The sequence below is a fragment of the Malania oleifera genome, chromosome 8, assembly GCF_029873635.1.
Source record: "Malania oleifera isolate guangnan ecotype guangnan chromosome 8, ASM2987363v1, whole genome shotgun sequence".
Taxonomy (NCBI): Eukaryota; Viridiplantae; Streptophyta; class Magnoliopsida; order Santalales; family Ximeniaceae; genus Malania; species Malania oleifera.
This window is the reverse complement of record NC_080424.1, coordinates 29,633,163-29,705,251: the sequence shown is the minus strand read 5'-3', so window position 1 is coordinate 29,705,251 and position 72,089 is coordinate 29,633,163. Positions and strand designations below refer to the sequence as shown.

General features: G+C 38.2%; 2 protein-coding genes across 3 annotated transcripts; one reads left to right on the top strand and one right to left on the bottom strand.

Moving 5' to 3' along the window:
- Positions 1-19,228: 19,228 nt before the first annotated feature.
- LOC131161490 (protein CELLULOSE SYNTHASE INTERACTIVE 3) lies at positions 19,229-39,478 on the top strand. Its single transcript, XM_058117289.1, has 8 exons — positions 19,229-19,476; positions 19,759-19,962; positions 20,255-20,357; positions 20,829-23,895; positions 30,987-33,531; positions 37,383-37,837; positions 38,556-38,672; positions 38,981-39,478. Exons 3-8 carry the CDS (start codon positions 20,296-20,298, stop codon positions 39,140-39,142), a joined length of 6,408 nt encoding a protein of 2,135 aa, XP_057973272.1. The 5' UTR covers positions 19,229-19,476; positions 19,759-19,962; positions 20,255-20,295; the 3' UTR covers positions 39,143-39,478.
- A 296-nt stretch (positions 39,479-39,774) lies between these two features.
- LOC131161491 (replication factor C subunit 3) lies at positions 39,775-71,349 on the bottom strand. Of its 2 annotated transcripts, none has more exons than XM_058117290.1 (10): positions 70,987-71,282; positions 70,685-70,901; positions 61,330-61,409; positions 61,077-61,236; positions 48,145-48,226; positions 47,399-47,528; positions 47,208-47,271; positions 47,059-47,127; positions 40,612-40,729; positions 39,775-40,021 (listed from the first exon to the last, which is right to left on the bottom strand). In XM_058117290.1, the coding sequence occupies exons 1-9, from the start codon at positions 71,165-71,167 to the stop codon at positions 40,630-40,632; spliced, it is 1,083 nt and encodes a 360-aa protein (XP_057973273.1). In that variant the 5' UTR covers positions 71,168-71,282; the 3' UTR covers positions 39,775-40,021; positions 40,612-40,629. The 2 variants fall into 2 exon arrangements, with proteins under 2 accessions (XP_057973273.1, XP_057973274.1); XM_058117291.1 differs by lacking the exon at positions 39,775-40,021 and adding an exon at positions 40,192-40,488 and having other exon boundaries at positions 70,987-71,349.
- Between the last annotated feature and the right edge of the window lie 740 nt (positions 71,350-72,089).

The following is a 72,089-nucleotide window of genomic DNA, read 5'->3' as shown; positions in this document are numbered from 1 at the left end:
GGTGGTGATTTAGATGCAGTTTTAAGCAGCGTGGCATAGCAGGTTATGGTTGAAATTGTCAGGAATTCCAGGGAGCTGGGTGGTTTGTCTGCAGGCCACGGTAGCTCGATTGAGAAATTCATTAAGATGAATCATCTGGCTTTCTCAGGAGGAACTGATCCTATTGTCTCTAAAAACTAGGTGCAGGAGATCGAAAAAGTATTTGCAGTGCTGCAGTGTACTGTGGAGCAGAGGGTGTTGTTCGCTACATATAAACTGACTGGAGAGGCCGAGAGATGGTGGACAGCAGTGAAACTCCTAGAGCAGCAGAGGACAGTACCTACGGAGATGACATGGGAGCGATTCAAGAAGATATTCTTCGATAGGTACTTTCCGGGCTCATCCAAGGAAGCTAAGATAGAGGAGTTCCTGAATCTGAAGTAGGGACAGCAGACGATGCAGTAGTACGCGGCGAGGTCCATTGAACTGTCTCGCTTTGCCCCGTACATTATTCCAGATGAGGCGAAAAAGGTACGACAGTTTGAAAGAGGTCTGAGGAGAGAAATATATAAGCAGGTGTTGATACTGAAATTACGGGATTTTTCCGAGCTGGTTGATAGGGTCACTATAGCATAGATTGGAGAGCGACTGGAGGCCAAGGAGCAGAGACAGAAGAAGAGATTCACACCTTCTGGTTCCCAGTAGGGGGTCGGTCATGGTTTATGGAAGAGAGGTGGCTACTACAGAAACCGCAAGTAGGAGACAGGGAATTGTGGTTTTCAGGGTATGTAGCCACTTCCAGCTTTCCCGACTTATAGGAAGAGACACCCGAGTGAGTGTCGTGCCGTTCGAGGTATTTGCTACCGGTGTGGGGAGCCAGGGTATGTGATAAGAGATTGTCAGGCTCAAATTGGGGCTGCTCCCACTCCTAGACCTGCTCGTGGAGGCTATCAAGCGTCACATGGAGGCTAGTAGAGGAATATGACTCTAGCCAGGGTTTTTGCGCTGACGCCGGGTGATGCTGAGGCAGCTGAAGATGTGGTGACAGGTATGGTTAGTATGTTTTCATTTAAAATCATTGCCTTATTTGATTTAGGTGTCACACACTCGTTTGTTTCCTTGGGGTGTATTAAACTATGTGGGGCAGACACGCAATTATTAAATATTGAACTGTTAGTGACTACACCAACTAAGTCAGCAGTAAGGTGTAGTAGGGTGCTATGTGGCTATCTAGTTGATATCTAGGAGAGAATTTTATCTGTTGATTTGATAGTACTAGACATGCATGGGTTTGATGTCATATTCGGTATGGATTGGCTAGCAACTAACTTTGCCAGTATAGATTGTCATTCGAAAGAAGTGATATTCAGACCTCTAGGAAGACCAGAATTCAGATTTATAGGGTCACGAATGCAATTTCTACCTCAGATAGTTTCAGCTATTCAGGCGAGGAGACTGCTCCTTAGTGGTTGTTAGGGATTCGGGGCTTTTGTGAAGTAAACAACAACGAATGAAGTGAAACTCACTAGTACGCCAGTAGTAAAGGAGTTTACAAATGTATTTCCAGATGAATTACCGGCTTTGCCACCTGATCGTGAGGTAGATTTTCCTATTGATTTGCTTCTAGGTACAACGCCGATTTCTAATGCACCTTACCGAATGGCGCCAGCAAAGTTGGCAAAATTAAAGAATCAGTTGCAAGATTTACTTGATAAGGGTTTCATACGACTTAGTGTATCTCCGTAGGGAGCTCCAGTATTATTTGTGAAGAAGAAAGACGGGTCCATGAGGATGTGTATAGATTATAGGGAAATTAACAAAGTGACAATCAAGAACAAGTATCCTCTACCCCATATAGATGATCTATTTGACCAGCTCCAGGGTACATGAGTGCATTCTAAGATTGACCTCAGATTAGGTTATCATCATGTGAAAGTAAGGGAAGAAGATGTATCGAAGACGGCCTTCAGGACCAGGTATGGACATTACGAGTTCCTTGTTATGTCATTTGGTCTGACGAATGCTCCTACAATATTCATGGATTTAATGAATAGGATCTTCCATCCATTTTTAGACCAGTTTGTTATTGTTTTTATTGATGATGTACTGGTTTATTCGAGGAGCTATGAGGAGTATGAGATGCATTTGAGGCAAGTTTTACAGATGCTCAGGGAAAAGAAGTTGTACGCTAAATTCAGTAAATGCGAATTCTGGCTCAAGAAGGTTGTGTTTTTGGGGCTTATTATCTCAGTGGGGTGGAATTTCTGTGGATCCCAGTAAGAATGATGCGGTAGTGAATTGGGTTAGACCGAGAAACGTCTAGGATATTAGGAGTTTCTTGGGGTTAGCTAGTTATTACCGTTATTTTGTCAAAGGATTCTCTACGTTATCAAGGCCTCTGACACGACTGACTAGGAAAAACGTCAAATTTGAATGGGACGACAGTTGTGAGCAAATTTTTCAAGAATTGAAACAGAGACTTGTCACGACACCAGTGTTGATCATCCCGTCAAGGGGTGAGGGTCATATTATCTACAGTGATGCGTCCTTGAAGGGACTTGGTTGTGTACTGACGCAGCATGGTAGAGTGGTAGCATATGCTTCTAGGCAGTTAAAAGAATATGAAAAGAACTACCCTACTCATGATCTTGAATTAGTTGCAGTGGTACATGCATTGAAGATTTGGAGGCATTATCTGTATGGCGAGCGGTGTGAAATTTTCTCTGACCATAAGAGTTTAAAGTATTTCTTCACTCAAAAGGAATTAAATATGAGGCATAGAAGGTGGTTGGAGCTTATTAAAGATTTTGATTGTACCATTAGTTACCACCTAGGAAAAACAAATGTGGTAACTGATGCGTTAAGCAAAAAGTTTGTGAGACCAGTATTGGCAGCTATGGAGATCCAGTATCCGATCATGATGGATCTGGAGAGACTCGGCATAAAGTTTTTGAGAGTGATCCTTCAGTACGTATTGTCAGTTTAGTAGTATAGCCAACTCTGCAGGAAAGGATTAAAGCTGCTCATAAGGAAGACCCGGAATTAGCAGAGGTGATGGTTAAGGTACAAACTGGTCAGGGAGAGGAATTCTGCATTACAGATGATGGAGCCCTGTGGTTCCTTTCCAAATTATGTATTCCTACTGATCCTGACATCAGGAAGACCATTTTAGAGGAGGCTCACAGATCTTTGTACACAATTCATCCCGGCAGTACTAAAATGTACAGAAATCTGCGAGAGTTTTATTAGTAGAGCGGTACGAAGAAAGAGATCACTGAATATGTAGCATAGTGTTTGATGTGCCAGCAAGTAAAACTTGAGCACCGGAGGCCAGCAGGTCAGTTGCAGCCACTATTTATCCCAGAATGGAAGTGAGATCATATATCCATGGATTTTGTTTCAGGTCTGCCATCGGCATTACATGGTCAGAATGCGATTTGGATGATTGTAGATCGATTGACTAAGACCACTCATTTCCTTATTATCAAGATCAGCTACTCCCTTAATCGTTTGGCATATTTACATTTAGGAGATATTTTGTTCTCATGAAGTGCCTGTGTCTATAGTGTTAGATAGAGACTCACGATTCATGTCACGTTTTTGGAGGTGCTTGTAGGAAGCTCTGGAATCTCAGTTATCTTTTAGCACGACATTCCATCCTCATTCAAACGGGCAGACTGAGAGGACGTTACAGATATTAGAATATATGCTTCAAGCATGCGTGCTATACTTTGGGGGTAGTTGGACTCAGTTCATGCCGTTGGTGGAGTTTGTGTATAATAACAGTTATCAAGCTAGCATTAGTATGGTACCGTTTGAGGCTCTGTATGGTAGGAGATATCGTTCTCCTTTATATTGGGATAAGATGGTTGAGCGGCGAGTTGTGGGACCATAGCTAGTGCAGCAAGCGTACGATAAGGTTTAGCTCATCAGAGATAGAATCAATGCAGCTCAGAGCCGACAAAAGAGTTATACCGATAATCACCGCAGGAAATTGGAATTTGATATTGGTGATCATGTATTTTTGAAGATAGTTCTATTAAAGGGGGTTATGAGGTTTAGAAGAAAGGGTAAACTTAACCCTAGGTTTATCGGTCCATTTGAGATTCTAGAGAAAGTGGGACCTATTTTTTACAGGTTAGCTTTACCACCTATGTTATCCAGGATGCACGACGTATTCCATGTTTCCATGTTGAGAAAATACGTCCCAGACCCTTCTTAGATAATCAATTATGGTGAATTAGAGCTCTGTGATTCACTAGTCTATGAGGAGGTACCAGTACAGATTCTAGATAGAAGAAAACAGGAATTACGTAATAAAAAGATTCCTTTGGTAAAGGTTCTATGGAGGAATCATGTAATAGAAGAGGCTTCTTGGGAACTCAAGGAACAGATCAGACAGAAATACCCACAATTGTTCCAAGAAGTTCATATATAACCAGGAAAATGTAATTAATTATACAGTATTTCTTTTGCAGGTACATGTAATAATTAGGTTAATGAGTAGTCTTTTAGTTTTGGGGAAATTTTATTTTATATATGTAATCTCCCAAAACTTGGAATGTAACCATAGTATTCCTCCGCCATAAGTGAGGGTAAGTAATAAAATAAGTAGATCATTTATTTTTAAAGGGATGGTGAATCATTTGAATAGTAAATTTCGAAGACGAAATTTTTATAAGGAGGGGAGAATGTAGAGACCCGAATAATTATCGTAATTTAATAATAGGAGGAGAAGAGGGAAAAGGAATTAAAGAAGGAAATTATGCAGGGTCTCGTCGACGAACACAGGGGATTCGTCGACGAGAACACATAGGGAGCTCGTCGATGGGGACGTGTCTCGTCGACGAGAAGATACCAAGAGGATATTTCGCAGTTATGAATTTCATCGATGAGGGGTGAGCATTCGTTGACGAACTTCCTTCTTGACCTCGTCGACGAAGTGACGTGGCTCGTCGACGAAGGCCAATGTATAAATAGGCCTAAACTTCATTTTTTTTTTTGCAGAAACTCACGCACAATTCCTCTCTCTCTCTCTCCTATTCGACCCATCTACCTTCTCTCTAAGTTTTCAAGCTGGATTCTTGCCAGTTCAACGATTCGAGGCCACCACGACACTCCTAGGGAAGTTCTCTACAAATCTGCTGAAGCAGATCGTCGGTGGGACTACCTTGGAATTCATCCCAAATTCAAGGTAAGATCTTTTATTCAATATTTGGCTTTTCCATAGTTATATGAAATGTTGTACACGGAGAAATAATGAAGTTTAGTTATAAGAGATGTTGGTTTGAGGGTGTTGAACGGGGAACCCTGCGAGTGCAGGACTAAATCTTATAGGGGCTTTTCAGTTGTCAGATAAGGTAATAAACTAAAGTAGTGATTTTTCCATAAAAATTATTATGAAATTATTAGTAAATTTATGTTTAGAAAGCATGTATTATATGTGAGTATCACTGATAAAATGTATATTTAGGAAAATACTACTGTTACACTAGAATATATGTTTTAGTATAAAATGCCAGAAAAAATGATTTTAGTATAAAATGTATGGTTTTATTCAGCATTGTGTGGCATGAATATTATTTTTACGCAAATTATATGATTTCAAGGTAATTTTGCAAATATAGTATATTTTAGTGATTTTCAAAGATTATGAAATAATGCAGTATATTATGATTTTAAAATACATGATAAACAAATTATTTATTTAGATTGATATGTATGAAATGTTCAACGCAATGTCGTATTTATGAATAGTTTCGGCACAAGGCCACAGATATGAAAGTAATCGGCGTAAGGCCGCATTTATTTATGTTAATACAGAAAATGCTATCAATTTATTTACGTTAAACAGTTTATTATCATGTATTATATGTTATCAGAATCCGGATGATAGTTCAGTTCAGTTTCAAGAGCACGGTACCGTAACTATATAGATCAGATTATTACAATTCAAACTTGTGCTAACCGCCCTTACAAGTAGAGGAGGTGGGAGATGGATAGTCGATGTGTCTTTCAGTGTAAAGTTGTAGACATCCACCTGGTAGTCCGAACCAGGGTATGGCGAGCCCATCGTACTTACAGACATTTTTTACTTAGCAATGGTCGGCCAGTCATTGTCGGGTCCCACCTTCGAGCCGCACAACCCTTCATAGGGGGTAATACATGATATCAGCTAGCTATACATCCTAAGTAAATTACAGTATTATTAGTTATATTAGACAATTTATGAACAGTATGATTTATTATAATTATGAAATTATATGTTTACAGAATCATGTGATGTTCAGTATTTTCTAGCATGTGAAATGTACCGTATATCTATTATAGTGCTAAATATTCATGTTTCCACACAACTGTATTTAGTTTATTTTCCCTTATGGAGAGGTGTCTCACCCCCAACTTAAATAAATTTTTAGGAAACCCAGAAAGACTGGCAGATCGAGGCCGCCGTTGAGTTAGTTTGGTGCTACCCCGTTAGGAGGGTAAGTTTTGTACTAGGATCAGGAGATTTTTGTTGCGATATTACGTACCTTTTGGTTTGGAGAATGTAATTTATATTTACTGCTGCTTAAGTTTCCACTGTGTATGACAAGTGTGTCCCTGTTACCCACGGGTTCGGGTTGACTATATATTATGTATGATTAATTATACTGGAATTTAAGTAAGTCGTTACAAGAGGAGTCTTTGTTTCCACCCGAGTTTATTCCTGTTGATAATTGCCCTTCAGCTCAACCAATAAATGCAACAATTGGTCCTGGTCCAAGTGCACAACCATTTATCCCAAATGCACCAGTGTCAAGGTTCCCATCAATAGGGACACCACCAATCATAATTCCTAATTCTGGGGAGAAAGATGCAAGCAAGGAGCAAACTCCAAGCTCAAAATTTAATCGTAAATACAAGGTGCTAAAGAAACGCCTAAGGGAAATTGAGGGAACAAATGTGTTTGGTTCAATTAATGCGTTATGTTGGCCCGGATATGCATCTAGAGGTGGGGTGAATAGATGTCTTTCGCGGATATAGAACTTTCTCTACAATCACAAAGTTTTCTTGTCAAGAGCAAGGGGTATTATATCACATTATATATTTAAAACAAATAGCAATAAGTAAGCAAAACAAGAGAGAAGGGATGAGAAAAGCTTAACACAACGATGTTAACATGGGTAGGCACCAAGCGTACGTCCACGCCTTGAGACCAACTCAAGGATTCCTCAAATCCACTATGTAACCCTCCTTCGCAGGCGGAGAAGCCTTTACAAACCAGTTGCTCACTAAGAGCTTTAACAATGGTGCTCACCTATAGTCACCTTATGATGGCTCACAAAGAACCTCCCAATACAATAAATTTGAAAGCAAGTAGATAAAATGTAGAATGCTCCTCTTTGAACTGAATATACCACTATAAACCTCACACTATTCTCTCTTTGCAAATGGTATGTAAACAAGAGTAAAGAGCAAGAGAGCGAGAGAGTTGGAAAGCATAAAATGAAACCCTAGAATGAATGCACAATAAATGTATTCAACAACCAAATTGCTTATTGTATTTTGAAATAAATGCATAAGACACATTTTAAAGGCCAAAGGGACGAGCTGAGCGCTGGAGAGGCGTTGGGCATTAATTGACTTAAGACAAATTGAAAACTAGTCGTTTAAATGCATTTAATGCAGTCTCCAACCCCACATTCGTCGACGAGGTCACGCCTTCATCGACGAGTCCCATGTGTACCTTCGTCGACGATGTCTTATGTTCGTCAATGAACCATCGGTTATGAATTCATATAGGTCTCGATTTCTTTTCGTCAACGAGTACCCTATGTACTTCAATGAACCACCATGTTGTCTTCATCGCCAAATCCCCTGTTTTCGTCAACGAACCTACTCTGAACTTTTAGGTGGTCTCGGTGTCTTTTTATCGACGAGTACCCAATGTACGTCGACGAACCACCATATTGTCTTCGTCGCTGAATCCCCTGTATTCGTTGATGAACCTGCTCTAAAATTTTAGGTGGTCTCAATGTCTTTTCGTCGACGAGTACCCTATGTACGTCAATGAGGTGCCTTGTTACGTTCGTCGATAAATCCCCTATATTCGTCGATGAACCCTTTACTTATATTGGTTCAAAAAATGTTCACGACTTGGTTTATGTTTAAGTAAAGGTTCATCTTGTTCAAAAATAATGTTTAACTTAAGTTGTCTTGGGTTAATAAAATATGTTTGAAAGTTATTTAGACATCTTATGTAGTTTAATTGACTTGATATGCATATGTGAGCCCAGTGTCTACGTTCTAGCCTATCATGAACTAAATGCATATGTAATTTTTCCATCTCTTGCTGATTACTTTTGAGCAGCACCATACACAAAGGAATTACAATATCAACCTTCCTTACACACACACACTCGACCTAAAGCTTGTGCTCGCAATGTAAGATCCATAACTGCTTTGGTTGAGTGGTTAAGTTTCGGATATGTCATATGCTGGACTTTATTGATGGTCATTTTCTCTTTGCTGGTTTGATACATGTTTAACCTTTATGCTTGCTTTGGAATTGTCTTGTGTATCTGAACTAGACTAGAGGAAAAGTATTAGTAACCTTAAAGAACAACTAATGGGTTGTTGTCATCAAAACAAAACTGGAATGAAAGCCTTTAGCCGCTAGGGCTAACATTCTCCCCCTTTTTTATGATGGCAAGCCATTTGTGTTCTTTTGAAAAAAATGCTCCCCCTCAAAGTATGCATATATGTTGAAAACTTTGACAATTCCTCCCCTTTAATGTATGCACTATGAAATAATCATATTTAGTTTTGGAAAAGGGACTTAAATGAATTTTCGGCAGCATGTCGTCTATAAATTAAGCATTTTCCGTGTTTTTAAACTTGCATTTATTTAATATCCTACACCACCAGTTCGGTAATACCATTCAACACAAGCATCTCAGTATTTGGCATTCAACACAAGCATCTTAGTATTGCTCATTCAATTATAAGTCCATTCATGAGTCCAAAGCGATTATAATGTTAGGGAAAAATAAAGGATGTATAGCAATTTGCATCAAAGCATCAAAAGTGATGCAAAGTCATTAATATGTCTAACACAAACAGGAACCATCACTACATCAGAAAATATCAACCTACAACATCAAAAAATAACCTACATCATCATTATCATTATCTTCCCCTTTGCCATTATCAAAAAAAAGAGGGGGGTGTTGACCCTAAGTCTATTTCGGTGGGCGATCTAATTTGGCGAGGAGAGCAACTAAGGTATCATCAATGGAGTCAAAAGCATGCATCAAATGGCGAAAAACGGACACGATTTTAACTTTCTTGGAGTGCCAGGGCCGCATCAATCGAATCAAAGCGGGCACGGGTGCGTAGGTCAGACTGAGTCATGGCAAGCTGGAGACCATCGAGATGCTCGAGGATGGGATCAACAGTAGGTTCCTCGGCATCCTCGTCCTCATCCATGGCAACTTCAACTTCATCTATTGGTGCCCGGCCCTACTCGTGGGCTTTTACCCATGTATTTGTATCTTCATCCTTCTCAAAGTGCATGCGACGCAGGGTAGCCTCCGTATAGGTGTCATCTAGCACAAGGTGAATAGAAGGCATCCTGGCGCGAAAGAGGCCAAAATGATCAAAAAAATGTGGTGAGCATACAACCGTATGGCAGGCAACCCTGTTGCCATTTCAAATTCTCCTCCATATTTTGAACAATGACTATCGGCAAATAAATGCCTTTGCCGATACATAGGCAATACATGCAAAAGATATCACCTAGGGTTACCCAATCACACCCACCAATCCTGGGTAGAAGTTGTAAGTGATCATGTGATGTAAGACTTGAAATTCAATGGTGAGGTCCTTGGATTTGCGTCGGGCCACTGGAGGGATACAGGGGTCACTGGTGATCAGTTTGAGAGTTTCGTGAGACTCAAACCAATCATAGCGTGTGGACCAAGAGGCCTTGGATGGGATAAATCCGGCAGTCGAGGACCTGAGTAAATTTGTTGTACGATAGGAGAATGAGGGTTCCTCGTACCATGGAATATGTTGCAACACCACGATGTGACGAAACAAAGTTTGTGTAAAACTCTCGTACGAGCTCCTTATATACAAGCTCCCCCATATCAAAAACGACATCCCATCCAATGGTTTGAATCTTGGAATCTTGGATAATAATGCAGGAAAGTGAGTGTGAAGGAATGCCGAAGGAACGATCTTACCATGCACAATGTGACACTTGGAGATGTCATTTTGATATCAGTAATCAAACTCAGCAGAAACAAATCATGGGTCAGCCTTAGTGGAGGCTTACAGGGATTGCTCGGCAGGAGGGCTGTGAGAGGACCCTTCACCAACCTCAATTTGGAGAATTCTCTTTTTTGGGCGAGGAGCCATCCAAAGGAGAGGAAGAGAGGATTAGGGCATGAGGGAGGGAGAGAGGCCGGGAGAGAGGGAAGTGGCCGAAAGAGGCTAACATGGAATAGAGAGGAGGGAGGGGCTAGCGCATAAGAGGGAAGTGGCTGGTTAGGGTGTGCGAGCGACGAAGGAAGAAGGGAGAGCCCGTACAGGTCCTAGAGTGAAGATACGAAGGGAGATGATTCAGAGTGGCAAAAGGAGCGAGGAGGATCTAAAGTTAGGGTTTAGGATTTGAGAAAAAGAACGTTTTGATCGCTGAAAGATTTAAGTACCCCGACAGTTTTCATCGACGAATCCCCTGTGTTCATCGACGAAGATCTGCATATAGTTCGGCGACAATCCCTTGTGTTCGTCGACGAGGCTAGTGAAAAAAGTTGCATTTTACCTATTTGGAGTTTTAGAGCAAATGAAGGACAACTAGATGTTCCTAAGATAGGTCCTTGGAAGTACACATGCCCAGGACATACCTGATTTTGCTGAACCTTTCTTCATTTAGGGGTTTTTTAAAAATGTCGGCTAGTTGATTTTCAGTATTAACGTATGCTAACTCAACGTCCCCCTTTTTGAACATGATCTCGGATAAAGTGGTGTCATATCTCAATATATTTACTTAGAGTGCAGGCACGGGTTTTTTGAGATATTGATGGTACTAGTATTATCACAATGGATTGGTGTGCCTTTTATCAAAATTTTAAAGTCCTTTAGTTGTTGCTTCATATATAAGGCTTGTGCACAACAACTACTAACTACAATGTATTTAGCCTCGGTGGGTTAAGAAAGTGCAAACAAATTCATTCAATACAAGGCTACAATCAAAAGTTGAGATTGCCAAAGGCTGCATATTTTATCTTGGTTTGGTATCTTTGATTGTTTATTTTAAGTTGTTAATTGGTTGAATGTTTGTTTAAGTATTGGGTTGTGGATTACTTAAGTAACTAAGCTTTTGCTGTGTAATCAACAAGTGGTTAAGAATTCTTGAAAAGAATTAAAAGAAAATTTTAATAACCCAATTCACCCCCCTTTTGGAACTACACCTCAACTTTCAAATTTTATCCCCCTTACCTGTTCCTCGAAGCTCTCCCTAAAACAAACGGAAAACGGAACCTTGTATTCCAAAAATCCTAACATAATCAATTCAACCCTAGAATATTTATCATTTAACATCTCCTAGGCCCACACACTCCCAATAGCTAATTTAATATTAAAAATATTCTACTTACCCTAATTTTGGAGTGGTGCCCAAGAACTCCAAATCAAGTTTCTACTCTAGCTAACTTGAAGAGAATTATCCCAGGAACCTCGTGGTAATTTTCCAATCATCGAATCGAACTAAATCCAAGCCAGAATCGAAGGAAAAAGGTGGTAGGGCTGAATCGTAGAGAGTGAGAGCGAGAGGAGAGAGAAATTTCACGCTAAAAATGGATCTAGACCTCTTTATAATCTAGCGTTCGTCGACAAGTCTAAAAGGTTCGTCGACGAACCCAAGAAGAACATTCATTGACGAGAACGTTAGGTTTATCAATGAAGCGTATAAAAATCTGAATTTTACCTACTCTCGGTAATTCCTCGTCAACGAGACATGTGTATTCGTCGACGAGACCAAGAAGGACGTTCATCGACGAAGAAAACAAGTTCATCAACGAGTCCCTGCGTGATGCCCTTTTAAAACCTCTTTTCTCTTTATTTATTTCCCCTTTCCTTTTTTTATTTTTTTATTTTTTTTTTCTGGGTTCGGATTATTACAGATGATCTTCCGCACTAGATTTCCAGCAAACTTTCCTATTTTGAATTTTAAACTTTGTAAACCCTACGGGGTATAAATAGTAGCTTCGAAGATGTGCTTTGGGTTCCTCTTCGGCCGATTTTAGGTTAGTGACAGACCTATAACACCAAGAGAGCCAACTTGTAGATTAGCCATGATTCACTTGTAGGGACAGTCGTTTGTGAGAGAAGACTCGAATATGAAGGGCTTGATGTTTACATGCTTTGTTAGATTAGGTGATCATTCATTGTAGGGACAGGTGTTAGTGAAAGACGACTTGAATACAAAGGATCAATTTTTACATGCTTTCAATTTACTGCTTTATCTTTAATGCTTTCATTTATCTGCTTTCATTTACCGCTTGATTGTGATTATGTCCTGAGAAATAGGATAGCACTTCTACAGCTTCAGTCAGGTACATGTAGTAGGCTATGGTCTCCTATAGAGGTTCTCATGATCGTTGTGATGGAGTATACTCCAGTTCCTAACCATGCTCTGGACGGTTGGTGCACCTTTGCTACCCTATGCCATTGAATGGCTCCTTGGACCATTTAGCCGATTCTCAGTTAACTTAATACGATAATATAACAAACTTAGATTACGCACACAACATCCTAGGTCAAATTCATGATTGAGCATTGCTTTGTAGGAGTAGGATTAACTTAGATGTTACATGCTTTCATTAGGATTGTTAGAAAAACCCCACCTTTACACCACAAAAATCTCACCTTTACACTTCTTTTTATACAAAGCTTTAATAAACTAATTTAGAAGTGGTTGATAATTGCACTTTATCTCCATGGATTGATACTCGACTTCCTCACTTTCTACTAAACTTGGGAATAGTTAGGTTTTATAAATATTAAATTCGGTAGTTAAGGACCCCAAGCTTTGGCGAGCCTACCGTAGTCTATGTGGAGATATTATCTCATGAGGGTTGTACTACTTTATTAATTATAAATCCACAAGGAATTACATATCCCATAGAAGTTTTCCTATAGTTGTCTTCTCAGTCTTCATTGCTCAGCAACCCTTTGGTTTTCTAGAAGCAATATATCTTGGCAGCTTCCTTAAAGAACTTTAAAGCATCTAACAGGAACCCCTGCACCTTGGTGACCTTAGTCAAGTGCAGATTACTCAATAGTCCCCCATATTTTAGATACAAAACTTGGTCCATCTTCCTTACCTCTCATAATAAGGAGTCCAGTGAGTTCAATTGCTCCCAAATGGCATAATGGATCACCATCATATAAGCTACTTTCAGTCTGGCCTCCCACAAGAAATCTTGGTGCAAGGCTAATTTTTCAACCTGCCTCTGAAGTCTAGGGTCCAATATATCAATACATATGTCCTACTCATAAACCTTATTCCTCCAATAAATAGTCTCCAAGTCCTATCTCCTTAGCTCTTCCTTTAGAATCCGGTTCATATGTTCTAAGGTCTTTATCTCTTATTTCTCAGTCACTTTACAACCTTTTGACCAGTTCCTTATTCTCTTCTTACAGATCTCTTATTCTCTTCTTCAACCACTTATTGTTATTTTATAGCGTGCTAACCCTCTGCTAAAGTTCTTATCAGACTTGGTGATCAGCTAATTTTATTGTTTTTGACTTCCAAGCGCAAAAGCTGTCAAAGTAATATACAAGGGTGAGTCCTAGGATCAAATTCACAAGGACAATGGTAAATATGTAAGCATTAATGTTTCAATTATAAAACCAAGAAATCAATTCATTATTTATGATGACAGGGATTCCTAAAATGAATAATTAACTAACGGGTTAAAACAAAAATCAATAAAACGAAAGATAAAAATAATGAGGCTTGCGCACAAATATGATTTGAAGATGGTGATGAATCTAAGGATCTAAAATTACCAATAACTCAATAACTAAAAGGGAACGTGTAGAAATTAAATTTCAATGAAAAGAAAAAATTAATTAAATACTTGAGACGCAAGTTTCGCCAGTTTTTGATTTGGTAATGGATATTCCTCTAAGTTCCTATTCTCTAAATCACTTACCCATTCTTGGAGATCATGACCGAATAATATAACATTCAAGCCCGCAATTTCAGTATAATTCAAATTACTTAACAGATTGTATAATAAATTCAACAATACACTAGTTCAAGCATCAGTTGTATCTTCACTTCTACAACTGATCAAAACCCAAAACAGAGAATTTGCAGGGAAATATTAAAATCCCGTTACCAGTTCAAGCATCAATTGTGCCTTCACATCTACGACTGACCAAAACCCAGAACAAAGCATTTTAATATTTTCTAAACATAAAGCGAAATACAATCCATTAAATTAAACATTAAAGTTCCAGGGAATAGGAGAAAATCCAACCCAAAACATCCATAGGTTACTCCATGAATCTCAAGATAAACTCTAGCCTAACATGTTTGCATTCCGAAATTTTGGGAACAAATTAAAATAACAATAAATCATTTCAAACAATCAAAATAAATGATAATAAAAGTACATGAATAAAGACAAAAGAAAAGAGGAGGGAAAGAAGAAAGGAAAAGGAAGAAAAGTGGACAAAAGTCCCATATGGCCGAATGGATGGTCTTGCTTGTTAGGCGCATAGCCTTCTTCTCTCCTTGTGCATAGTCGCATGGCCTCCTCCCTCAAACCCTATTCTATTACATTATTTTATATATTCCCCCCAAAATGTGACCTAAAGCCCCTTTTTGCTTTTGACTTTTTGCTTCATTTACTTTATTACCCCTGCTTTTACATTTCATTTACATGGTCTTCTCCAAAAGCCCCCTTTTAATTATTGCATGGCCATTTAATTTTATGGATTTAAATTTGCATGTCTTTAAATATGCATGGTTGTATACCAGCTGCCTTCAATTCTCGTTTTTCTTTTCTCCTTTAATTCCTGAAAATGCCCTGTAATAATTAAACACAAGTGTTCGTAAATTTACGGGTAAAAATAGGATAATAAAATACTAATGTTATAAATTGAGCTCCATTAAAATAATGTGCATAATTTGGGCATTTAATCCAATTTGCAATAACCAATAAACACATTTAAATACCTAATTATGCAATATTTGACATTTAATCACTTGGGCCTCCTCTTCCACCTGTTCTTCCAGCATCTCATTTTCTGCCTACAAGATCTCGTATTTCTCCTTCGTCCTTCATTTTTTTTTCTCTCCCACTCCTAGAAGCAAACCTCCTATCAAGGCCAAAACTTTTCATAGTAATCCTCTAGGTCATCGGGACCTTGATAGTGTTTGTTTGGCCCAAAAGCTCAAGGGACTTTGTAATCTTTTCCCCTGCTTTTGTGCCATGTAGGATAACCAATAGTGGTATGATGCAGTCTAGTTCCTCTCTTTAAGGATTTCTGATGGTACTAGGTGGCCTTAGCTTCTCCAAAATCCCTAAGGTTAGTCTGATCTCCATAGAAAAAGTGAAACTAAGCCAACCACATGTTACAAGGAATGAACCAGTGTTAGCCCATATGTCGAAGCACTAAAGATAGGGTATAACTTATGCAACCCCAAACTCTAAATAATACCTAAGAAAATTGCCCACATCGAACTAACAAGGACCTTAGAGTCATCTAAGCAGCTACCTATAAGATTGTTCCACTACCTAGTCACTCAATAACCTCTTCTTATCTCTCCCATTGGTGGTTCGACCAAGTGTACCATGCAAACTCTTTTAGTGGATTCCATTCTCCACAGTACACCTCTTTGAATATCTTCTAAACAAGGCATGACTAACCAGCCATATATATAGCAGCTGGGTGCAGCACTTAATGATCGTACTCCCCTTAGTTTGGCATAAACTGAGTGTTATAAAAGTCTCTACTATTATGGCTAGAACCAGACTACTGTATCCCCTAACATCCTCAACAACAACTATAGCAGCCCCTCCATCGACCATGTGGTCTGCCAAGGGTATGAGTACAAGGTTGTAGATAGCTAGTGCTAGAATCTTCAGCCTCGGTTTGGGACCCTCATCCTTCAAATGAGCTTTGAAGTTTGCTTTCAGGTCATTATGACCAACCTTTGGTCTTACCCTTTTTTATGGTGCAGCTAGCTACAAACTAAGCCTTACACCTATCTGCTTTGGGTTGTAGATGTACACTTGGCTTCAATTAATCAATGGAATACTTAGCAACTCAAGTCAAACAATCCCAAAGGTAAAACATTGGTAGGTAGGGTCCCAATGATGGACAAGAGCCTTTAGAGCTTCCCATTTCACCTCCATCTTCAGCACATCTATGATCCCATGATATCTTTCCCTAAATTGCTTATAATTTAAGGTTGATAACTTCTTCCATAAGCCAAAAGTTCCTCATTGTCATCACTTCGTTGATGGAGCCTAACCCTATTTGGAAGGGTACTCTAATGGTCTTGTGGCAGGGCATCACCTTCATGGATCTAGCTTCTCTCTAACTCTAGGGCCTCTTCTATGGAATTTATTAACTAATGAGACATGGTGAATAATATAACAAAACTTATACCTATACATGAATCAAAAACAAAACAAAAAGGGAAAAGGAAAAGAGGGTTAGTTGCATACATAACATGAAAAAACTCTAGTGTCCTAAACATACTACTTGAGTTCTTGGATTCATCATCATCAGCACTATACTAGGGTAGGGATTCAAGGTGCTGGTGTAGGGCTTCAACTCTAATTCATGAGACTCTAAAGGGTCCTAGACTATCCTTATTGATGTCATAAATGGCTAGTAAGGCCCCTCATCCTTGAATCATTAAAGAATTTGGGGGACGAGGTTCAGTCTGAGTGAGGGATTTCGTGAGACCTATATGGAGGGAGGTGTCTCACGAAGGTATACACTACTACCCCTCCTTAATTCTAGTAGGTTCAAACCCAAGTATAAAGCTCGTGCAGTGTTAGTGGATAGTGTATGCTAGAGCAATCATAATAAAAAAATAGAAATGTACAGTAGAAATTCATTCATCATAGTTCAATGCAACCAACCACACTATAAATAAACCACAAAATATATAACAATATAACACTCAAATAACAAAATTAACTTATAAAAATAAAAAATAAAATAAAACAGCACACACATGAAGTGGCTCGACTCTCTAAGTGTATCCAGCGGAGTTGCCAAGCTGTCGACACCAAATTCTTATCTGGGTGTGCCAATGAATAGGATTGTGTTTCATGGAAATCCCCATAAACAAGAAATCTATACTTGGATGGATAAAACTTAGATAAAATACAAATATTGAAAATGTGGAATTGCCACCTTTATTATTACTTTTTTTTTTTTACATAAAATAAAAGAAAAACCCTTAAGAGGTCTACAACACAAAGAATAAGAATTGAGGAGTACATTTGTGCGAGAGAAAGTGGTAAACTAACCATTTTAAGGGGAATTAACTAACTAGCACGTTACCAACACCCATTCTAAGAACATTTATTGTTGTGTGTGTGTGTGTGTGAGTGTCTTAACTAAGAATAAGGAAAGGGAAAGAAAAAACGTTCCCCTTTTGGGTCATTGTCCAAAAGTCCAAAAAAATAAGGTTGGAAACCCTGACATGCTCTTATTGGAAAAAAGGAGGTTTTGCATCAAATAACCTTAAATTTTGAAGTCATAAAGTAAAAGGAAGAAATGATGAAAAAAGTTTTTTATTAATTTTCATAGGTTGATTGAGTCAACTCTTTAATGAAATTTAAAAATCATTGATTATCAATCAAGGTTTTTATGGTTGATTGAATCAACCCTTTGATAGGAGATTTGGAAATCACAAATTGTCAATCAAAATTTTAAATAGTTTATTGAGTCAACCATTTAATGGGAGTTTTGAAAATCATTTATTAACAATCACAGGCTTTAAAGGTTGATTGAGTCAACCCTTAAATGGGAGATTAGAAATATCTTCTAATTTTCAATCAAGGTTTTAATAGTTTTAACGCAGTTTAAACACTTAGGAACTTGTAGTTAGAGAGCGAGCGTGAGAGAGAGCTACTAGGGGCCAATGTTATGTGAATAGGTGGAAGATGAATAGGGCAATTAGCATTTCCTAATAGATAATAATGCATTAAGAGGTCATGGATGCATGAGGAATGATACACATTGACAAGTATTGCTTGGGAAACATAATTTTGTACAAATGGGGACAACCATGAAATCATGTTTTCCCTTTGATCCAATGGGTGGAAGGCAAATAACGCATTGAAGAGGCCATAAACCAATAAGGAATGATAAACATTTGACAATGGTATTTTGGGAAACATAATTTTGTCTACTCAATAATGATAATACTTAAACTAGCGTAAATTTAATTCTAAGCATCTAACTTTGAGTTTCATTTCAAGTTCAAATTAATATCCAAAAATACTTTTTTGTGTTTTAGGCCAATAATTTACATTTGGATTATCCTGATTTAAAGGTTGTTTTATAGACTTGAACTAATATCTAAAAATATACTTCACTCGTTGAATTATTTTTTTGTATATTTATGAGTATTATTACGAGACTTGTTCGACTTAAACTTTCCTCATAGGCTTCGGCATCCAAATGAGATGCAAAGATTATGTGCTTTAAGATTATCTTTGTTCATTTATGAGTATCATCATTACATGAATTGTTCAACTCACACTTACCATATTAGTCCATGTTTCATATTGCGATCCAAGTAACTACTTTATTTTTTATTTATATTTTTTACTCTCCATGATTAGCTTAATTGAAGTCTTTTAACATGGAGTCGTAGTAAATAGAAAGATAATATACTTTAAACTTTGAAAATATATATTCATAATTACTTTTAAATAATTGTCAATTATTAATGACAAGAATAGAGAGCATCGATCGATTCTCTATTATTTTAATTTTAATACATCCCCTGATGATATACTCGTAAGAATTCAATTTATAAGTTTTGAATTTAAATTTATGTGGATTTTAATAAAATATAAAATATTATATAAAATATTATCTAAATTTTGGTGAACACGTGGACTTGGCAGAAATCCCAAATAGTTCCAAAAATTAATGAATTTACAAATATTTTTTTTTGGTACAAATAAAAAAATGCGCAAATCCCTAGAAATTCGGTTGAATGACCAATTGGCTTCATTTCTTCCGCTCGCGCGCCGAACCACGCGGCCCTTTTCTCAGCTGAAACAAAATGTTAATTTAAATAAAATTAAATAAACCCAAGAAAAGAAAATACAGAGACAAGAGAGAGAAACGCACAGGGGAAACGAAAAGACTGAGACTCCCTCTGACTCTCTCTCTCTTCGCTTCTCCTCCATTGACGCAGCTCTCATCATGGTTCTCCTCGGATAGGCCAATTTCGAGGTAGGTCGTGTGTTTTTTACCGTAGTTTGCAAAAAAAAAAAAAAATGTTTTTAAAATATTTTTATTGATTTAAATGACAGTTAGAAAAGGACGTTTATTATGCCCTAGATTCTGTTTTTTTCTTCCGATCTGATCTCCGCACTGCTTTTTCCTGTTTTGTATTCGTCTCCATGCGTGTTTAGTCTTTAATTCGCATAATTTTTCTCTGTTATTGTGTACGAGGGTCCAATTCTTCTTCTGCTGTTTTGATCGCTGGGCTGTCGTTGTTGTTGTTTTTCGCAGTGTGTTTGGTTTGAATTGGAGGGAAGCTTACTGTGGTGAGCTTGCCCTACATCATTGATTCATATCAAACAGCTTGAATTATTAATCGAGGACAGAGGACTGCATTGGATTCGATTGGATGACATGAAAAACAACTAGGTGTGATGATTCTCTGGTCGGAGGAGGGGATTCCGGGGTAATTAATGAGGCTTCATTCTTGGCGAGGTATATTTTTCTCTGTTGATTGATCTCTTTTACTGGCTACAATTTAGAGATGGGTCACCCGCTTCTTTCACAGAATTTTTTATTACTACTTTTTCATGGTTTCATATAAAGTTATGATGAGGTTTGCATTTGAGTAATCTTACACAGATTGGTTCTCGTTCTAGTTTAATTTTAGGAATTTTGGATTAGAAACATGTTGGAAATTAAATTTGTGAAGGGTGGTAGTTTGAGTCTTAGTTTTGTAATTGCATGTGAGTATAAATTGAATTGATGAGCGATTGTTGATTTATAGACAACTGAGGAGAACGCTAAAGTGGAGCAATATTGGTGCTAATGTCAAAGTCTCCCTCCAGTGAGCCACAGGAGCCTACATCCTCATCTACTTATCGGACAAGGTTGGCATTGCTCTGTTTACTTTATCTAGTATGTTGTGGTAACAACATATTGTTCCAAATTGATTTGCAGAGAACTTTAGAGATGGATCAGCTGTAAAATTCTCCTGTTATCATACAATTACAATCATAAACACAAGCAAAAGCCACAATGCCGGCACTCATGCTCAGGCACACACACAGAAACAGAGATAGACGGAGGAATAATTTATGAAAACTAAGCACCTTTTTTCCAAATCATTAATTAGAATATTTTGAATGAATAATGTATGAGCATTTAGTGTGTGTTTTGGTTTGAAGGAATGGAATGGAATCAAATTGTCATTTGTTTTTTTATTCCATTCCATTCCACAAATCAAATATTACATAAATTCATTTTCAATTTCCTTTACAATGTGTAAATGATTTGTGTTAACCTCTTTGTTGGCATAAAATGCTGACTCCTGACTAATGAAATTTCTGGTTACATCATAGGGAATCAAATGGAGCAACAGGAATGGATGATCCCGAAACTACAATGGCTACAGTTGCTAATTTTATTGAGCAGCTACATGCCAACATGTCATCACCGCATGAGAAAGAACTTATTACAACGCGTTTATTAGGCATAGTTAGAGCAAGAAAGGATGCTAGAACACTTATTGGTTCTCATGGCCAGGCAATGCCGTTGTTCATATCAATTCTCAGGAGTGGCACCCCTGCAGCAAAAGTGAATGTAGCTGTGACTCTAAGCATTTTATGCAAAGATGAAGACTTAAGATTAAAGGTGCTTCTAGGTGGGTGCATCCCACCATTACTCTCACTTTTGAAGTCCAAATCAACTGAGGGCAGGAAAGCAGCAGCTGAAGCAATTTATGAAGTTTCCTCAGGTGGGCTTTCTGATGATCATGTGGGGATGAAAATATTTGTTACAGAAGGTGTAGTCCCCACCCTATGGGATCAACTAAATCGAAAAAACAAGCAGGACAAAGTGGTAGAGGGATTTGTCACTGGGGCTTTGAGGAATCTTTGTGGTGACAAGGATGGGTATTGGAGAGCAACATTGGAGGCTGGAGGAGTAGACATTATTGTGGAGCTTCTGTCTTCTGATAATGCTGCTGCTCAATCTAATGCCGCTTCTCTCTTGGCCCGTCTGATGTTGGCTTTTAGTGATAGTATCCCTAAAGTAATAGATGCTGGTGCTATCAAAGCATTGCTTGGGCTTGTGAGTCATAAAAATGATATTTCTGTCCGTGCCAGTGCTGCTGATGCTTTGGAGGCCCTTTCTTCGAAGTCAACTAGAGCCAAACAAGCTGTTGTGGATGCTGATGGAATTCCAGTTCTCATAGGGGCTGTTGTTGCTCCTTCTAAAGAGTGTATGCAAGGGGAACATGGTCAGGCTCTACAGGGGCATGCAACGCGAGCTTTAGCAAACATCTGTGGTGGCATGTCTGCTCTAATAATGTATCTCGGAGAACTTTCTCAGTCTCCTCGCTTAGCTGCACCAGTTGCTGACATAATTGGAGCACTTGCCTACTCTCTGATGGTCTTTGAGCAGAAATCTGTCACTGAAGAACCTTTTGATGCAACACAAATAGAAGACATTCTGGTCATTTTGCTAAAGCCTCGAGACAATAAGCTGGTTCAGGAACGTGTCCTCGAGGCTCTTGCCAGCCTTTATGGTAACATTTATCTTTCAAGATGGCTTAATCATGCAGAAGCAAAGAAGGTGCTTATTGGACTTATAACATTGGCTGCTGCTGATGTACAAGAGTATCTGATACTGTCTTTGACAAGCTTATGTTGTGATGGCATTGGCATCTGGGAAGCAATTGGGAAGAGAGAAGGAATTCAGTTATTGATTTCATTATTGGGCTTGTCCAGTGAGCAGCATCAAGAGTATGCTGTTCAGCTACTGGCAATCTTGACTGACCAAGTCGATGACAGCAAGTGGGCAATCACTGCTGCAGGTGGGATTCCACCATTAGTACAGTTATTAGAAACAGGATCACAAAAAGCAAGGGAGGATGCAGCACATGTTCTGTGGAATTTGTGTTGTCATAGTGAAGATATACGTGCTTGTGTTGACAGTGCAGGAGCTCTTCCAGCATTCTTATGGCTTCTAAAAAATGGGGGACCTAAAGGGCAAGAAGCCTCAGCTATGGCACTTACAAAGCTTGTTCGAACTGCTGACTCTGCCACCATTAATCAGTTATTAGCCTTGCTCCTAGGCGAATCGCCAAGCACAAAGGCCCACATAATTAGAGTTCTGGGCCATGTGCTCACTATGGCATCACAGAAGGATCTTGTAAATAAGGGAGCTGCTGCTAACAAAGGATTGAGATCCCTGGTGCAGGTTCTTAACTCCTCCAACGAGGAAACGCAAGAAAATGCTGCTTCAGTCCTTGCTGATCTATTCAGCAGTAGACAAGATATTTGTGATAGTCTTGCAACTGATGAGATTGTGCATCCTTGCATGAAGCTTTTGACGAGCAATACCCAGGTTGTTGCAACTCAATCAGCTCGAGCCTTGGGTGCTCTGTCACGCCCAACCAAGACCAAGGCTACAAATAAGATGTCTTACATTGCAGAAGGGGATGTCAAGCCTCTAATCAAGTTGGCTAAAACTTCTTCCATTGATGCTGCTGAGACTGCGGTTGCTGCGCTTGCCAATCTTCTGTCTGATCCGCAGATTGCTGCAGAAGCTTTGGCAGAAGATGTTGTATCAGCATTGACAAGAGTGCTGGGAGAAGGCACATTGGAAGGTAAAAAGAATGCCTCACAGGCCATTCATCAGTTGTTGAAACACTTTCCAGTTGGTGATGTACTGACAGGAAATGCTCAGTGTCGATTCACTATTCTTTCACTTGTTGATTCTCTAAATGCCATGGATATGGATGGATCTGATGCTGCTGATACTTTAGAGGTCGTTGCACTCTTGGCTAGGACAAAACAGAATGTGAACTTCACCTACCCCCCATGGTCTGCCTTTGCTGAAGTTCCGTCAAGCTTGGATACTCTTGTGCGCTGCCTGGCAGAGGGGCTGCCCCCACTGCAAGATAAGGCAATAGAAATTCTCTCTAGGCTATGTGGGGAGCAACCAATTGTCCTTGGTGATCTATTAGTTGCAAGATTGAGATCCATTGGCTCATTAGCTAATAGAATAATGAACTCCTCAAGTTTAGAAGTGAGAGTTGGAGGGACTGCATTGCTGATGTGTGCTGCAAAAGAGCACAGACAGCAATCTATGGATGCGCTTGATTTGTCAGGATATTTAAAGCCCCTGATATTTGCATTAGTGGATATGATGAAGCGAAATTCTAGCTGTTGTTCTCTAGAAATTGAAGTCAGAACTCCTAGAGGTTATATGGAAAGAACTGTGTTTCAAGATGGAGACGAGTTTGTGGCCCCTGATCCAGCAACTGTCTTGGGCGGTACAGTTGCCTTGTGGTTGCTGTCAATAATATCTTCATTTCATGTAAAAAACAAACTGACAGTAATGGAAGCTGGAGGTGTTGAGGCCTTGTGCGATAAGCTTGCAAGCTATACTTCCAATCCACAGGTTTGAACATCTCTCCTCTTTTCTGTTAGTTAGCCATAGCTGGCATGTTAATAAATTTAAATGCTGTCTGTAGGATAAGGAGACTATTTGTTTTTTTAAATGTCTATCAGGACACAAATTTATAGTATCTATCCTTTTTCTCTCCCCTCTCTTTCTCTCTTGGGCACTGTTCTGTTGATGGGGATTGTGAACTAAATTGTTTGGTTTGTTTGGGGAGAGTTGGATTTGTCCAGAATCAGTGAATGGATGCTGCCTTTTTTCCTTCAGATGATTTGGGACGAGTAAGGATGCTAGTAGTAGACTCTGGAGTTGTGCAGTTTTTGTTGTTTTGTGGAGAATTGGGTTAGATAGGAATTCATGTGCCTTTAAAAGTAGCAGTTTTCCCGTACCTTTGCCCTGGGACAGGATCCTGTTTCTGGCTTTTCTTTGGGCTTTTTCTGTTGCTTTAAATGGGCTTGTTTCTCTGACTCCAGCATGATTGGCAGGTTATTTTGATGTGATTTTTGTTTTTTTTTTTTACTTTAATTGCATTTATGGAGAGATTGTCTTATTTTTCAGATATGTGCATTCTGTTTTGTCTTAATTAAGTTTCCAAATTTATTTTTTGGATCCAAAAAAATTTGTAGAAACAATGATAGTATTTCTAATTTTCTATGCAAGATATTGTAAACAAGGCATCAAAAGGCTTTCAATCTCTGGTTCTTATAGAGGGACTTTTAGGATTTTACCCATTGATGTCACCTTCAAAACTCATGGAAATTGTTGTCATTTTTAAAACTTGCAATATTCATACTGAGAGGGCGGGCCTTGGATCAATGGTAAGGTTGCTCCTTTGCGACTGGTTGGTCATGAGTTCGAGTCCAAGGAAGCAGTTTCTCTACATAAAAGTAGGGGTAAGGCTGCATCCACTATGATAACCTTCCCTCGTGGAGCAGGGAGCCTTTCAGCCTGGGGGCGCCTTTTTTTTAATATTCATACTGAAATTTTTTTTTCTTTTTCTCTTTTTTTGTATTCACTTTCATTTGTTAGCTGATTTTATTCTTGAAAAATGGTCTGTTTTTTGAAACATTATTCGAAAACAGTTTCTCAATGATACCCTGCTAAACATTTTTTTCCAATTCTAGAGCGAGATAATGTTTACTTCATGTACGGAACATAAGTCTTGGAAATGAATATCTTACCGATATAATCCCCGCCCCCCCCCCCAATCTTTCTCTCTTTCCTCTTAAGTAGTAGCATGTTTCCTTGGGTAAGATGTAGTTCACAGACTCTAGTGTCAAGATTTTTAGGTGATCCATATCCCTGGACATTTACTCCCTAGAAATGTCTTATCCAGGATTTCTTATACAAAAGCAGGGCCCAAATAGAACATGTCAATATCCACTTTAATTTCCCAAACTACTCAAAAAGGGAGTTGGCATGTGCAGATGTCTGAGGCTCATCAGCCCATGTTATTGACAGCTATGAAAGTGTTTCATAAAAATATCACACGGCATTTTGGGTGGATAACATGACTCGGGAGGTCCTTATAGGAAGATAATAGATCTATCTAGGGCAATTTTGTATGTATTAACTTATGAGCACATTATAGCATTACAGGCAAACAATACATATAAACATGCAATCTGGCAATATATATTACTTCTGAGGGTATTTTGGGGATTAAAATGTGAAACCAATCAGTTCATCCTGATTTGTTGTTAATGCAAAACATCTTGGGAGATGTTTTGCGCCAGGTGCCATTAATTCAAATATGTTGTCTAATGGACAAAATAGCATTGCTTCCACAGTTCCACCTTAGTTTTTGTTTATTCCCTATATGAGACATTAAAATATCTAATGGTCATAATTTTATTTATTTATTTTAAATAATTTTTATAATTTTTGTAGGGATTTGAGTGGCCTATTTTTAGGAACATATTTTGAGATATATTGCTGTGATTGTACTATATTTGGATAATCATACTTGTTTTCTTCTTTTCCAAGCATATTCAGTCTATAAAATGCATTTTACAAAACTTGTAGCCCAGATATGTGCAGTATAGGTTTCTTAGGAAGTAGGAGGATAATGCCCATCTTTCTATGTGAGGTTGCTGGGCTGTTCAGGTGTTTTTGGTTACGCGTGAGTGTGTCCTACTAGTGTGGTGGGTTTTATGAGGATTGACTTCTATGAGTTTGAGAGAAGAAGAGAAAAGATCAGGGTTTGCTTGGTTTGATATTCTTTGGATGCTATAGTTTGAAGGAAATGATAGGATTTCTTGTGACAAATACATTCCCATCTTGCATTGGGGATAGAGCTGGTTTCCTAGCCTAACTGTGGGCTTTCTCTTTTGGCGTTTTTGGGGACATTTCTTTTAGTGATTTGCGACATGATTGTAGGGTTGCTTTGATATCATATTTATGTTTATCTTCTAGGAGGATACCTTATCCTCCCTTTTTCTTTTCCTATTTTTATCGTTCTTAATATATCTTCTTTTTTATCTGAAAAAATTCTATTCAAGACCCTAAAATTACTGTTTAGGATGCATTGAATCATGAATTGTTGGGGTTTGTATGTTGACCCAAAGGGGCGTTCCCCTTCCCAGCATCTCCTTTCTTTTGCTTTCTTCTCTATATTTCTTTCATTTATTTCCCATGCCTATCTCACAATATTGTTCCCCTTCTCAATTTTTTGCTTTTGCATATTGATTGCTATATGAGTCTATGCCCAATACAAATGTGTCTGCCACCAACATAGAATAGGAAAATCATAGAGAATGGAGAGGAGAAATATGGGAGATGGGAATTGAAGAAAATGTGAATGGAAGAAAGAGACGAGAGGAAGAAAGAAGATTATGGGATGGGTAATGCCCCCTTCAAGCAACACACAAAACCAAATTCAATTCATTTTCAACTTCCAAATTCATTTGGGTACAAGATTGTTGCTTATAAATCCTAGTGCTTTAAAATGCATTCGTAAGGCGCGCCTCGAGGCATTTTGAGCATAAAACCCCCTAAGGCATAACTGGAAAGGCGTGAAGCCTCAAATGCGTACGCCTCAGGGAAAAAATTGTGCCTTTTACGCCTCAAATGGGAAGGCGTACGCCTTTTGGGAGAGCCTGAGTTAAAATAAAAACAAAAAACAAGCAACATCCTGATAGGGCTTTGATGAGCATCAAAACCCCCCTCTAACAACAAAGCTTCTCTCTTCCAAGCTTCGAATCTCTCCGATGACTCCCCTACCTTCTCGTCTCTCTCCGACAAGTCGTCGACTGCTTCCAAGGTATCGTCTCTCTCCGACAACCCCTTCGGAGCTCTCGTCTCTTTCCAAGCTAGGGTTTGGCTTCAAAGACTCCTCCAGCTTCTCATCTCTCTCCGACGAGTCGACGTCCCCTTCCAACCTCTGATCTGCCTCCGATGACCTCTTTCGACGTCTCATCTCTCTCCAACGACCCATTTGGACCTCTCGTCTCTCTCCAGCGACCCTTTGCAGCCTCTCGTCTCTCTCCACGACCCCCTACAACCTCTCTGCTTCGAGTATTCAACTCTCGCTCTCTCCAGTGTTGTTCGTAGCAGACTCCCACAAGACTCTGTGCCAGTGTCTCTAAAACTCAAGCTAGCTGCAGCTGCTTTTGATTCGTATCAGTTTTCCTTTTTCATTTTTCAATTTTCAGTTTTAACTTCCTGTTACTGCTGCTGATTGTTCCTGTTCAATAAACAAAAACATGTCTGAAGGTGAGACAAAGGGGCAGAACCCTTTTCATTTTGTTATGTTTTGGCCTGTATGATATTTAAAAATTATGTTTTTATTTTTTTCTCCATTTAGAATTTTTCTCATTTTTTTACTATATATAAATTGATTTATTCATTAATTATTTAAAAAAATACAGTCCCAAAATGCTTATGCCTCAATGCCCTAAGGCTTACGCCTCACCTCGCGGAGGGTAAAATGCCTCGCCTTACACCTTTGCCTTTTAAAGCATTGATAAATCCTATAATTCTTGCTATATTATTGCTATACAAGTAAAAACTTTCTAATATTCTCTTTAGCCTCAACCAAAACAGAAACCAAATAAGACTCAAAGTCCACCTCTAGAATCTGGATTGACTAAAAAAGACATGTAAGAAATAATGGAATTATTCGGAACTCTAAAATGGAAACAATCATAATAATCAACCTAGACTCTAATACTAACTCAAATAACTCTACTAACTCAAATAACTCTATAATTACACAATTATTGACTATTAAATATTATTCATAATCAACTCATGAACATAGCTCAAAAATAAGAATTACAATTATGCTTTTTTAAAATGATATTTGAAGATCTAAAAACTCTTATCTGGCTATTTGTTACATTCTTATTGTCTGTATCACTCTCCCCATCTTGTAGAGGGAAAAAAAAAAGCTCATCCTCAAGTTTTTGAGGATTTAGTGGTGAAGGTTTTACCCTTTTTCTATTTTTTGATTTGACAGTTGACAGTGAATAGTTACAAATGATAGTGATTATCACTATGATTGAGCTCCCATCTATTTCTCAAAAAAAAAATTATCAACAAAGTAAAGACCCTAGTCCTTGATTTCTTTAAGAAATGATCAACAATACTGAGACTTCCACCTGATCCTTCTTGTTATTGCAATTGTCATTGTCATTGGGGCTGGTTTTTCTTATTTCTCCTACAAATGATTGATGAAAGTTGGACTGAAAAATCGGTGATTTCTCTCCCCAACAATCAACAAAAGTGAGTGAATGGTGGATGGTGGTAGTGAATAACTTTGGATCAAGGTTAGGCTCTAATAACAATTGATGTAGGATAGCAAAAAGATAGAGTGGAGGGGAGAAAGATTGAAGTATTCGGATGGGAAAATGAAAATGTGAAGGAAAAGAGAAAAAAGGAGAGAGGGTATTAGGGGTTAGGGCAACACCAAACCCAATGTAAATTCATAATTGAACTCCCATATTTGTTTGGATACTATGACCATTGCTTATAGACTCTATACTAGAATACTTGATAGATAAATAAAACTCTTCTAATATTCTCTTAACCAAAACGAGAACCTAATAGAACTCAAAATCCACCTCTAAATTGATGAAACAAGTTAAATAAGGAAATAGAACAATTAGAACTTCCCTAAACAAACTAGGGCTGTTTAATGGAAAAAAGCCATAATAGTCAACGGTCAACCTAAGAGTTGATACTAACTTTAGCTCTGTAATGACATAATTATTGACTACTAAAAGTTACTACATAATAAACACCGGAAAATGGCTATAAAAAAAAAATAAGAATTACAATTTTGCTGCTATTCAAAAACTCTTGATCCTTCTTATTGCCTTCCTCACTCTCCACTTTGAAGATAACAAACTCATCCAGAGTTTTGAAGCATTTAGGTGTGAGGACATTGTCCTTTTTTTTTTTTTTTTTTTTTTTTTTTGAGGGTTGGCTGCAGATAATTGCAATGGATAGTTTTTGTCACCAAGGTTGTTCAGCCACTGATTTCTCTTGCAAACGATCAACAAAGGCAAGACTCCTAATTGTTGATTTCTCTAGCCAATCATCAAATAAAGACATACTTCCAACTGATGGATGTTGTTGTGGTTGTGATTGTGGTTGGGCTATTGTCAGTTTCTCCCACAAATAATCGATGAAATTTTGATTTACAAATCATTGATTTCTCTCACAAACAACCAATGAAAGTGACATGAATTTGTATGGTGGCAGTGTTCCTGTGGGTAACTTCAGATCAGGGTTCAGTTTTGATAACAATTGGTGTAGGATAGGAAGAGAGGAGATACATGGTTGGATTGGGATTGGTGAAATAAAATATCAAGGAAAGATAGAAAAAAGAGGAAGGGGATACTAGGAGAGATAATGTTCCCTTAGGGCAATGCAAACCCAAATTCAATTCATAATTCAACTCCCAAATCCCTTTGGATTTTAGAGCCTAAAATATTTTCCAGACAAGTAAAAATCCTTTAAAATTCTAATATTTCTCTTAACCAAAGTAGGAACCAAAGAAGGTTCAAAATGCACCTCTAGATTTAGCAATTATTGACTCTTAAAAATTTTATGCATAACAGACCCACGAAAATAGCTTAACAAAGAAAATTACAATTCTATCCATGTAGAATAATAATTTGAAGATCCTAAGACTCTCGGTTTTGCTATTTCCTCCTTTTTTTTGTCTGGATCAGTCCTAGTAAAGAAAGTCTGCTCTTAGATTAGTGGAGAAAGGCATTTTCTTAAGCAGCAGGATTTTGAACTGCATACATTAGAGGGTGTTGATATAAGCATGGATGACAGTATACTGGGAAAAAAACATTTCTTGACTTTGAACTTTTTGAATTTCTGCTGGAATACACTTGGTTTTTGAAACGTGTGATAAAAATACACAGTTCTATTGCATTTTATCGAAATGTGGGATGGTATAACACTACCTCATGTTCCATGTTATTTGGGCTACTGGCTTTTGACACACGCTGTGCTTGTGGAGAGAGTATATAAAAAGTTTGGCAGGGCGTATAGGGTCACTGCATCTTTTCCTCCATTTCTAGAGAAGCTGATTCCTTAAACAATCGAACCCGCTTCACTGTGCTAGAGGATGAGCATTTGCCATCACACCACGAAGCCCAACCAACAATATGCCAATAGAGAAGTCTTGCAAGACTCATTGCCTCATATAATGTGTCATGGGCATGAACTACATCTGCAGCATTATGTTGTAAAGGTGAAGTGGGATATAAATAAGAAAAAGTAAAAAATGGAGGGTGGGAGTAAACAAAGTGTGTGGACAGTGTGGTTAACAAGTTCATATTTGTAGTTGTGGAATTGAAATGTCGCCATGGTTTTGGACTCCGCAGACAATTAGCACATGGCCAAACACTTAAAATTGTAAAGCTCACCAGAACTTCGTAAACATGACCTTTTCAATTGCCCAGACTAGTCATGTTCATTATTTTCTCAGATAACAAGATGTTACTTTCTGATTTTGAGTGGTCTAATTGATTGATTTGGGGTTTATGCAATATATTGCTTGCATTTTTGGCATAAATAGTTATAGTGTTTTCTATATGTTGACTGAACCATAACATAATCTTCATTTGCAGGCAGAGTTTGAGGATACAGAGGGTATTTGGATTAGTGCCCTGCTCCTGGCTATATTATTCCAAGATGCGGATGTTGTTTTAGCTCCTGCTACTATGCGCATCGTACCCTCCCTTGCCCTTCTGCTGAGATCTGAAGAAGTGATTGACAGATTTTTTGCCGCCCAGGCAATGGCTAGCCTTGTTTGTAATGGAATCAAGGGAATAAACCTTGCAATTGCGAACTCTGGAGCAGTTGCTGGGTTAATAACCTTGATTGGTTGCATAGAATCAGATTTGCCAAACCTTGTAGCATTATCTGAAGAATTTTCTTTGGCACGAAATCCTGATCAAGTTGTTTTGGAACATCTTTTTGAAATTGAAGACATAAGATTTGGTTCCACTGCACGCAAATCTATACCGTTGTTAGTGGATCTCCTAAGACCAATTCCTGATAGGCCAGGTGCCCCTCCAATTGCTGTTCGCCTCTTGACCTGTCTTGCTGATGGAAGTGATACGAACAAACTAATCATGGCTGAAGCTGGAGCTCTGGATGCTCTAACAAAGTATCTATCTTTAAGCCCTCAAGATTTAACTGAGGCCACCATATCTGAACTGTTGAGAATATTATTCAGCAATCCTGATCTTCTTCGGTATGAAGCATCACTTAGTTCCTTAAATCAACTTGTAGCAGTTCTCCGTTTGGGCTCAAGGAGTGCCAGATTTAGTGCTGCTAGGGCTCTACATGAACTTTTTGATGCTGATAATATTAGAGATTCTGAATTAGCAAGGCAAGCAGTTCAGCCTTTGGTTGACATGCTTAATGCCACATCAGAGAGTGAGCAACAGGCTGCTCTTGCTGCCTTGATCAAGTTGACTTCGGGAAATCCTTTAAAAGCTGCTTTGATGACTGATGTTGAAGGAAACCCCCTTGAGAGTCTTCACAGAATTTTGTATTCCTCCTCATCTATGGAACTAAAGATAAATGCTGCACAACTCTGTATTGTTCTTTTTGGCAATTCTAAAGTCAGAGCAAATCCCATTGCCTCAGAATGCATACAACCCCTAATAGTACTGATGCAGTCTGATACAAGCGCAGCCGTAGAATCTGGTGTTTGTGCTTTTGATAGATTATTGGATGACGAGCAACAAGTGGAGCTTGCAGCAGCTTTTGATGTTGTGGATCTCCTTGTAAGCTTAGTTTCTGGGTCAAATCATCGGCTTATTGAGGCTAGCATCTGTTCCCTTATAAAGTTGGGGAAGGATCGTACTCCCTATAAGCTGAATATGGTCGAAGCTGGCATAATTGATAATTGCCTTGAACTTCTCCCCATTGCACCCAGCTCTTTATGCTCTTCAATTGCAGAATTGCTCCGCATTTTAACAAATAGTAGTGCAATTGCTAGAAACTCAACTGCTGCAAGAATTGTAGAACCCCTTTTTATGGTTTTGCTTCGTCCGGATTTCAGCTTGTGGGGACAGCACAGTGCTTTGCAAGCACTTGTAAATATTTTGGAGAAACCACAAAGCCTCGCAACTTTAAAACTTACTCCTAGCCAAGTAATTGAGCCTCTGATTTCATTTCTAGAATCTCCATCTCAAGCTATCCAGCAGCTTGGAACAGAATTGCTATCTCATCTTCTTGCACAGGAACATTTTCAGCAAGACATTACGACAAAAAATGCAGTTGTACCCCTTGTACAGCTTGCAGGAATTGGAATATTAAACTTACAGCAAACAGCAATAAAAGCATTGGAAAATATCTCTACAAGCTGGCCTAAGGCAGTTGCTGATGCTGGGGGTATTTTTGAGCTTGCGAAGGTTATTATTCAAGATGACCCTCAACCACCTCATGCATTGTGGGAGTCAGCTGCCTTGGTTCTTTCTAATGTCCTGCATTTCAATGCTGAGTACTATTTTAAAGTTCCTCTGGTAGTTCTTGTGAAAATGTTGCACTCAACACTGGAGAGCACTATTACAGTGGCTCTTAATGCTCTAATTATTCACGAGAGGAGTGATGCTTCAAGTGCAGAACTAATGACTGAAGCTGGTGCGATAGATGCTTTGTTAGACCTTCTAAGATCTCACCAGTGTGAAGAAGCATCAGGAAGATTACTTGAAGCTCTATTTAATAATGTGAGAGTACGAGAGATGAAGGTATCCAAGTATGCAATAGCACCTTTATCACAGTACTTATTAGACCCTCAGACCAGATCAGAGTCTGGTAGGCTTCTCGCAGCACTAGCTCTCGGCGACCTATCCCAGCAAGAAGGACTTGCTAGAGCCAGTGATTCTGTATCTGCTTGCCGTGCTCTGATAAGCTTGCTTGAGGATCAACCAACTGAAGAAATGACAATGGTGGCAATATGTGCTCTGCAAAACTTTGTCATGCGCAGTAGAACTAATAGGCGAGCTGTAGCAGAAGCAGGTGGCATATTGGTAATTCAGGAATTACTACTTTCTCTTAGTTCTGAGGTTGCTGGGCAGGCAGCATTGCTGATCAAATTTTTGTTTTCTAATCACACGCTTCAAGAATATGTATCAAATGAGCTCATCAGATCTTTGACAGGCAAGTAATAGCTTAAACATGAATCCTTGTTAATTATATATTTGGATGTCTTGGTTAAAAATTTGGAAGATTAAAAACTTGTTCCTCCTGATCTGATAGTTCCAAAATGTTACATGCCTTAATGAATTGTTAGTAGCTTAGTATATTGATTAATATATGTTCATGTTCTGGCTTAGTTTTCTGAAGGTTTTTATTTTTCAAGATGACCAAATAAATGGATTAATATAAAGCTCTAGTGTGTACTAGATAGGGCATCCTTCCTATCCCCCAAAACAGTCTGACTCGCATTGCTAGAAACCAAGAAACCAGGTCTGACAAGTACATATACTGATTTTTAGCTAACATAGATCCTGTTCTATTAGCTTGTTATAAAGGTGACAATGAGCTATAGCTTCAAATATCTGTGGTGGCTGCTTATTTTCTTGGATATGGATGTAAACACTCTGAAAGACATACTTCATGCTGATAAAGAGATTATTGTGCTAAGTGAAACTTCATGGTGAGAGGTGGATTGGGGGAATGGAAAAGAACAGAAAGTTCAATGGATTAAAAGAAAATCGTTATGTAAAAAGGGCTGTGGATAGAGGTTTAGTGAAAGGCCTTAAAGTGGCTAGGGAGGAGATCACAGTGTCACACCTTTAGTTTGCAGATGATACTATCTTTTTTCTGGAGGATCATAAGCCTTCTTCCATTAATATTTTTGGGCTCCTTAAAATATTTGGAAGGGTTTCAGGGCTTAAGATTAACTTGGGCAAGAGTGATATTGCAGCTATTAACGTGCTTGCAAAGTGTGTTAGGGATTTAGCCATGGAAGTTGGGTGCGTTGAGTTGGGTTGACCATTGTCCTATCTAGGGGTTCCTCTGAGAGGTTATCATAGATCATATAGTTTTTGGGATCCTGTGGTGGAGAGAGTGTCCAAGCGTTTAGATCAGTGGAAGGGAGCCCTTTTTATTTGGGAGGGAAGATTACTCTAATTCAGGCTTGTCTTTCTAGTCTTCCGTTGTATTTTCTTTCTTTTTTTAAAATTCCAATGGGAGTTGCTAGTAGGATTGAGGGAATTATAAGAGATTTTTTTTGGTCAGGGGTAGCAGGTTCCAGGGATCTTTGTTTAGAGTAGACTCAGACGGTCTTTTACCCTCTTGGGATTTCCATTTCTGGGGAGCCTTGAATGATAGGGAAACTATTGAGTTATCTTCTTTATTGATTATGTTGAATAATTGTAGGGTATCTTCCAAAAATGATAGCCGAGATTGGTTGTTGGATTTTTTGGAAGTCTATTCTTGTAAAACTTTCTTTGAATTCTTGTTTGGGACAAATTCCTCTTTTCCTGTTTACAAGGTTATATGGACGGTCAAAATTCCCCCTAAAATTGAAGTGTTTCTTTGTTTGGTTATGCTTAATAGGATAAATACTAATGGCTTGTTGCAAAAGAGGAGACCTTTAAAGGCTCTCCTTCCTGATATTTGTATGCTTTACTTTAATTGTTCAGCCTGTTTCACACCTTTTTCTGCACTGTGATTATGCATGGAAGGTTTGGAACAAGTTATTTAATTACTTGAAAGTTGGGTTTGTCCTAAAACAGTGGAGTTCTTGTATTGGCAGATCCTAAAATAGTAGTTAGGGAAAGCCTAAGTATATGAATAAAAATACTATTGAATATATTTTAGGTTTCATTTGAAACTTGAAGAATATTAAGAAAAAAATTTGAAGGGACCCATTTTTTCATATTTCATTATCGATGGAAATAAAAATAAAATAAAATAAAAATATATCAAATTGAACAAAATATTAATTTTACAAGTCATAATATTTAGTTTTTTTCTTTATATTTTAATCATATTTAAAAATTTTATATTTTTAAAATTATTTAATATAAATAGAAAATATAATGAAAAATGAGTTTCCTTATATTTTTTTTTCTTTCCCCAAATAAAATCCTCAAGCCAAATAGGCCCTCGGTATGTTTATACTTATTGTATTATTCATTAAGTTTTAACTAAATTATATACTCCATTAAAATGAATACTTTCTTAATTATAATCATGAATAAATTCATTCCAATAGCAATAAGAAAGAGTCAAAAAATAACATGGTCAATTATTTAAAAACATATGATGAATAATTTTCACTAGAGCTACCTTGAAATAATTCTTTTTCCTAACTTGGAATTCCAACTTAGACAAGCCCTATAAACCCTGCCAACTGAAATTAAATCGGGGGAGAACATGACCAGCCCCACAGTTAAATCTTAATAAATTAAGGATTGACCTTCGTGCGGAATCAAATCAAGACATCTTATTACCAAGAAGCCTTCTAGCCCCACCTATATCAACTACTAATAGCACTACTTTTGAAACTTTCATAAATAATTTCACAATAGGGCAATTTATAGGTCCTTTTCACAATAGGGCAATTTATAGGTCCTTTATCAAAAAATAATTATAGAAAAATAAAGAACGGAGTTTCCAATTTTTTTTTTTAAATAAAAGTGTGGCAGCTGTAAAATCCAATCCAATCACGCGAATGAAAATTATTCCTTCACAAAAATGTTTCAAAAGATGCGCAAAGAACTAGAATTAGCAACTGAATTTTTTACGATCTCATAAAACAACATTACCATTCTAGAACCACAATATTTGCCGCACAAATATCTTTTAATTGTTATTTTTCTATATTTTAAATTTTTCTGGTTTTATTTTAACTAATTGTTCAAGTTTTAGCTTTTTTCACAATTTGAATTTGGAAATTTAGATATTTGAATTTGAAATTTAAAAATTGAAGGAGAAAAACATCAAATTAATTACATGTTTAACCCTCAACTGTGAGAATTGGGAGGCTCCAAATTGGGCAAGAAATTAGTGGGCTAAGAAGGCAGGCAGGTGGAAGGAAGGGGCCAAGGATATGAAGACTGCTAGATCAATGGAAAAAGAAAAATTTTGGAGGGAGCTTAGGGCGGGCGGCCGCCCCTGAGTTCTTGGCAATTTCTTTTGTGGGGTTTGGGAAGAAGAAGGAAGGAATTGCATTATGAATTATGCTATATTTGCAGTGTTTTGAGGCTGTGGAAGGAAGGTAATGCGCGTATATTTGTAGGGAAGAAGTTACCATATTGATTGGTGTGGGAAAGATATTTTTTATGGCTTCTTTATGGTGTATGGGCTGTGGAAATTTTAAGTGAATGTGTGTTTCAGAAGTTCAGCTCAATTGGAAGTCTCTTCTTAGGGTGTCCTGAGTTTTTTTTGTCGTTTTTTTTTTTTTTTTTTTTTTCATGTATAAAGGTACTATTCCATTTACTTCCATGCAAGATATTTATTTATAATTTATATTTACTATATAGTTTCCTATATTAGTACATACACGGCCAGCGTGTACATTGTTATGCTGTGTAAAATGGTAGCACTAAAACTTCTCAGTGCAACAAATATTGCATTTTTGCCCTACGTATACACTGCATGATGGTGTGCACTATTTTTAATTTGTGCATGCATTGTACAACAGCATGCAGGATCACACAAATAGGTTTGTTATTTTTCCAAATAATGTTGAATGCGTAATGTTGAGGAGTAGGATTTGTCTTGTGAGAAGAGAATACTTGTATTACAAATTTGTCTTTTCTGGTTTTCAATAGAGTACTTGAGAACTGAGACTTCGAAAGCGTTTTTATTTTAAACTTCAAAGTTAATCTAGAATTGCGAAGCGAGATAAGTATCCAAAGGAGTAATATCTAGAATTGAAAATAATAGTGAAGTTGCTGCACTATCCAAAGAATAGATTTGATTTCTTCTCTTCTGCATTCCTTCTCTTTTCTGTTTTATTGACTGATTGTGCTGAAAACTGTAACTGTGTTATGCAGCTGCATTAGAGAGGGAGTTGTGGTCCACAGCAACTATTAACGAAGAGGTCTTGAGAACCTTGAATGTCATATTTAATAACTTCCCCAAGCTCCATGTATCTGAAGCAGCTACTCTCTGCATTCCTCAATTGGTAGGAGCTCTGAAATCAGGAACTGAGGCTGCTCAGGAATCTGTATTGGACACCTTATGCTTGTTAAAACTTTCATGGTCAACCATGCCAATAGACGTTGCCAAGTCCCAAGCCATGATTGCTGCTGAAGCCATTCCCATACTTCAAATGTTAATGAAAACTTGCCCACCGAGTTTCCATGACAGAGCAGACAGTCTGTTACATTGCTTGCCTGGCTGCTTGACTGTTACCGTTAAGCGTGGGAACAACCTAAAGCAGGCCATGGGAAGCACCAATGCTTTCTGTCGATTGACAATTGGCAATGGTCCTCCACGTCAAACCAAGGTAATAGTTTGGTTTTAAAGCCTTAGGTTTTTAGAGTATTTTACTTTTAGGAGAAGGAAGAAAAAGAGTGTTTGGTGAAGAACTAATAAATTTGTTAACACATTGAAACTTTTCTTGGGGTTGTCATGTTATGTGTTGAGCTCCAAATAGATTCCCTTGCTGAGGCCACCTAAAATGCTGACTGTGTCTTACGACATTTTGTAATTAAATTATGTGGGTCAACCCTGGATCAGTCAGATAATTCCATATGCACACACTAACCTTCCGCACCCCCGCCCCTTGGGACGTGCATAATGACACAGTTCCTCATATTGAAAAACTTCGGAAATGTTTAGCAGCTTGTAGTTTTACTTTTATTGAAAAAAAAAATAGTGATTTTTTTTCCTTAAGGAAATTATTATCTCGATGAATAGATGAACTTGCCCATTTTTTTGGTAGAGAATGTCATTACCCTATGTTTGGAGTTCTCTTAAATTTGAAGTTATATTGGATTTGGATAAGATGTAATATAAATTTTATTGAAAATTTTTCAAATCCACACAAATCTAAATCTAAGGTCCGAAATCCATGTTCCCAAACACAGCATTAAGGTATTTGTAAAAAATCAAGAACTCATCTAATGCAAAATTTGTTTTGTACCTGCATTAATTCTACTTGCCATATGGCTGAGAGTTTTACCTTGCATATTAATTTGTTTATTTTTTCCCTGATTAAGTAGGTAGTGAATCACAGTATCTCTCCAGAATGGAAAGAAGGGTTTACGTGGGCATTTGATGTGCCTCCGAAGGGACAAAAACTCCACATCCTATGCAAAAGCAAGAACACGTTTGGAAAGGTAACTAGCTATTTATTTTACTTGCCTTTTAGTTTCAAGTTCCTGTTTGGCAGTCCAGCTTACCATAAAAATGTTGTTGCCAATGGCAAGCACACATAATTGAGGTACTGATGGGCGCTGTCATCATCGCAGCAGAAAAGCAAAAATGGCAGGGAGTTAGTGCTTACTTTTGCTTTCCCTCTTAATGATGGCACGCTTTTGGTACCTTAATGTGACATTTTATCTGGTCTTCCCAGTTCGTGCTTGCAATTATGCTCGGTAGAGAACTTCCATATTTTTTTGATTTGAGATTGATGGGGCATTTTCAGACAACGCTTGGAAGAGTGACCATCCAAATTGATAAAGTTGTGACTGAGGGAGTATACAGTGGACTGTTCAGCCTTAATCATGATAGCAACAAAGATGGTTCTTCCCGAACTCTTGAAATTGAGATTATCTGGTCCAACAGGATGTCTAATGAAAGCATGTGAAAAAGAAAAAAAAAAAAAGTTAGGTTGTGCAATTTTCTATAAAAGCAGGTGGGATCGGATGTCGCAAGCTCTGCCCAGAAAGCCAAGCAGTCCCGAAGTCATGGAGGTTGGTTTCCTGTAAGTATTCACGTCTATTAGAAGTCCATTTTTGTAGCTCTGAATGAATGTGCTGCCCCCGAGATGCAAATTGTAAAATATTTGTTTGCAGTGTTGAAAAAGAGTCGAAGAAAGTATTCCCATGGTCCAGGGAATTAAAAAAATTATTAAGTTTGTTGTACAGATCAATCTGTAGCCACTAGCAATTTAAGAATAATAGAAAAAATTGGCATTGAAAAATGATGGAACAAGGCTTCCCTCACCCAGCACTGATTTTTCAATTCTCTAATTTGGCCATGTCTATTCTTCTTGGATTCTCCCACCTCTCTCTCTATTTCTCTCTCTCTCTCTCTCTCTCTCTCTCTCTCTCTCTCTCTCTCTATATATATATATATATATATATATATATATATGATTGTAAAATGCAGACTGTTTTAACTTGATTCTTTCATGATCCCCTGGGTCGTCTTTGACATCAAATCCATGACTAAAGATGGCTGAAGACAATCAATGGGCATTAGCATTACATAATCTTCTTTAGGTTAAAACTCATGATATTGCATTCGGCAAATAATGTTAATAAGTGATCATAAACATGATTAGGGTTCCATTAGAATGAAGCTTTTTTACTAGTGGCAGTTCTGCCTATGGACGCTAGATTATGGTACAAAAACCTCCAGATCAATGCCCTTGGTGGAAAACCTTTTCGAACGTAAAGTGCCTGCTTCATGGTACAGCAATACCCGAAGAGGCCATGCTACATCTTTACTTTTCCCTTGGGTTCTGTTCATCAAGATGAAATTTTAAGTTCAATATCTGGAGTTCAGCATGCAAATGGCATGTGCAAAGTTTACAGAGATTTCTAAATAGGAAAAACGTTCAGTATTTTGCTTTGATCAGCCAATGGCAGCACTAAAATAATGCAGTATAACAAAATAGTCTGGAAAATCAAATTAAAAATAAATGGAAGCTGTCATCAATAAAGATTCCTGTATAATTGCTAAAATAATGCAGATATACATTACTTGAACTGATATAAGATACCAGACAATCTAAAACTTCCTGCAAAATGATGGATAGAAGATTTTAGCATAAAAGCCAAGCACCATCCAACCAAGCATTGAAGCATTCTCGAGTTTAACCACAACTAGATATAATCATGACCGTTCACTCAGGTAACAATTTTACAAGTTTCATTTTCTCAATTTTTCACACCTTGTGGAACCCAAAAACAACTGTTAGCCTCAGAGCTGCATCCAAAGAGCGAAAATGATTGAGACCCAGTTCACATTCACCTCAATCATGTGATGAAACAACCCCTACTGTACTACACAAGTCATATGCCAGAAAATGGCCAAAGGAAAGCAACTTGCCTTTGTCAACAAACATAACTACTTCGCAGCAGCAACTAATGCACATCGAGCTCTTGTAAAAGAAGAAATAAGCGAGCCAAGTTGCAGTTTATCATTGCACCCAAAACTCAATCTATACCTGCAAATTAATGTTAAGAGTTTAATTGAACTGAAACTGCAGCAAGCCAAAACGGAAATTCTGTACAGTCGCAAGTCCAACAAAACCCCAAGATTGAAATTCCAGTCATCATGATTCAGAAAATTGAATAAGCTTTAAAAGGGGAGGGGGGGGGGGGGGGGACACAGCTTTTATTCACCTGTTTTCACCTAGCATCTAAAATATTCTTGTGGACTCCATTTGGAACTTAAAAAATGTTAGGGAAAGGAAAGAAAATATGAAAGAAGCCACTTTTTTATGTTTGGTTATCAAGTGTTAGGGAAATTATAAGTATACTAAAATGAACAAAAATTTGATTTAACATTATTTTTTTTATTCTTAATCATATTAAAATAAATTTTCGTTTTTAATAGTATTGACATAGAGAGTTTACAATGGAAAATGAATTTTCTTATTATTTTCTTTTTCTTTCCTTTCTCCAAACAAAATTCTCAATCTAAGCAAGACTTTTAAAGAAAGGGTATCATTATCATAGCTTTGGTCAATGATAAAAGGATTTGTGTAGATTCTAATTGCTTCTCTTCCTTCTAATTTTTTTCCACCTACAGCCTGACCATTATCACCTAAACCCCAAAAACACAACTAGACAGAGGGAAAAGCAAGGCCATATTACGATACCTATTGCTAGCGATCAAGACAGTCAGAGGCATGGAATAGACCAGTGAGTTCAAGTAACAATATAAGATGGGGGACTATCTTCTACAACAGAAACAATCTATGTACCAGCAGCTTGCATCAATCAAGAATAGTGCAGTGTTTACTGCTGAGTCACCACTCTGCTTTCAGCTTAAGCTCTTTACCATTTATATCAGGTCTTAACACTCCTGCCCATGCAGACCAATGTGGCAATAGGAACGGACAATAAATAACACCCATTAAGGCAACAGGAGTTGAATCCAGGACCTCATAACAATCATGATTTTCATACCAACATTAAGTCACCATAATACCAGGCAAAGTAGATCAGATCCGATAATCTATAGCCAAATTGGACGTATTATCCGGTGCAGATATTACAATCCATATCCAACTCAATTAAGTGGCAATTTGGCTCGGATAACCTATGGTGTTTAACAGATAATCTATGGGAGTTGGTGGATAATTTGTCGTTCCTAATAGTTCTTTTTTTTTTTTTTGGTTGATAATTATTTCATAAAAAAATAATTGAAGTTGTGCTCGAATTTTTAATTTAGTAAATTGTAAAATGTTCACTAAATAGAAAAGATAAAGATAAATATTCTTAAAACTACAATCCTAAATTTTAAATTCATCTAAATTTAAATTAAAAATATAACATTCTTAAAACAAAATTACTAACTCTTAAAAAAATTGACATATAGATGTTCCTTTAACTCTAAATTTGACCCTATGTTTGGGTGAGGCTTAGGATTTGGATTTGTATGGATTTGGACAGTTTTATTCAAATCCACACAAATCCAAATCCAAGACCCAAAATCCATACTCTCAAACACAGCACAAAAGTCTTTATAATCAATTGTAGTGTTTTGAATTGTCACACCATAACATCTGTTGAATAATTGGGTAAAATGGAAGGCTTAATCACAATAATAGGTTTCTCCCAATATGATATATCTCAAAGTACATATCAATTATCATAATGCCCTAACTCTCACTTGTTAACATAACACACACTAACAATGCTAAATGACTAAGATAACCATCAACACTCCCCCTCAAGCTAGAGTATATATATCATATGCTCCTAGCTTGTTACAAATAATTTAACACAAGCACCCCCCCAAGGCTTTAGTAAATAAATCACCAAGCTGTAAATCAAACTTCACATGAGTGGTGGTAATGAGCTTCTGCACAAGTTTCTCCCGAACAATGTGGCAATCAACTTCAATGTGTTTTATCCGCTCATGGAAGACTAGGTTGGAAGCAATATGAATGGCAGCTTGAGTATCACACACCAGCTCCATAGACTGAGAATGTGGAAAACCCAGTTCTTCCAACATGTTCTTTTAGTCAAACAAGTTCACATGTAGTGAGCCAAGGCCCAATGCTCAACTTAGCACTTAACCTAGCCACCACAACTTGTTTAAGACTCCTCCAAGAAACAAAATTTCCACCAAGGATACCATGCCCTGTTGTGGATCTTCTATCGAAACGTGACTCAACCCAATTTGCATCAGTATATCCCTAGATATGAGTGTGACCTTGATCCTAATATAAGAGACCTCTCCAGGTGCACCTTTAAGATATCTCAAGATGCAAATTATGGCATCCTAGTGAACTGTTCTTGGAGAATCAAGAAACTAACTCAACACCTGTTGCAAAGATACATCCGGCCAAGTGACCATGAAATAATTCCAATTTCCAAAAAAACCCCGATATCATCTTGGGTTGGACAAAAAATCACCTATATATGGCACTAGCTTACTGTTAGGATCCATAGGTGTATCAATGGATTTGGATCCCAACAATCCAGTATGATCTAAAAGATCAAGAACACACTTCCTCTCTAACAAGACAATTTCAGTACAAGATCTCGATACTTCTATACCTAAGTACTTCAATGGTCTCAAATCCTTTGTCCGAAACTTAGTCTGTAGGAAATGCTTTAGGCTTTGAATACCTTGATCATTATCACCAGTAATCACAATACCATCCACGTACACAATAAGCAGAATCTTTCCGGATGGAGTATGACGATAAATATAGAATAATCTATTACACACCATTAGGCCAAACTCAAGTACTACAACACTAAAGCAACCAAACCATGCCCTCAAAGACTGTTATAAACCATAAAGTGACTTTTTGAGCCAAGACACTAAGCTTGACTCCCCCAGGGCAACAAACCCAGTGGTTGCTCCATATAGACCTCGTTTTAAGATCACCATGTAGTAAAGCAATCTTGACGCCAAACTAGTATACAGGCTAGTTATAAATGAGCATACTAAGGCAAGTTTGGCTACAGGGAGAACGTGTTTGAATAGTCCAGGCCATACACCTGAGTGTATCCCTTAGAAACAAAGCGGATCTTCAACCAAGCAGGGGAACTATCTAGATTAGCCTTCATAGTGTGTACACCCAATGACAACCAACCACAGACTCATTAGGCGGAAAACGTACTATGTCTCATGTATTATCTTGTAGAGCATGCATCTCTTCCGTCATTGCATTCTTCCACCCAGAATGAGATAGGACTTCAGAAATAGACTTGGGAAGAGCAATAGAAGATAGGGTACTAACAAAACAATAGTATAAGAGTGACATGAAATCATAAGAAACAAAATTAGAGATTAGAAGTTGAATACAAGAGCGTTTACCTTTACGAAGAGCAATAGGAGGATCAACCACCTGGGGAAGAGGATCATCTGACGACAGAATTGGAGGCGTAGAAATGGAAGCTGGAAGAGGCTTTACTTCCTTGAGTCATCATATGTACACTTACAAATTGCAATAATCCAAGCAACGAGAAAGACTCAAATTGGATAAAGATGCAAGAAGACTAGAAGAAGGAAATAAGTTAGGATCAAGAAGGCTAGGCAAAGGAAAAGACTCATCAAGGTCAACAAAACTCGAAGGAATCAGAAAGTATGGTGTAGACTCAAAAAAGGTGACATCAACATAGACAAAGAATCGATGGAAAGTCAGACTATAACATTGATATCCTTTTTGAATATTGGAATAACCCAGAAAAATACATTTGATAGCACAAGGATCCAATTTATCTCTTCTTGGATTTAAATGTTGAACGGACACACAACCAAATATACAATGAGGAAGGAAGAACAAAGGAGCCTTAGGGAAGATAATTAAATATAGGAGTTTACCACCAAAGACAAGATGGCATTTTATTGATGAGAGAGCAAGTGGTGAACATAGCATCACTCCAGAAAACTTTGAGGAGATTCATTTGATACAAAAGGGTTCAAGTGAATTCAAGAATATGTTTGTTTTTCTGCTCTGCAACTCCATTCTGTTGTGGAGTGTGGGCACGAGATGACTAATGGATCATGCTAGAGTTTGTCATATAGGTAATGAATTGAGTACTAAAGTACTCTTTAGCATTATCACTACGAAGTATTCGAGCTGGCATATCTAACTTAGTCCTTATTTGAGAACAGAAGGCACAAAAGATATTAAAGAACTCTTAATGATCTTTCATTAAATACACCAAGTCATTCTTAAGTAATCATCGACAAAAGTGACAAAGTATCAAAACCCCAACTTTGACGTGACACAACTAGGACCCCAAACATTGGAATGGACTAACATAGAAGGCTAGCGACTCTTTTATTGACTCGGGAGGCAAAAGGAACACGATGATGCTTTCCTAATTGACAAGACTCAAAGTCGAGGTTAGACACTAGGAACTAGCTGTTTTGACTTGTCCAATGATGGATGACCCAAGGCGACAATGGATTTGATGTGGTGTGACAGCAACACTACACACAATAGAAGAAGAGAGCGACTAAAAGCAGTGATGTCCACCAACCTCAGGTCCTATGCCAATCGTCTTCCTCGTCGTCAAATCCTGAGTAGCAACAAAGTCAGGAAAGAAGGTTACAAAGCAATTTAGTAACTTCGTTATTTTACTAAAAGACATGAGATTAAAGGGGGGTTTAGGAATATAGAGGACAGAAGAAAGAGAGATGGAGGGAGTAGGATTTACTATTCCTATTCCCGTCGTAGTATTAGTGGACCCATCCGCAAGGGTAACTTGAGGTAGATTTGTAGAATACTGGAGAGTAGAAAAGAAGTTAGTGACACTTGTCATATGGTCAATAACAGCAAAGTCGATAACCCAGGGACTAGTCGGGGAGATACTAGATGACATACAGATGGCATAGCTACTTACAAAAGATGTAAAGTGATGAGATGCTTGTTGGGATGCCTAATACTACAGGAACTTTAAATACTCTTCCCTATAGTACGTTGTCACTTAAACAAGTAACTGACAAGGGAGACACTTTTGGGATTAGGGAACTCCATCCCAATACAAATACAACCTCGATAAAGCAGCAAATCAAAAATAAACAGCAGGCAACATGTTTTTCGAATTCACCAACTCAATCCCAAAACCTTCGAAAACTGATGCAAACCACCAGCCCACAATGTACAAATAAAAAAGACCACAAATACCACTATTTCAGGATCAATAAACTCAATAAACATTGACAAACAGCTTCGAGAAGCATCAAACAACCAGTCCTCAGATGTTGTAAATGAGCAACTAAAAAAGGTGCAATCTTTGGACTAAAAAAAATCATGAAAAACTTCAATAATATGTCCATAGAGGGATTCAAGCCCTGCTGGAAGAATTCGGGCCAAAAACATGCCTAGAATTGGCTAGCCTCAGGTAGTCTTCGACCGGTGAGTGAGGGCACGTGTGGAAGCTGCTGGAGATGAGATTTTAGTGGGAGGCAAATCGGCAGCATCTGCGAGTGACTATGGTGTTGTTTTCACAAAAACTATTGTGGATTTTGTGTTCCTAAACTAGCAATGTCACCTAGGAACCGGAGACTACTCTGGCTTCCGGCAACTGCTGGCCACTTTTTAGTGCTATAGAGTTGCTGGAAATTCTTCTACGATGGTAGACATGCAGCGGATTTAAGGTTTTAGGCTTCGATTTTTATGGTGACTGTGACAACTAGGGTTTAGGTCTCAGAATCATGCTCTGATACCATGTTGAATAATTGGGTAAAATGGAAGACCTAATCACAATGATAGGCCTCTCCCTCTATTTATAATATATGTCAAAGTACATACCAATGACCATAATGCCCTTTATAACTCTCACTTGTTAACATAACACTCACACACTAACAATGCTAAATAACTAAGATAATCATCAACAACATCCACCATATACTTGGCAGATCAGATTGGTAATCCGTGGTGGATTAGCGGATAATTGGATGGCCAAAGTGCAATCCATATCTAACTCACTTGACAAGCAGAGATTGAATATGAACCAGCTTAAGCAGATCAGATTCAGTTTGGACCAGTGGATTTTTATCCATTTTGCTGGCCTAGTCACCACTCTTAACTAAAAGCTTTAGCTATGCAGTTGTGCCCCAACATTGTATATCAAGCCTTACCAATGACAAGCATTAGCATTTGCACCAACCTAAGTGAAAGATACAAATTATTAATGTGTTAACAATTACAACAAAAACAAAGACAGAAAACATGATATCATAGTGCAACTTCCATATGTGAGACTTCAGTTTCTATTAATTTTAGACATCAATTCATAAATTCTAGACCAAAGGAAATGGCTACAAAAGAAAATGGAGCAAGACATAAAGACATACTCAATATCAGCCAAATCATTTATCAACGGAACTCGAACCTCTGATGGCATCTGGATCTTAAAAACAAACCTGTTGATACAAAGCCCCGGTGATGAGAAGAAGCAAATAAAATATTACAAATTGAAGAGCAAGATATAAAGAGTACTTACATTGTCACTTCCCTCACAATATCTACCAAGGCCAATCCCTTCCTTGCTTTAATTTCATATATTCCTAAGGATAATTAAGTGTCCCAAACCAACCCAACCAAAAAAAAAGAAATAGAAAGAAAGAAAAAGAAAACATACGTCCAGTGATTAAAAGCAAAAATCACATAAATAAACAACATTCTAAGGGATACGTAGAAAACTAGTTGCAAATGGTTCATTTAGAAGCCAATGAGATATTTGTTCAATGTCTTTCGGCAACGGATTTCCAGTGCACAAGTACACAGCTTCCTCTGTTATCTGCTGAGAAGCCATATGGGTTGACTGCATAAAAATCAAGAAAGAAATCAACAATATAATCTTGGATCCATTTTCAAAGAAACATAAATTCACTCCCCGCATCCCCAACCCCCCCCCCCCCCCCCCCACCCACTCCAAAAAAAGAAGGGACCTGCAAAGTCCAACTTTTAAATTGAAATATCATAATATGACATGGGGTCTCATTTCCTTTATTTCCTAGCCAAGCAAAACAAGTGGTTACAGCTGACCCCATGCTCCCACCCCTCCTCAGTTTCTCACACACAGAGATGAAGATGATGATGACTACAACAACAACAACAACAACAACAATGATGATGCCGACGATGGTGATGCAGGGTGTCGCGCTGATCAGTGATTAGTAATATCTAGAAAAAGTTCAACCATTTCATAAGGTGCAAGTTTCCTTTTCTATAACACACTCAGTTATAAGCCAGGTGAGCAATGTTAAATCCAAGAAGTGCATTGGAGCTCAAAACCCTTCTGTATAATTAAAGCTTTTGAATGGTATTAATGTCAATCACAATATTCATTTGCAGAAAGTTAGGTAGTTAGAAATTATAAATACGTTAATAAAAAGTAAACCACAAAGAAGCAACAACCAGGGGATAAATTTCCAAACCTGCAAAATGTTCAAAGCCTTTCTCATGTCGCCATTGCTAAGCCGTACAAGTGCAGTTAAGCCAGACTCAGTTACGTCAAGCCTAGTTCAATGAAAAACATTGTTTAAGACAATATAGTATAATTTTTTTAACTAGAGACCAACTCACAAGCTACAGCCATATCAAAATTACTGGAGCATAACCTCCTTTCACAGTTCATGATATTTAGCAAAACTAAAGACCTGGCAGCCGTCCAAGTGGCATGATCTTCTTTCCATTCTGAGGTCATTGATTCATTTTCATTCATAAGAAATAACAAATCAGATAAGCCCCTCTACTTGGTTGTCAATAAACTATAAAGCAAGCAACTGATTTTTATGCTCTGCAATTGTATAAATAAGCTCCTAATACTTGGACTCAATACGATGAACCAAGTTTCCATTGAGAAACATCTTTTTTTTGTCTCAACATAACATAGACAGATCATTTAGCACCATCTTGGCTGTTTAGAAGTTGAAAATTCCACATGTTTATTCACAACCAAGTATTAGGGCTTCAAGGGCCAATCACTGATGGAAATAATAAAAAAATAAAAAGGGGCAGCCCGGTGCACAAAGCTCCCGCGTATGCGGGGTCTGCGGAAGGGGCAGACCACAATGGGTCTATAGTACGCAGCCTTACCTTGCATTTTTTCAAGAGGCTATTTCCACACCTCGAACCTGTGACCTCCAAGTCACACAGTGACAACCTTACCGTTGCGCCTAAGCTCCCCTTCAATCACTGTGATGGAAATGACTAATGTTATTCTAAATAGGAAATCAAGGCCCCTCTTTTGGTTGTTGATCACAACAAAAGTTCATCCCAGAATTCGCTATGTAAACGTCTCCAAAGGAGAAGAAATAGGGCAAAGAAAATGAATGACATGAAGGACAAATGGAAGATAAATCTCACTTACCATAAAACCCTTAATTATCTAGAAAGTGAAAGAAGGGATGCTTCATCTCATATATTCCTAAACCTTTGCAAGTCTAATTTAGCACTGTGAGGTTCTGAGGCGACATAGAGTCAAGAAATTTTACTAGGTTTCAAACAAGAAACTTTTAGAAAAGAATGTTCTGCCCAAGAGAGCAGTTTTCCAAGATCTTTGCCTTCCTTTTGTGGGGAGTGTCATTCTTTTTTCTTTTTCTTTTTTTTTTCAATCCCATAGAGAGATGTTCTTTGATTTGTTAAGAAAAAAGAAAAGAAAAGCTGCAGGAGAAGGCTAAGCATTCTGCTGCGAGGTCAATACGATCAACTGATGCTCACACAATTCAATAAGCATTGTGCTTCATAAAGAATGAAGCACTATATAGAGTATCTACAACAAGTAAGATGAACCAAATCATTATCAGTGAGTCTCACCAATCCTTCATGAAGATTAGATATGATTTAGAAACTATCATAGTGAAGATTCTAATAATAATGATGGATTTGATATCACCCTTTCTTTTTATCAGCAAAGAAAATTTCAATAAAAGGCATCAAGGGAATGCTACCCAAGTACAAACAAACAAAGGAATCACCTGGGTGTCACCAAAAAACAAATATAAGAGTTACCATAGTCGATCAAAACCAAACCACTACGCCATCTGGTAGCAGAAGAAATCCATCAGTCTATATAGTAGTATGTAAGAGCTACCACAAACCAAAAGATGGAAAGGGGATTGAAGGGCAAAGCTTTCTTCCTCTCCTTGCTAGAGCAAATATTTTTCCAAGCCCATGACTGTCCAAAGTATTCTGGTCAAGGACAAGTGCAAGAGGATGGAATTAATACAACAACACAACAACAAGCCTTTAAACCCACTAGGTGGGGTTGGCTACATGAACCCTTTTCCGCCAATTCACCCGATCAAGAGCATTTTCCTCTATTAGATTAAGGGCTATTAAATTCTTCCTCACTACCTCATTCCAAGTTATATTAGGTCTACCCCTACCCCCTTTCATGCTAGGAACAATAACTAACTAACTCCTCCTCAAAGGTGCTCTATTAGACCTGCATTTCAAATGCCCAAATCATCTAAGCTGCCCCTTCCTTGTCTTGTCTTCAATTGGTGCTATGTCTAAATTATTGTGTATATGCTCATTTTTTACTTTATTTTTTAATGTTATACCACTCATCCACCTTATCATTCGCATTTCAGCAACCTTTACTTTCGATACATGTCTCTTAGTTGCCCAACATACTGAACCATAAAGCATAGTCGGCGAGCCATCTTATAAAACTTTCCTTTTTAATTTTAAGGGTTTCTACGATCACACAACACACTTCCATTTTTCCCAACCAGTTTTAATTCTATGTACTATGTTTTCTTCAATTTCCCCTTCCGTTTGCATAATAGATCCAATATATCTAAATCTATGAGTGCTATTAATCTCTTGATTATCAAGTTTAATCTTCTCTCCACTACTACTCCTTACGTTCCTACTTATCCTAAACCCTTTAGGCTCTAATGTGACTCTCCAAAGTTCTAGCTTAGATTCCACTTCACTCCTACTAACATCAGTCAACACGATATCATCTGCAAACAACATACACCAAGGTATCTCAAAGTAAAACCTTGATATACACCTACTGTGATTGGAAATCTCTAGATTCCCCTCCTACAATCCTAATGCTAGTCACTACTCTATCATACATATCCTTAATGACCTCAATATATCTACTACAAACCCCCTTCTTTTCTAAGACCCACCAAAGAACTTCTCTAAGTACTCTATCATAAGTTTTCTCTAGGTCAATAAAAACCATATGTAAGTCCCTTTTCTTTTCTCTAAACTTTTCCATTAAGCTTCTTAAAAGATAAATAGCATATGTCATTGATCTCCTAGGCTAAAACCAAATTGATTTTCTTAAACTCACGTTTCTAGTCTTATCCCATGTTCAATTACCCTTTCTCATAATTTCATTGTATGGCTCATAATCTTAATTCCACGATAGTTATTATAGTTTTGAATATTGTCTTTGTTTTTGTGTAAAGGTATTAATGTACTTTTCCTCCATTCTTCTGGCAAGTTTTTATAATAATGCTGAATGGATTAGTTAACCAAATATTTCCTTTATTCCCTAAACATTTCCAAACTTCAATTAGTATTTTAGCTAGTCCTATAAATTTCCCACTTTTCCAAATACAAGAAAAATCTATTTATAAAGGGCAGCCCCTTTTTTTCTGCAGGTTATCCATGGAAAGAATTTTTCCAAGAGTCGCCTTCCGTGCAAAGAAAGCAACTTTTGTGGGGGCTGCTATTTTCCAGATGAAAATCATAGCTAGTTTCTGCTGGAGCGAGTTTCTTATAATAGGATATGATCGTAAATCTGCCATTTTTATTCAAGATCCACTTGGGATCATTATTAGTGTTCCGTCGATGATTTCTATACAAGCTACCCAAAATGGCTCCCAATCAAAAAAACTTCTAATCAAGGGAATGTTCCAGAAAATCTCTTGGATAGAAATATGAGGATAATTACAAATAAGGACATCCTTGTCACAAGCCAAACTGAAAATGGAAAGGAATTTTGCGCTAAAGGGATTTTGGCCGCACCAAATATCATGCCAAAAGAAAATATTATCCCCATTTGGAAGCAAAGGGAGAAAAAGCCATCCCAGCCTTCCCTAATGAATTTCCAAACTCTAGCATCAGAAGCTCCTCTCCTAGTTGCGGTGGTCCAATAATTATGTGGAGAAAGCCATGTTTTTAAGCGATGATTCCACTCCAAAGATGATCCTTCTCTTTCAAGAATCTCCAAAGCCATTTACGAGGGAGGGTTTCACTGATGGTAGAAAGAGATATGAGCCCTAAGCCTCCATATCTAGTAGGCACATTACAGCCCCTTCCTCTCAAATCTTTCAATTACATCCCCCAAACTCCTTTGTCATTGAAATTAGCTCCAAGAGGGGGTCCAAGGGAGGTAATTGGAAAAGCCCCCACCTTGCAGCCCAAGAGGCCCGCAAGGACAAGCCCCTCATTGTTGTCCCCAGTGAGAATGAGTTCTTTTTTCCCAAGTTCAACTTCAAACTTGAGATTGCTTCAAACCAGAGAAGAATGCACCTAAGATTGAGGATCGGTGAGGGTCCTCTTCCAACAAAATGGCATCATCCACAAAAAGAAGATGGGAGGCTTCCATTTCGCTCCTGTTCATTACAACATTAAGAGCTTTGAGAAGTCCTCCTTCCGTAACTTTATTCAGCAAGAGACACCACAATTTTAATACCACGATAAGCAGTAAGGGTGAGAGTGGATCACCTTGCCTTAGACATCTAGAAGAACAAAAAAGTCTAATGGGGCAGCCACTGATAAGCACTGAATATGTGGATTTGTACTGCATTGTTGGATCCACCTACACCAAAGCTCCCCAAAAGCCATTCTTCTAATAATGCGTAGGGAAAATTTTCAACTTTCACATGACCAAAAGCCTTCTCCATATCAAGCTTACAAGTCACTGCCACCGCCCCCTCCCCCCCAAAAAACAAAAAAGTCTAATGGGCAGCCACTGATAAGCACTGAATATGTGGATTTGTACTGCATTGTTGGATCCACCTACACCAAAGCTCCCCAAAAGCCATTCTTCTAACAATGTGTAGGGGAAATTTTCAACTTTCACATGACCAAAAGCCTTCTCCATATCAAGCTTACAAGTCACTGCCCCCCCCCCCCCCCACCCGGTTCCCCCTTTTTCCTTATCCTTACCATAGCCATCCACAACCACTAAACAGCTACATCCATGATCTTCCTGCCTACTACAAGAGCATGCTGGTGCTGGCCAATAACTTCCAGAATTGCTTTTTCAAGCCTCATAGCAAGGACTTTAGATAGGATCCTATAAACAATACCCACAAGACTGATTGGTGAAATTCCTTAATGTTCCAAGCCCCACTTTTCTTAGAAACCACAGTAACAAAGGTGGAGTTAATGCTACTCACAAATCTGCCCCTTCTGTAGAAGTCATCAGAAATGATGATAACTCCCACTTAAGAAGTCCCCAATTTGCTTGATAAAAAGCAAAAGTGAAACCATTAAGGCTCAGTGCTTTATCTCCAATGCTATCCTTAATGGCTTGATAAACTTCCTCCTCATTGAAGGGCCTTTCAAGCTACTGCATTTTGGAACGATTCATGGTGTTGAAAGTGATGTCATCTACTGCTGTTCTCCAAGTCTCTTGTGTAAAGATTCTTGCAAAGATCACGAATGCCATTTTTTATATTCGCTTCTTCAAGTAAAGTCTCCCCCTCAATTTCAATTCTAGTCAAAGTGTTGAACCTCCGGTGAGCATTTGTTTTTCCATGGAAGAAAATTGTGTTTCGACCCCCTCTTTAAACCATAGAGCCCTGGATTTCTGTTTCCAAGTGGTCTCTTCTGTGTTAATAACATCAGGAATCTCTTTTCTAAGCATAAATCTTCATGTCTCACTCGATGTTAAAGCCTTGACCAAGTTCCTCCTCATCCTACTCCTTTATGCCATTAAGGATAAAGTCCTCTTCAAATGAATATTTCCCAAAAGTATTCTTGTTTCACCATACCAATTTTTCCTTCAGCTTCTTCAATTTCAATGCAGCTAAAAAACTTGCTTTCCCCTTGAAATGAAGAGTAGACCAACATGTTTAACCAGATCACCAAATCGGAAAGGAGCTGGCCCCCACTTAATACATCTGATATCAAGGAGTATAGGGAAGTGGTCCAACTTCTCTGTGTGATACCCAATTGCATCAAATTCAGAATCCAACAAAATGGGTGGGATGCTAAAGTTAGTATTAATGCTACTCATAGAAGTCCCTTGAGGTTGATTTCTCAAATTTCACATTTTTTTTTGTTTTTCAAAAAAAATGTGAATTGCGACAGAGCCTTTTTGTATTGCATTTCTTTGTCTTTGTTGCCACTTGAATCATTAGAACACCCCCAGTATCTATTTTTTTGGTCCTCAAGGAGCCTATCATCTCTTGGAATTTTTTCTTTAGGAAGAATTTGAGAGCAAGGGGAGCAGTGGAATTGGCTCAGCTCTTGGGGGTGATTGATTCCTTTATTCCTTCTTCTCATTCTAGATCTTGGGCTTTGGATGGGTCAAGGGAGTTTTCTAGCACAATTTGTCTTGACCATCTTACTCATGGTGCTAATAGTTCTCGTTTTACTTTACATTCTTTGATCTGGAGAGCTAAAATTCTGGCTAAAATTGGGGCTTTTATTTGGTCTGCTATTCTTGACAAAATCAATACTAATAATAGGCTTCATGTTAGAAAACATTTGAAAGTTTATGCTGTTGTGAAGTGTACTTGGTTGGAGCATAACTCTAGAATTTTAAGGGAAGTGTGATGAAACCAGATTTCAAGTCAATTTGGGTTCTTTTTATGGCTTCTTAATGATGTTCAGATTTTGGTTTGTTTCTAAGGTGCGGCTCATTGACATGCAAAGTAACAAGAGGGCTTTGTTATTCTAAATTTTTTTTAGTGTGTTTCATTCATTAATTTTCTAATGTTATTGTCCTCTTTTATGTTATTCTAGTATACTTTCTTATTTTATGTTATATATATATATATATATATATATATAAGGATCCAATATTCTAATCACCTTTTGCCTAGAAGCGTAGCCATCCACAACCACCCCACTGATTTTGTTATAGAAAAATGAATTTATTAAGAAGAGAGATACAAAGAGGTGGCTAAGGCATCGACCTAGAAGGACATGAAAGAAAAAGAAGACAAAAAGGAAAAAACTAAAACAAGATCTACTAAAATCCCACAGAAAAGGCCCAAAAAGATGCAAGATAGCCTTTTTTTTCTCCCAAAGCAACTGCATAGACAAGGAACAGACATTCAAACTATGAGCTATCCTTTCCAACCAAATGCCCCCAAGCACAGCAAAGATTGCACAATTCGATCACCTATTAGCATCCTTAGTTCTTCCAAAACCACTAAAAGAAGCAACCAAATAAGTCTCCACGAAGCATAGATACACCTTAAGTTCTCCCAAAAATAATCAAACAGCCTATTCACGACCTCCACACTACAAAACAATGTAAAATGAGGTGCAAATGCAACTCATCATTACCAAAACACATAACACAAACATCAAGGGGTAAAAAACTGATAAGATCAACAACATGTTGTGTATTAAGGACCACCAATCAAACATAGGCTTTAACCTTGGATGAAACCTTAGCACTCTCAATTCAGTTAACAAGACAGAAGGAATAGAAGAATGAGTGAAATGAGAGTTTAATGATTCAAAAGAACAAGACACAGAACCACCCATACTCCAGATCCTAGAGTCCCTAAGGGTGAAAGAATCTAGCAAACTAAACAAGAAGACTAAAGATCATGACATCAAGCTACACTTTCTTACTTACAATGTGATAAGAGTGTTTTGTCTTACTTCTCTGTGGCTTTAGCTCGGGGATGTTCTAAGATATTTCTCATGTGCAAATGGATTGGAGGGCAGCCACTTTGCAATTTTTTCTTTCTTTTTGGAGGACAGATTGTTCTCTTGATTATGTACTTTCTTGTCTCTTAATAAATTTCTTTTATTACTGAGTAAGAAGGAAAAAACTTAGCAATGAAAAGAGTACAACAATTTCACAATCATTAATATTCTAGCAAAAACGAAGATTCTAAGACAAGAAGTCCCCCTCAACAACCATGAAAGAAGTAGAAGCATTGTGAAAGAAAAGGAAATGGCAAAGCTGAAAACAAGCAACCAAAAAGGAAAATTCTCCAACCATACAAACTCAAGAGCCATCGCCCACTCTAAATTTCACAAAAGAAATGAACAAGAAGGAAATAAGTTAAATGAATTTCCAAAAAACTCTCATGGGTAACCCTGTTTGCTTCCCACGCATTCTTGTACAAATCAAATTTACTTTTGACTACCTTATCCTATAGAAACTAATTTTCAAAGAAAAACACTATTGCCGCTTCCCAACAAGAGCAATGTTCATAGAGACCAAGTTATCACAACCACAAAGCCCCTTCAACATAGACCTACAAACAAACTCCAAATTCACTATATGATCTCTCCTTTCACCAACACTATGTCAAAGGCAACCCTCATCACCCTCCCTAACTTAGCCACCATTCCCACAAGAATCCCAAGCAAAGACGAAACATAAAGGGAAACAGAAGGAAAAGATGCTTGGATTGAGGTAATATGACGGCCCAAAGAAAAAAGAGCATCCTACAACCATCAATACTTAGAAACATTCACTATAGCATCCTTGAAAGAAATTGAACAAGGATTACTTCCTAAGTTAAAAAGGCCAATACAGACACTGCTACTTGCTAAAGAAGCAAAACAGAAATCGCAATGAAACTCAAATAAAAAAGATAGCTAGACCAATCTTAGCCATATTATTACTCAAAATCAACTCTGTCAAAAGTGTGTAATAGGGTCAAAAGACTACAGTAAAATAGTATCATCTGCAAACTACAGATGAGAAACAACAATATTACCTATTCACTGCCTAACCCCTCTCAAAGCCTCTGTCAACAGATCTATCAACCTTCCTCTCAAAACGTCAGCCATAAGAATAAATAAAAGAAGATAACAAATATCTTCACCACACATCTCGATGCTGAACACCGAAAGTATTGGAAGACAAACAACACCTAATCCAAATTTTCCATCTAGAACCAAAAACCTTATATCCAAGACCCTTTAGAAAGCTCCAATTAACCCAATCATAAGCTTTCTCACGGTCCAACTATAAAACAACTTCTTTGACATTCCCTCTTCTAGCATCTTCTACAACCTCACTACCCACTGAAACAAAAAGCCCCAACAAGAACCATCACAATAATCTTATAAGCACCAACAACCAAGCTAATAGGTCTAAACCCTTCATTCTTAAATTCTATTACTTTGTTTCGCTTGTTTTGTTATCTATAGTATTTTATAAATACACTTGTTTCACTTCATTTTTTCAGTTACTTAAAACTAAATTTAAATGAAGAGAGAGAGAGAGAGAGAGAAACTTTTCTCAACTGTCACCTGTCTTAGAAATTTTATTTTTGACTAGCAATTTCTGGACTGGCAGCCATAATACTCTTCTGAATGACAGATGCACATCAAAAAAAGAATGCATTCTTGAGAGAATAGTGACAACACCAACGACAAACATTTTGGGCTTCTCTACCATGTTGACCACCAAACTTGAAGGACCACCAAAAGTCTCAATCTGTTTGAGTGAGGGAAAAGAGACTTTAATTCTATTGTTGCTACATTTCATAATAAGACATGTCTTTTGTTAAATGGCAATACTTTTAAGAAATTTTATTATAAAAAGCAAAAAAGTGAAAATTGAAAAAGGAGCACCAATGACATGAAGAACAAAGATGGTAGAAAGACAAAAGTTCAAAAAGCCAGTCCAAAAATGGGCAGTGATATGTAAGGAATTGATTCCCCTAGCTTTTGCATCCCATCACACTTCGTCTGCTATGATGCTCTTCAGTAAGTTGATTAGGTAAATGATATAAAAGCCTATCTGTTTCAATTTTCAATGGTATTAATCAACTCACTCAACAGCACTTTGCCAGTGGAATGGCCCGCAAGAGGTTAGGTAAAAAGTTACTAATAAGAGAGAGATAAGGAGTAGGCCCTTTTGAGTAACTTGCCCAACTCTTTTCATGTTCATTTGGGAAGTGATAAAAGATATGGAGCTTCGACGCTGGGAAATTCTCGTGTGCCCTTTCTTTCCTATCTAACTTCTGATTCTAATGTGGCCTCTTTTGCCTTGTACTCTTTGATTTGGAAAGCTTAAGTTTCCTCAAAAATAAAAGCTTTTATTTCGATTACAATACTCAAGAAAATAAATACCAATGACTTGCTTAAGAAGAGAAGATATAATAAGGCCTTTTCACCTAATACTTCTGTCCTTTGTTTGAGGAGCGAGGAGACTTGCTCACATTGTTCCTCCATTGCCCTTTCACTTTGGCAGTTCTGAATAAGTTATCGGATATCTTTGGCGAAAACTAGGAGTGTCCCTCCACATTGAAGGCTTTTTGTACTAATATATTTAGGGGAATTGGCAAGGATAGGAAAGCTTTGTGCCTTTGTGGTGGCGCACAGTTATGGCTATTATTTGGTGTGTTTGGTTGGAGAGAAATGCTATAATCTTTAAAGGTGTGGCAACTACTAACAATTTGCTTTGGGTCGGGTCGGGTGGTTAGCTTTCCTAGCTGTGAGTATCAGCAAGCGGTTTCTTTCAACATTTTTCTTTGGAAGACTTCCAGTGGAATCCGCTTCTTTGAGTTGTTGACAAATAAAACCACCATGGACTAACAATTAAACACAACACCAATCACACTGAATATGAGAACAACTCGCCCCCATAAAATTCCCTTGCCCCACACACCAAAGAGAAGCCGAGTAATGTATCTGTTCCCAAACCAGCAAGTGCGACAACTTCTTCCATAGGAAAATACACGCATTGCGCTCCATTCACAACCCCCAAAATACTGCAAAGAAAGCACATTTACAGAGCGCTGCCCTTTCCTTTTTCCTGCCAAAACCAACAAAAGAAACTGCCAAAAAGCCCTCCATTGCCTCTGAACTCACCCAACATTCACCAAACAATTTATTCCATACCCTCCAAGCATAATCGCAATGTATAAACAAATGCGATGCAGAATCTAAACAGTTAAAACAAAGAACACAGATGACTGGAGACCAAACCTTCAAAGGTCTCCTGACCTGCAGCAAGTCATTTGTATATTCTAACCAATCAGATAAAATCCTTGATTTTAAAGGGGACCTTGGCCTTCCAAATGGATCTATAGAGAGGAAAAGACAAATTAGACCTAGTAAAAAATCACAAAAATATTGGCACCAAAGAATTCCATAGACCAAGACTAGCTATCTTCCTCTAAAGAAAAATAGTAGTTATTCAACAAGACTAGCAAAGAGGATAGCTCTACCATCTCCCTATCATTCAAAGACCTACGAAAATGGAAATCCCAAGAAGGCAAAGGACCACCTAGATCAACAACAAAAGAAGAAATGGAATCATCTGCCATGAGCTCAACTTATTATCCTTGTTGTATTTTTTCCTTCTTCATTTTTGTTGTATATTCTCTCCTCTTCCATTAAAATTCTTTTTTTATCATAAATAAATAAATAACTAAAAGTTACTAATTTAAAAAAATTGCTAATATGATAGCACTACTTGATCATGGGAAGCAGTTGGCATGAACAATGTTTGTTGTTAATTTTTTTTTTATCAGCAAAAAGAAATTATATTAGCAAGGCATCAAGGAGATGCCAACTCATGGTACAAAACATCAACCACTCTTGAGAATGTTACAAACATTAAGGATTACAAAATGACCATTAACAAATTTCCCATTAAGCCAGTTGGAAAGAGTAGTAATCCACTGGGCTTTGTAGGTCTAAAGCGAAGTAGATCAATCTTTGAAGGCTCTCTTATTTCTTTCTTTCCAAGCACACCAAAATATGGCGAGAGGAATGAGGTTCAAAGCTTTTCGCTTCTCCTTTGTGGCTCTGATGCTTTTCCACGCCCAAATCTCCCCTCCAACTGAATTTGTCATAACCCGTTGCTGCCCAGCCAAGGAAAGAGCCAAATTCCACAAGTTCCTTGTCCAAGGGAGGTGGAGAAGAATATGGTTGCCTGATTCTACATCAGCCATACAAAGAAAACACCGATTCATGACTATAAGCCCTCTTTTCTATAGATTATCGAGGGTTAAAATAGTTCCATGTACGGACTCCCAAACAAAAAACGCAACCTTTGAAGGGGCTGCTGTCCTCCAAATGTGAATCCAAGGGGAGCTGTTGCAATTTGTTCCCAGCAGTGAGAGCTTCTTATAAAAAATATTTAACAATGAAAACACCATATTTGTTGTCCAGAGACCATTTTGGCTCGTTGGGGATGCTTTGGTGATGAAATTTGTATAGAAATCTGTAGAAGTCAGAGTGGGCGAAGTTCCAAATCTGCCACATTCCTTGTAAACGGAATGTCCTAGAAAATTCCCTCATCAATGATTTGGAATGACTGATAAGGGCATTTTTGTCACAAGCCAAGTTGTAGATGGAAGGAAATGCAGCTCTAAGATTATGATTCTCACGCCATACATCATGCCAAAAGTAAACGATGGCCCCATTCCTCACTTGAAATGTTACAAATTGGAAAAACTCATCCCATCCTTTCCTGGTGAATTTCCATACTCCCAATCCATAGGGACCTCTACTAATGTGAGCAGTCCAATCATTGTGTTCAAGCATATTTAGAAACAACAGTATTCTCACCAAAGGTGATCTTTCGCCTTTATGAACCTCCATAACCACTTCCTGAGGAGGGCTTTATTGAAAGTGAGGAGGGATTTCAACCACAAGCCTCCTGAATTTTTATTGTCAATTGAGGGTTTGAATCTAATTACTACTAACAAGGTGAAAGGTGAGAATTAACGTAAGGCCTCTCTGCCTTCTGGACTAGTCAGCGCCTTACAAGGGACTGGATAACGTCAGTCACCCAAAAAAAAAAAAAACCTTATACATAATTTTCACATTTTCAATCACCACCAAAACAAAAAGAAATTTGTGCTATGGAAATAAATAACATATAAGCAATAAGCATAGTATTATTTAATAAATTTCCTACAGCTTTTACCATGTACAAAATATGTACCCCCTCAAAGAACAAACAATCATTGTATACTATGATTTTAACCAAACTAGATTACATTATTGAATCAAGCTTGATTTAAATAATTATAAATATATAGGTGAAATTTGGGAATGGCAAGTATAAAAACAAAGCCAATCAATAATTAAGAATCTTGGACATGTAAAAACACTTGTGCCAACAATAGCATGGAAATTTTTATCCAGATTTCATGGCAGAATTTTCCACAGCGAGAGAGAGAGAGAGCAAATACGTGAAAATGCATTAAAAAATAAGTTTAGAACTTACCCTTCAGCCTCTATAACATGTTTAAGGCGCTCTGTGACATGAATTGAATCAAGAGGAGCAAACCGAAATCGAGTGCATCTGGACTGTAATGCTGGAATAATCTTGTTGACATGATTGCAGATAAGAGCAAACCTAGTGTTCTTTGTATATTTCTCTATGACTGCACCACAATCAAGCATGAAAACAACAGGAGTATGCACACATAACTCTTGGTTGGAAAAAGAGGATAAGGAAAAAAGCAAAGACATAATACCTCGACGCAATGCAAATTGTGCATCCTTTGTCATGGCATCAGCCTCATCAAGTAGGACCAACTTCACAAATGACTTTGCACTGTTAAGAACAAATATCTTCAGAATACTAATGCATCAAACAGCAAGCATTAATAAAATTCCATCTCTCCACTTGTCAATTGAAAACGCAACTCAACTTGATTAAATAGCAACTCAGCTCAATCAATAGAGTTAACATATCAAAACCATTGGAGGTTTCAGAGTCAATGACAAAGCACAAGCATTGTGATCAAGTGATCACGGTAATAAATGAAAGTGCAAATAGTTGATTATTTCCAAAAACACACATCTTCACAATGTGAAGCTTTTCTAAAACAAACTTTGTTCCAATTTCTAAGCATAAAGCTTAAAACTTTTTGGATTAACTAAGAAAGCTCCTAAGCAATTAAAAAACATGCCAAAACCCTTAAGTCATGAACTCAAGTTGAATTAGGTTAGAGGTCATGTATACTTTAGGTTAGAGGTCATGTATACTTCAGAACTGCGGGCATTCTCACTCTAATCTGTTATTTTATGGCATCTGGAGTAAAAAAGAAGATTGTCCCATTGATGACCCATCAAAATAATTTACTATTTCTGTTACTTTATTCCCATTTTAGCTAATCTCACAAACAAAATTACTGAAATCAGAATGCCTACAACGCCCCCATTGTAGCCAAACAACAGTTCACCTGCACATCATTTTCTTGTTGGCCCACACATGTGGGTGCTTTTATTTCTGCTTGGGAAGATGCAGCCTCTGGAGCATGCGCAGACTTGAGCATGTGTTTTTTTTTTTTTTTTCGCTGCTCTTTCTCAATCCTCCTCTCTGGTATATATATAAATACACTGCTTTGTAAAGGATGGTGTGAGAGAAAATATACAAGAGAAGAAGAAGTGAGCTGTGTGCGACAGGCAGAGAGGTTAGAGCCTAGAGTTGAGTTGAGCTGTGTTACTCCTCCTCTATTGTATCTTTCTTATTGATCATATAGTGAGACTCCCTCTCTCCCGTGAACGTAGGCAGAGTTTGGCCGAACCACATAATCCTTTTGTGTTCTGTGTGATTGATTGTGTTTTGTTTGTGTTCTAGATCATCTCTTTTCCCCCTAACAAATGGTATCAGAGTGCTTGGAGAGGGTGAGGAGCGTGACTGAAAATCTGAGCTTACCATCGGGTCGGCGACAACGAGACGAAGCTGGGACAGCAAACCGCATCGCAAAGGCATGAACGGCATCTTCACCGGAAAGTCTTCACGCGCCCAGCAGAGGCGTGAACGGCATCTTCACGCAACGCCATACCAGCTCCTCGAGTTGCTTCCCTGCAAAAATCATTTGCTGCTGATCGTGTCAGAACTCTCCACCGCAAGACTGGTTGCCTGGTGTGTGAAGACCTCCATTTTTTTTTTTCTATGCAGGGGCGGAGCATTTGTGGGAAGAAGGAATCTTCCAAAGCAAGTCACACTAAATAAAAGGTGAGGTCTTTTATTAAAAAAAAAAAAAAAAAATTAGCACATCACTACTTTATTACAGAAAGGAGTGGATCACATTGCATTGGAATATATATAATTGCAAATGGAAGAAGTGGAGTGCTTGCCTGACAGGCCACATCCAGAGAATTTATTTGCCACGTCACCAATGGGGCCCACTTGCCATGTCATCAGTGGGGCCCACATATATTGGAACAGACCCATTTCTAGCTATTTTGGCCGTTCCGGACGCATTGGTGTGATCAATTTTGCCAAAATCCGCCTCTAAGTTGCTATTTTATAATGGATGATAATTTATCCAAGTTCGGCGTGGAGAAATTTGACGGCCAAAACAATCTCAGTTTATGGCAGAGTACAATCAAGGATATCTTGATTCAGTGTGACTTGATCAAGCCGCTAATCGAGAAGAAGCCAAATAATATCAAAAATGATGATTGGGCAAAGATGGAAATGAAAACAGTTAGTACCATTCGTTTATGCTTGTCAAATGAAGTTAAATATTTTGTGTTAGATGAATCATCACCTGTTGAGCTATGGAAAAAATTAGAACAAAGATACATGTCAAAATCTCTAACAAACAAGCTATTTCTAAAGAAGAAACTCTATCAACTAAAAATGGAGGAAGGGGTAAATATTTATGACCACATAAATGATTACAACAAGATCATAACCCAGTTAATGAGTCTTGGTGTAAAAGGTGAAGAAGATAAAGCACTTCTTCTCCTGCCATCTCTACCACCTTCTTATGATAGTCTTGTCACAGCATTGCTTGTTGGTAAGGAAACCTTGAAATTGGAAGAAGTGATGGCTTCACAACAGGATGCTGACACCTTGAGAAAGCCAACCGTTAACCTCCAAGGGCGTGCCTTGGTCACACAAGGTGAGAAACAGACCAGGGGCAGAAATCAAAACAGAAATTTTCCTCACAACCGTGGAAGATTTAGAGGCAGACAGTCCAAATCAACAACTCCAGGAAATTCCAACAACACTCAGAGCAAAAAGTAGATCAAGTGTTGGAATTGTAGCAAGATTGGTCACTACAAAAATCAATGTCGATCCCAGAAGAAGGAGCCAGAAAATAGGACTGAAGCAAATGTCGCCTCTTCTTCAAGAGAAGGAGATGCACTGCTATGCTCTTTGGAAAGGAATGGAGAGTCTTGGGTATCAGACTTTGGAACCTCGTTTCACACAACAGGCAACAAAGAAATGCTTAACAGGCATATACCCCAAAACCTTGGCAATGTTTATCTTGGTGATGACAAACCTTGTGAAATTGCGGAAAAAGGAGAAGCAAAAATAAATTTGACAGGTACTACCTGGAGTTTGACTGATGTCAGATACATCCCTGATCTTAAGAAAAATTTAATATCTGTTGGACAGCTTGCAAGTGAAAGTTACACTACAACCTTCTGTGGCGATAGTTAGAAAATTTCCAAAGGTGCAATGACATGCTTGCGCAGTAAGAAAACTGGTACTCTTTGGGGAGACTTCCTTTCAAGTTCTTTAATATGTGGGCAACCCACCCTGAGTTCCAGGAGAGAGTTAGAGAAGTTTGGCAGGAATGCTATGATGGGTGCAGACAGTACTGTTTGGTTAGGAAACTACAAGCTTTGAAGAAGCCCTTGAGGTCCCTGAATGCCTGCCACTTCTCCCATATCTCAGTACGAGCTGAGATGGCAAGTAATGAACTCCTGGAAATTCAGAGTAAGTTACATGATGACCCTACTTGCCTCCAATTGCAAAAGGAGCTGCAGTATAAGAAAGGTGTAGCAGTAAGATTGGAAAATGCTAACAGGATGTTCTTATCTCAAGTAGCTAAGTGTAAGTTCCTGAGGTGCAGTGATAGGAACTCTTCTTTCTTCCATGCTCTCCTGCGAAGGAACAAATGCAGAAATCATATTTTTGCTGTTATGAACCAGAATGGTGAACTTACAAAGTCATATGATCAGATGGCATTCGAGTTTGTGAATTCTCAGTTCTGGGTATTGAAGAGAGGTGTTCAAAGCTAAATCCCCAGGTAGTAAATAGGGGAGCTGTGTTGAATGAATCAAGAAGAAATGACATGTTAAGACCTATATCAGAAGAGGAGATAAAAGAGGCTCTGTTCAGTATTGGGAATGATAAAGCTCCAGGCCCTGATGGTTACTCTGCAGGTTTCTATAAGAAGGCTTGGAATACCATTGGCCATGAATTCTGTCTAGCAATAAAGGAGTTCTTTCAGAGTGGCAAAATCTTAAAACAGATAAATCATACTGCTATTATTTTAATTCCTAAGACTAGTCATGCCTGTACAGTAAGTGATTATCGTCCAATATCTTGCTGCAATTTCTGTATAAAGTCATTGCTAAATTGATCTCTAGTAGAATCAAACCATGCCTAGAAGACCTGATAAACCCAGCCCAAATTGCATTTGTCAAAGAGAGAAATATGGTGGAAAATATATACCTGGTGCAAGAACTGATAAAAGGGTACAAATGGAAAAGAATTTCCCCTCGATGCCTACTGAAAATTGATTTGAAAAAGGCTTATGACTCTGTTTCGTGGGCCTTCCTGGAGGATATGTTGGTGAATTTAAATTTCCCTAATCAAATGATCTCTTGGATCATGGAGTGTGTCTCGACGACTTCCTTCTCTGTATCACTGAATGGAAGGCTCAATGGATTTTTCAAGGGGAGGAAGGGGCTTAGGCAGGGTGATCCTTTGTCTCCCTTGCTGTTTGTTATCTGTGTGGAGTACTTGTCAAGGCTACTCAAATCATTGGAGGGTAAAGCTAAGTTTAAATTTCATCCCAAATGTGATGAACTGAAGATTACACTCTTGGCCTTTGCCGATGATCTCATGCTCTTCTCTAGGGGAGATGCAGTCTCAGTTGGCTACCTAATGGAGTGCTTGAAGGAATTCTCTCTGTGCTCTGGCCTCTCTACAAACAGCTTGAAATCAAACCTGTATCAGGCTGGCATGAAACCACGAGATTTGGAGGTTATCTTGAATCAAACTGAATTCAAAGAGGGTGAATTTCCTTTCAGATACCTGGGAGTCCCTCTGTTGTCTTCTAAACTGAATGCCACCCACTACAGGCCTTTGATTGATAGAATTGCTGGGTTGTTTAAAGGGTGGCCTGGGCATACTCTAACGTATGTTGGTAGATTAGAAATAATTAATTCAATTATCCAGGGATAGAATGCTTTTGGCTTGCTATTTTTCCAATTCCAGTGATTGTTCTAAACCAAGTAATCAAGCTATGCCGTGTATTCCTATGGGGTGGTAGAAGGAGGGCCTTGGTTGCTTGGAGGGAAATCTGCAAGCCAAAACAAGAAGGTGGCTTGGGTGTGGTTGACCTCAAGACATGGAACAGAGCTTTGTTGTCCAAAGCGTTGTGGAATATTCAAGCAAAGAAGGATTGTTTATGGACGAAATGGATCCATCAATTCTACTTGAAGGAGGCCGAAATCTGGTATGTTGTAGCTAAAAAAGATGACTCCCCCCTATTCAAAAGCTTGGTTGAAATCAAGGACCAGCTGGTACTGAATTCTGGGAGTGTGGCTGCTGCCATAGAATCTATGGAAAGAATGGGAAGAGGTTCGCATAAACTCTATGACTTCTGGAGGGAGAAGTGCCAAGTCATGTCTTGGACAAAGTCTATGTGGTATAATGGAACTACTCCGAAGTATGCTTTCTGCTTGTGGTTGGGTTGGAAGGGAAAGCTTCCAACTTGTGACAAGTTAAAAGGAGTTGAGATTGACGTAAGATGTACCTTCTGTAATAGAGATATGGAGACTCTTGATCACCTTTTCTTTGGCTGCAAATACTCGACTGAAGTGTGGGGTTGCATAAGGAAGTGGATGGGAATTAAAAGGGCCATGACTTCAATCAAGGCAACGGTGAAATGGTTACATAAAGAAGCAAAAGGCAATGGAGTTCGCTCTGCTGGGAAGAAAATTGGCTTGGCTACTTCTGTGTATTTTATTTGGCACTCTAGGAATAGGAAAAGATTCGATAATCATGTCATTCCTCCTATAGATTTAATTAATGCCATACAAAGACATATCTATATGGCGGTTTTTGATAAATTTGACATGTTCTCAGTTTGATATTATTGGGCATGTTTGTTGTCCTTGAGATATCTCTGAGTATTGATAGTGTGATTGGCTAGTACCTTGGCCCCTGGGCATGCCCAGGTTTGATGTATTTCGGGACTTTTGACTTGTATTGTCAGTGTGATAACAAGATGACCTGGGTATGCCCAGCATAATTGTATATATTTTCACTTGATCAATATATTTACCCAATTGATCAAAAAAAAAACTGGTACTCTTTAAATGACCACAGATGTTTGCATGTCAATTTCAGTTGCTGCAGGGAATGAAGATTCAAACCTATGGCATCAGAGACTCGGTCACATGAGTGAAAAAGGTTTGAAAATCATGAACTCAAAGGGACAGATACTAAGTCTCCAGTCAGCTAATATTGATCAATGTGAGAGTTGCATCCTCGGCAAACAGAAAAGAGTCAGCTTTTAGACATACGGCGAAACTCCAAAGAAAGAAAAATTGGTGCTGGTGCACACCGATGCTTGGGGACCAAGCCCAGTGTCATCCATTGGCGAGAAATCCTATTTCGTTGCCTTTATTAACAACCATTCCAGGAAAGTATGGATTTATTTCTTAAGACATAAATCCGAAGTGTATGATATTTTCAGGAAATGGAAGGCAATGGTGGAAAATGAAACAAGCTTAAAAATCAAAAAACTGAGATCAGACAATGGTGGTGAATATGAAGATAGAGAATTCAAAAGGTTTTGCTACGAGCATGGGATCGGATTTGAAAGAACCATGTCAGGTACACCCCAACACAACAGTGTAGCAGAACGAATAAACTGAACCTTAACTGAGAGAGCCAAAAGTATGCGATTACAAGTAGATTTATCAAAGCAATTTTGGGCAAAAGCAATCAACACAGCTGCTTATGTAATCAACCGAAGTCCATCAGTACCATTGCAGTTCTAGTTACCAGAGGAGGTATGGAGCAAAAAGGAGGTAAAACTTTCACATTTAAAAGTTTTCAGTTGCGTTGCTTATGTACATATTAGTAATTAGGCCAGGGGCAAGCTTGACCCAAAATCTCAAAAATGCACTACTTGGATATGGTGAAGATGAGTTTGGTTACCGCATCTGGGATGACCAAAATAAGAAAATAATCAGGAGTCGAAATGTTGTTTTCAATAAAAATGTTATGTACAAAGACGCAACATCATCAAGTAATCCCGCACTAAATAACCCTGATATTGTAGAGTTGGATGATTACACTAACAGCAACGTGGCACAACAGACTATTGATAATTCCCAGACAGAGGAATCTATCATAGAGGAGTACACTGAAGCATCACAGACTCCAACTCCTACTCCGACACTGAGGAGGTCTTCCCAACCACATGTACCAAATAGGAGATATTTGGATTACTTGTTACTAACTGATGCAGGTGAACCAGAGTGCTATGATGAAGCATGTCAAGTGGATAAGGCTAGCAAGTGGGAACTTGCCATGAAAGATGAGATGAAATCCCTCACCGACAACAAGACTTGGGAGCTAGCTAGATTACCCAAGGGAAAAGAAGCTCTTCAAAACAAATAGGTGTACCGCATAAAAGAAAAGCATGATGGTTCGAGAAGATACAAAGCAAAACTCGTGGTCAAAGGCTTCCAACAAATAAAAGGTATTGACTACTCAGAAATCTTCTCACCAATTGTAAAACACATGACCATTCGGTCAGTTTTGAGCATTGTTGCAGCAAAGAATTTACACCTCGAGTAGTTAGATGTAAAAATTGCTTTCCTCCATGGTGATCTAGAGGAGGAGATATACATGCACCAACCTGAAGGTTTTGCAAAGAAAGGTAAAGAAAAACTTGTTTACAGGTTGAATAAGAGTCTGTATAGTTTGAAACAGGCTCCAAGGCAGTAGTATAAGAAATTTGACGGCTTTATGCAAAAGAATGACTACCACAAATGCAATGTTGATCATTGTTGCTATTTCAAGAGGTATAAATCAAGTTACATAATTCTTTTGCTTTATGTTGATGACATGCTAGTTCCAGGATCAGACATGGACGAGATCAAAAAATTGAAAAAGCAGTTGTCTACTGAATTTGAAATGAAAGACTTAGGTCCAGCAAAGCAGATGCTTGGGATGAGAATCACTAAAGACAGAAAAGAGGGAACCTTGCAGTTGTCTCAGGCCGAGTACATCAGGTAGATTCTCAAAAGGTTCAACATAATTTATGCTAAGGCAGTTAGCACACCATTAGCCAGTCATTTCAAGTTATCAAAGACTCAGTCTCCAAAGTCAGAGGAAAAGAAGAAAAAAATGGACAAAATGCCATATGCTTCAGTTGTAGGAAACTTAATGTATGTCATGATTTGTACGAAACCAGATCTCAGTCATGCAGTGGGAACCGTCAGCAGATTCATGTCAAATCCAAAAAATATCCACTGGGAAGCGGTAAAATGGATATTACGATATCTCCAAGGTACAAACAAATATTTATACTTTGGCAAAAGTGATCTGACATTGCAAGGATATGTAGATGCAGACTTTGCTGGCGAGATAGATCACAGAAGAAGCACTACTGGATATGTATTCACAGTAGGTGCTACTGTCGTTAGTTGGGTATCACAGATACAAAAAACTGTTGCACTATCCACGACAGAGGCAGAGTATGTAGCCATGACAGAAACTAGCAAAGAGATGATTTGGTTACGGAGTTGGGTTTCAAGCAGGTGAAGAGTGTTTTGTATAGTGACAGTCAGAGTGCCATACATTTGGCAAAAAATTCGGCATTCCACTCAAAGACCAAGCACATTGAACTCTGCTATCGCTTCATCAGATCTCTTCTAGACGAAGGGGTATTAGCAATTGAGAAAATCCTTGACAGCCAAAACCCAGCAAATATGTTGACAAAGACAGTGACTAGAGAGAAATTAGAGTTATGCTCAGATTCAGTGGGTCTCCTAGATCTACTGAAATCATCCAGAAGATGATCACTGCATGAGCACCTCTGTAAGGGGGTGCGGACACTCTCACAAGGGGGTGCAGACGCCTAGAGACTAGAGCGAGGACACAGTGTTGCACACTAGAGCAGTGGACACTTGGTTGCCCCCACATGTTTGGAGGGGGTGATTTGTTGGCCCACACATGTGGGTGCTTTTATTTCTACTTGGGAAGATGCAGCCTCTGGAGCATGCGCATCCTTGTGAAGCATGCACAGCCTCGAGCATGCCTTTTTTTTTTTTTTTTTTTTTTTTGCTGCTCTGTCTCAGTGCTCCTCTCCGGTATATATATAAATACGCTGCTTTGTAAAGGATTGACTATATGAGAAAAAATATACAAGAAAAGAAGAAGTGAGTTGTGTGCGAGAGGTAGAGAGGTTAGAGTTGAGTGTTGAGTTGAACTGTGTTACTCCTTCTCAATTATATCTTTCTTATTGATTATATAGTATATAGTGAGACTCCCTCTCTCCCGTAGATGTTGGCCGAGTTTGGCCAAACCACGTAATCCTTTTGTCTTCTGTGTGATTGATTGTGTTGTGTTTGTGTTCTGGATCATCTCTTTTCCCCGTAACATTTCTCACCATCTGGGAAGCACGTGGCTTACTTTCATGAGAAAATTTTGCTTTAACATTCTGTCGCAAAGACAATAAAATTTTTCCGGAACAATTAGGAATCGTTAGGTCAGTATTTTGAATCACCATTCTTGCTTTTCAAAGTAAAACAAATACTACTGAAACAGGGTCTAATAAACTGAGCACGGATGAAACAAAGAAAGAAAAATACTCGCGCAGAACCGACGATTACCCAAAAGAGAAGCTCTGCGTGCTAGCAAAATCCTGAATTTGCTGTCTGACGACATCGATTCCACGGTCGTCCGATGCATTCAGCTCCAGAATCATATTATGGAACTGCGCCCCATACAGCTTGCGAGCGACGGCGAGGATCGTCGAGGTCTTCCCGGTGCCGGGAGGTCCGTACAACAGCAAATGGGGCAATCTGTTCTCACTGGTGAGCCTATCAACTGTTCAGCACAAAGAAATTGTTCAGTAAACTCAAAGTCTATAATTAATATAAATGCTAGGCAGAAGAAGAAAGTGGTGGATTACTAGTGTCGACAATGTCACGGTGGGCGGCAACATCCGCGAGGGACTGAGGGCGGTACTTCTCCACCCAGGGCGTGGCTTTGCCGTCCGGCGGCGGTGCGGCAACGACGCTTTTACCCTTGTTTGGCTTCAGATGGTGGTTTTCCTCGCCGTCGACGTCCATGAGAGAGACTGCCTCCGCCATTTCCCCACTCTTCTAAAAACTCTCTCCCTCTTTCCCTCTTTCCATCTCGCTGCGAGTGAGGGCAACGTGGGGTTTTTGGTGGCGCCAAAGTCCAAACGCAGATCGAGACCAGCGTGTATTGACTCAGGTTCTTGGTTATACGGTCCGTGCGGTACAATCGCATGCGCGCGCTAGCAGTGTACAAAAATTATCGAAAATTTGAATATGGAACCAAAATCACAAATAGTTCGATTTTTCGATATTCAGTGATTTCAATTTTTAAAAAATTAAACTTTCAATTTCAGTTTTAAATTTGGTTTCCAAACTATAATTCAACCAAATATCAAAAATTTTGATTTAATTTTTAAATTATATATAAATTAATATAATTACTTAATTAGTATGTTGGTCCATTTAATATTTATAAATCAAAATGTCCAATAAATTATCAACAAATTTTGTGAAAAGTATTTATTAAAATTTATAAAATAGGTTAAAACTTAAAAAAAATTGTAACCAAACCGCCGAATGTTTGGTTCTCCGGGAGATAATAATTTCGATTCAGTTTTGATTTAAATTTGAAAATACTAAAAATTGCAAGGTCTAGTTCGAATTTTGATTTTACCCATAACTGAAACATAATAAACCAAATACATCCTAGCGCACGCTCGCTCGTGACTCTAATCTTTCAAATCCATAAGGAAGCAGCAAAATACTAATTTGAGATGTTGTGTGTCTAAACATTCGATTAATAATAATGTAAGAAAATTATGTAATTCCCCCCGCCCCACTCCCCAATGATTTAACCAAAAAACAATTGGCAATCGCCCCCAGGGTGTGGTTCAGGTGGTAGTGTGGGCTGCGGGAGTGCCTCTCATGAGATCAGGTGTTTAAACCCTCCTGGACTCATTTCCACCCCTAAACTCTTGAATTTACCCTCCCT

Coding starts and splice junctions, on each gene's coding strand:
- LOC131161490 (XM_058117289.1), top strand. CDS start 20,296: ATGTCAAAGTCTCCCTCCAGTGAGCCACAGGAGCCTACATCCTCATCT. Junction 20,358..20,828: donor TCATCTACTTATCGGACAAG/GTTGGCATTGCT, acceptor GTTACATCATAG/GGAATCAAATGGAGCAACAG. Junction 33,532..37,382: donor GCTCATCAGATCTTTGACAG/GCAAGTAATAGC, acceptor TGTGTTATGCAG/CTGCATTAGAGAGGGAGTTG.
- LOC131161491 (XM_058117291.1), bottom strand. CDS start 71,167: ATGGCGGAGGCAGTCTCTCTCATGGACGTCGACGGCGAGGAAAACCAC. Junction 47,529..48,144: donor AGGCTTTGAACATTTTGCAG/GTTTGGAAATTT, acceptor ATTTTTATGCAG/TCAACCCATATGGCTTCTCA. Junction 47,272..47,398: donor ATTTGCAACTAGTTTTCTAC/GTATCCCTTAGA, acceptor AATTATCCTTAG/GAATATATGAAATTAAAGCA.